Source organism: Sciurus carolinensis, chromosome 7 (assembly GCF_902686445.1).
Source record: "Sciurus carolinensis chromosome 7, mSciCar1.2, whole genome shotgun sequence".
NCBI lineage: Eukaryota > Metazoa > Chordata > Mammalia > Rodentia > Sciuridae > Sciurus > Sciurus carolinensis.
In genome coordinates, this window is record NC_062219.1 from 124,518,296 (window position 1) to 124,590,384 (window position 72,089).

The 72,089-nt window shown below is 39.4% G+C and overlaps 3 pseudogenes; 2 read left to right on the forward strand and 1 right to left on the reverse strand.

The window, feature by feature from the left end:
• The first annotated feature begins 35,311 nt into the window (after positions 1-35,311).
• On the forward strand, positions 35,312-47,356 carry LOC124989346 (saoe class I histocompatibility antigen, A alpha chain-like; annotated as a pseudogene).
• A 336-nt stretch (positions 47,357-47,692) lies between these two features.
• LOC124989347 (dnaJ homolog subfamily C member 8-like) lies at positions 47,693-48,762 on the reverse strand (annotated as a pseudogene).
• Positions 48,763-56,671: 7,909 nt separating this feature from the next.
• On the forward strand, positions 56,672-57,034 carry LOC124987981 (transmembrane protein 230-like; annotated as a pseudogene).
• The last annotated feature ends 15,055 nt before the right edge of the window (positions 57,035-72,089 follow it).

Here is a 72,089-nt window from a genome sequence, read left to right on the forward strand (position 1 = left end):
TGCACCATTCTCCTATGTGAGACGTTAGCGTTAAACAGACTTTCACTCAAATGTTCATAGTGGTTTTATATTTATAACTATGCCAGACCCGAACTGGTAATAACCCATCTCTTTACCAACTTCTCAGTAGAGAAAACAGTGGATAAACTTGATTTCAGTAATAGATACACAATTAGAAAATCATGTACAAAACATGATTGAAGCTTAAAAATCTTTTGGTATACAAAAGACCACATACTACATGATTAGTTGTATTTGAAATTCTAAATTCAAATTACAGTCAGAAAGGAGACCAGGGGTCAGTTTGGGCTGGGGGTGAAGAAGAGGTTCAAACACAAAGGGGCATGAGGAAGCTTTAGGACCAGGGTGGGTAAGAGCGCCTCTTGGTGGTGGTGACAGTAAATGATTATAAACAATCTAGTATTTGTGTAAATTTACTTCATATTAGTGAGTTGTATTTTACTTAAATATCTTAGTAAACAAAACTGGGGCGGGGAGGCAAAATGAACTCATTTTATGATAACTAAAAATGAACAGAATCCATACTAGCCATCCTTTGCTACAAATAATTTTCTTTCACGGAAAAGAAAAGGATGCTAAATGGCAATTCACTTACACAGAAAGAAATAACAATAGAAATACAATATATATGATTTTGATTCAATGTTTTACATTGTTTTCATGCTTGCCTTTTCCAGATATTACTGTTTTGAGAATCTTTAGTCCTTCATTTTACATCCTGCCTGGTGGCGACTGTCCTCTCGATCCAGGACACTGGGATTTGCTGAACACATCAGACTCACACCTCAAACTCTGGGTGCAGGAGAGGAAGAGCACAGAGATGGAAGTTGGGGTGGGACCCCCCTCAGCTTGCTGCTTCCTCTCCCACCTGCCTCCACACCCCAGGAACTTCACACTCCCCCAAACTGCAGAAAGCCTCATGAGGCACAAATGGGAAGCAGTTGTGAGATGCATGAACTCAGATGCCCAGAATCACAGACAGGGTGCTCCCTGATGTTGGCCCACCCCTATTCCTGATGCAGCCTGAATGTGTTCCCCAGCAGAGCCCAGGATGTGCAGAGCAGTCTTAGAACACTCTTCCCCTCAGTGAGACAGTCAGAAACCATCATGGTGGGGCTAAAGGAGGGGACATGAATTAAACCTCTGGGTGCAGTAAATTATCACCCTTTGCCACATGATGTGTTGCTTCTCTACTCTTGTGGTCTGCCAACTGATCCATCATGAGACACTGATAGAAACCACAGAAGCAGAATGTTTGCACAAAAATGAAATTGTTACTGGTGAAAAGCCTATATAAACTGTGTAGCCTCACATTTTCTTAGTCAACTTAAAATTTACTACATTTGGCAGTCACACAGCTGGTCAATACAGCTGAAGTGTGAACTCTGATAATGGTTGCCTAGGTTCCTTCAGGGTCTTAAGGTTCCTTTCACTTTTCCTGAAAAACACGTTTTTCTCTTGGCCCTCAAAATGTTTGATGGGTGACTGGGATGGGATGAAAAGGTCAGGATGTTTGTCTTCTTACTGTGTCTGTCCCTATTGCTGCCTTAACTTTTGGTCAGAATCTAATCAGCTCTGCACTTAGAAATGACTGTCCATTGGAGCTGGGATGGATTTCTTCTCCCTGACACTTGTGCTTTTTCAGCAGCTATCCGAGTCCCAACACCTAAAGTCCTTCAGGTCCAGACGGAGCCAGGATGTTGGCACAGGATAATGACACCAGCCACAGGGTACAATGACCATGGCCTCCTGGTGCTTGGAGTCTCACTCAAGAAGAAACATCTTTTGGGATGGTTCCCTGGCCTGAGGAAACTACCAGATCGTAGCCCACCCCAGCAAATCAATAAAAGATTCTATCTCTCTTTGCTCAGAGAACAGCTGGTCCCTCAATCTGTGATGCCTCCCTTCAGCTGAAGCCCCAGTTGAAGCCTTGTCCCCTACCTCTCTGCTCATGTGACTTGATTTTGATTCTGTCCCCGGTGAGTCAAAAGTTCCCATCTCCAGTCTCATAATTACAGGGCTCCTGACCCTCTTCCTTTAGGACCAAGCTCAAAAGTCACCACTCAGTAAAGTCTATGTTAAGGATTATTAAGAAAATCATAGCCATCATCCTCATCTTCCCTGCCTTCTAGTTTTTCTCTAAATCATCCTATTTTCCAATACGCCTAAGTTTCACTTCACATACATTGTGATGTAACAATTGTGTCTTCCATGGGAAGGGCAGCAATTTTTGCCACTGTGTGGTTTGATGGATCTTGGGTACCTGGAATAGTGCCAGTCACATAATAGATCAAACACTTGATAAGGATGAATAAACCAAGGGTCAAAACTCCTTAAATCTGACTGAAATAGAAAAGTAGAGAAGTCCCTGGAGGTGACTGGGGTCCTCTTTGTCCATATAATTATGGGTGACTAGTTACTACCTAATCCCTGCCCAGGAGCCTCTCACACAGCAAGACCTACAGTGCCCTGCACACTCTGGATCCTGCACCAAGCACATGGCCAAAAGAATAATGCCGACCACCATTTGGGACCACAACTTCCTGGAGTCAGGAGGAGGAGTCCCAACCAGGTGTCAGGCTGCTGAGCAGTGAAGTCCTCCTCATCCCAGACCTCAGTGCTTCCCATCTCACAACTGTGTCCCAGCTGCAGCCTGTGGGGCCATCAGGAGGCTCCCCAAGACACAACGCCCCTTGTGATGGTTAATCTGAAGGGTCAACTTCATTGGATTAACAGATGTCTAAGACTAAGGGACTCGGGTGTCTCAATGAAGGTGTTTCTAGGAATCATGGGCAGGTTTGACAGTGAACTGAAGTACTGAACCACCCTGAATGTAGGAAGCTGAAGAATGGGATTATTGGGTCATATGGTAAGTGTATGTTTAATCCAGGAGTGTGATACTGTTTTACAAAAGGGAGAGTAATTTCTTTTACATTTCTTGCAACGATAACAATGCATGAAATTTTTACCCAAAGCACATCTTCCCACCTTGTGGTATTCTCACAAGTGTTTTTAACGTTAGCCATTCTAAGTTGATGGAGGTGGTATCTTGTGGTTTTCATTTGCATTTCTTTGTTGACTGCTAATGATGAGCATCTTTTCAAGTACTTGTTAGTGACTTTTGTAACTTCTCCTGTGAACTATTTTTTACCTCTATGGAATAAAGCGTTGTCTGTTTAAATGTAAGTGTCCTCCATCTATTCTGGATATTGGTCCTCTGTCCAGTGTAAACCTTGGAACATTCTCTCCCTTTCTGTGGTTTTCAATTTTATTTTTATCATGTTTGTTAAAAGGTATGTTTAATACTGATTAAGTCATTTAATCACTTATTTGACTTATATTTTATACTTTTTGTTTATACTTAATGTAGTTAAAGTTATTTCCCCTCACCCCACTGAAAAAATTTCTCCCTATGTTTGCAAAACATATTTAATAGTTTTATCAATTTCGGTTTCTTGTGATTTAACTGTCATCTATGATGTGCAAAAATGATGGCTCTTCAGTGACTTTTCTCTTACAGACATCCAGGTGTTCCAGTAACATGTGTTGAAAGAATCATCTTTTCTCAACTGAATTATCTTGGCACTTTTGTCAAGAAACAGTGGATAATAAAAGAGTGGTCCCTCAACTTTCCTGTATGCTGTTAGAGTGATCTTTATGTGTATTTTTATACTAATATTATGTTTATTGATTACTGTCATTTTACAATATTTTACAATAGTTCTTGAATAAAATATTTTAAGCCTTCCAACTTTTTTGTTTTTGTTTTTTTTCCACATTGTTTAGTTTAGATTCTGGACTCCCCAAGGCCCCTATATTGGCTTGTTCCCTAGTAGCCCATGGCACTGTTGTGATGAGGTGAAACCCTTAGGAGGTGGGACCATGTGAAGGGCAGTCAGGCCAATGAGGGTGTGAGCTCGAGGTGCATATTGGGACACTGGCTCATTTTTTTTCTCCCTTTCCCTTCTGACTGCCATGAGGAGAGCATTTCATTCACCACCCACTCCCAGAATGATGTTCTGCCTCACCACAGGACCAAAAACAATGGAGGCAAACAACCACGGACCCATGATCTCCTCCTCACAGCACAAAGTGGAGGCAGTGAAGGAAAGGCAGAACTGAGAGAATTTTATTAAGTTCTCTGAAATCATGATTCAAAATAACATTTTCTTCCTTACAAGTTGTTGTATCTCAGGCAATTTGTCACAGTGATGGGTGGTCAAATAACACTCATGTCTTATACCTTTTCCTATAAATTCTTTTTTTTTAATTGTAAACAAATGGGATACATGTTGTTCCTCTGTACATGGAGTAAAGGCATACCATTTGTGTAATCATAAATTTACATAGGGTAATGTTGTTTGATTCATTCTGTTATTTTTCCCTTCCCCCCACCCCTTCCACCCCTCTTTTCGCTCTATACAGTCCTTCCCTCCTCCATTCTTGCCCCCCTCCCTAACCCTAACTCTAACCCTAAAACTAACCCCTGCCACCACCATTATGTGTCATCATTCACTTATCAGCGAGATCATTCTTTGTTTTTTTGAGATTGGTTTATCTCACTTAGCATGATATTCTCCAATTTCTTCCATTTGCCTGCAAATGCCATAATTTTATCATTCTTTATCGTGGAGTAAAATTCCATTGTATATATATGCCACAGTTTCTTTATCCATTCATCAATTGAAGGACATCTAGGTTGGTTCCACACTCTGGCTATTGTGAAATTGAGCAGCAATGAACATAGATGTGGCTGTATCTCTGTAATATGCTAGTTTTAAGTCCTTTGGGTATAGGCCAAGGAGTGGGATAGCTGGGTCAAATGGTGGTTCCATTCCAAGTTTTCTAAGGAATCTCCACACTGCTTTCCAGAGTGGATGCACTAATTTGCAGCCCCACCAGCAATGTATGAGTGTACCTTTTTCCCCACATCCTCGCCAACACCTGTTGTTGCTTGTATTCTTGATAATCGCCATTCTAATTGGGGTGAGATGGAATCTTAGGGTGGTTTTGATTTGCATTTCTCTTATTACTAGAGATGGTGAACATTTTTTCATATGTTTGTTGATTGCTTGTAGATCTTCTGTGAAGTGTCTGTTCATTTCCTTAGCCCATTTGTCAATTGGGTTATTTGTATTCTTGGTGTAGAGTTTTTTGAGTTCTTTATAGATTCTGGAGATTAGTGCTCTATCTGAAGTATGATTGGCAAAGATTTTCTCCCACTCCGTAGGCTCGTTCTTCGCGTTGCTGATAGTTTCCTTTGCTGAGAGAAAGCTTTTTAGTTTGAATCTATCCCAGTTATATATTCTTGCTTTTATTTCTTATGCTATGGGAGTCCTGTTGAGGAAGTCGGTCCTAAGCCCACATGTTGAAGATCTGGACATACTTTTTCTAAATAAGATGCAGGGTCTCTGGTCTGATTCCGAGGTCCTTAATCCATTTTGAGTTTAGTTTCGTACACAGTGAGAGATAGGATTTAGTTTCATTCTGTTGCATATGGATTTCCAATTCTCCCACCACCATTTGTTGAAGAGGCTATCTTTTCTCCATTGCATATTTTTGGCACCTTTGTCTAGTATGAAAAAATTGTATTTATTTGGGTTTGTGTCCGTGTCCTCTATTCTGTACCATTGATCTACCTGTCTATTTTGGTACCAATACCATGCCATTTTTGTTGCTATTGCTTTGTAGAAGAGTTGAAGATCTGGTATTGCAATACCCCCTACTTCGTTCTTGCTACTTAGGATTGCTTTAGCTATTCTAGGTTTTTTATTCTTCCAGATGAATTTCATGATTGCTTGTTCTATTTCTGCAAGGTACATCATTGGGATTTTAATTGTAATTGCATTGAATCTGTATAGCACTTTTGGTATTATGGCCATTTTGACAATATTAATTCTGCCTATCCAAGAACATGGGAGATCTTTCCATCTTCTAAGGTTTTCTTTAATTTCTTTCTTTAGTGTTCTGTAGTTCTCATTGTAGAGGTCTTTCACCTCTTTTGTGAGATTGATTCCCAAGTATTTTATTTTTTTTGAACCTATTGTGAATGGGGTAGTTTTCCTAACTTCTCTTTCTGAATATTCATCACTTATGTATAAAAATGCATTAGATTTATGGGCATTGATCTTATATTCTGCTACTTTACTGAATTCACTTATGAGTTCTAAAAGTTTTCTGGTGGATTTTCCTGGTTCCTCTAAGTATATAATCATATCATCAGCAAATAGGTATAGTTTGAGTTCTTCTTTTCCTATTCGTATCCCTTTAATTTCTTTGGTCTGTCTAATTGCTCTGGCTAGAGTTTCAAGGACGATATTGAAAAGAAATGGTGAAGGAGGGCATCCCTGCCTTGTTCCAGTTTTTAGGGGGAATGCTTTCAGTTTTTCAACATTTAGAATGATATTAGCCATGGGCTTAGCGTAGATGGTCTTTACAATGTTATCCCTATTTTTTCTAGTGTTTTGAGCATGAAGGGGTGCTGTATTTTATCAAATGCTTTTTCTGCATCTATTGAAATAATCATGAGATTCTTGACTTTAAGTCTGTTGATATGGTGAATTACATTTATTCATTTCCTGATGTTGAACCAACCTTGCATCCCTGGGATGAAACCAACTTGATCATGGTGCACTATCTTTTTCATATGTTTTTGTATGCGATTTGCTAAAATTTTGTTGAGAATTTTTGTGTCAATGTTCATTAAGGATATTGGTCTGAAATTTTCTTTCCTCGATGTGTCTCTGTCTGGTTTAGGTATCAGGGTGATATTGGCTACATAGAATGAGTTTGGGAGGGTTCCCTCCTCTTCTATTTCATGGAATACTTTGAAAAGTATTGGAATGAGCTCTTCTTTAAAGGTTTTGTAGAACTCGACTGAGAACCCATCTGGTCCTGGACTTTTCTTTGTTGGTAGGCTTTTGATGACTTCTTCTATTTCATTGCTTAAAATTGGTGTATTTAAATTGTGTATGTCCTCCTTGTTCAGATTAGGCAACTCATATGTCTCTAGAAACTTGTTGATGTCTTTGAAATTGTCTATTTTGTTGGCGTAAAGATTTTCAAAATAGCTTCTAATTATGTTTTGCATTTCAGTCGTGTCTGTTGTGATATTTCCTTGTTCATTCTGAATTTTAGTGATTTGGGTTTTCCCTTGTCTTCTCTTTGTTAGTGTAGCTAAGGGTTTATCAATTTTGTTTATTTTTTCGAAGAACCAACTATCTATTTTGTTAATTTTTTGTATTGTTTCTTTTGTTTCAATTTCATTGATTTCATCTCTGAGTTTAACTATTTCCTGTCTTCTACTACTTTTGGTGTTGGTCTGTTCTTCTTTTTCTAGGGCTTTGAGCTGTAGTGTTAGGTCGTTTATTTTTTGAGTTTTACTTCTTTTGTTGAATGCGCTCCATGAAATAAATTTTACTCTAAGTACTGCTTTCATAGTGTCCCAGAGATTTTGATATGGTGTTTCTTTTTTCACATTTACCTCTAAGAATTTTTTAATTTCCTTCCTAATATCTTCTGTTATCCATTCATCATATAATAGCATATTGTTTAATTTCCAGGTGTTGGAGTAGTTTCTGTTTTTTACTCTTTCATTTATTTCTAATTTCAATCCATTATGATCTGATAGAATGCAAGGTAGTGTCTCTATCTTCTTGTATTTGCTAACCTTAGCTTTGTGGCATAATATATGGTCTATTTTAGAGAAGGATCCATGTGCTGCTGAGAAGAAAGTGTATTCACTCTTCGTTGGATGGTATATTCTATAAATGTCTGTTAAGTCTAAATTATTGATTGTGTTATTGAGATCTATGGTTTCTTTGTTCAATTTTTGTTTGGAAGATCTATCCAGTGGTGAGAGAGGCATGTAAAAATCACCTAGTATTATTGTATTATGGTCTATTTGGTTTCTGAGATTGAGAAGGAATTGTTTAACATACATGGATGCGGCCAATGTTTGGGGCATAGATGTTTATGATTGTTATGTCTTGCTGATTTATGCTTCCCTTAAGCAGTATGAAATGTCCTTCTTTATTCCTTCTGACTAACTTTGGCTTGAAGTCCACATTATGTGAAATGTGGATGGATACCCCAACTTTTTTGCTGAGTCCATGTACATTTTATTTTTTTCCCCATCCTTTCACCTTTAGTTATGGGTATCTCTTTCTATGAGGTGAGTCTCTTGTAGGCAACATATCGTTGGATCTTTCTTTTTAATTCAATCTGCCAGTCTATGTCTTTTGATTGATGAATTCAGGTCATTAATATTCAGGGTTATTATTGAGATATGATTTGTATTCCCGGTCACTTGACTCATTTTATTTATTTATTTATTTATTTATTTATTTATTTTTGACACATCTTGGTTCCTCCTTTATTTGACAGTTCCTTTAGGATAGCTCCTCCCTTTGCTGATTTGCTTCTTTGTTTTTCATCTCTTCTTCATGGAATATTTTGCTGAGAATGTTCTGTAATGCTGGCTTTCTTTTTGTAAATTCTTTTAGCTTTTGTTTATCCTGGAAGAATTTTATTTCATAGTCAAATTTGAATGTAAGTTTTGCTGGGTATAAGATTCTTGGTTGGCATCCATTTTCTTTCAGAGCTTGAAAAATGTTGTTCCAGGCCCTTCTAGCTTTTAAGGTCTGGATTGAAAAATCTACTGATATCTGTATTGGGTTCCCCCTGAATGTAATTTGGTTCTTTTCTCTCACAGCCTTTAAAATTCTGTCTTTATTTTGTATGTTACATATTTTCATTATAATGTGCCTTGATGTGGGTCTATTGTAATTTTGTGTATTTGGAGTCCTATAAGCCTCTTGAACTTGATTTTCCATTTCATTCTTCAGATTTGGGAAATTTCCTGAAATTATTTCATTGAACAGATTGTTCATTCCTTTGGTTTGTTTCTCTAAGCCTTCCACAATCCCAATAATTCTTAAATTTGGCCTTTTCATGATATCCCATAGTTCTTGGAGATTCTGTTCATGATTTCTTACCATCTTCTCTGTTTGTTCAACTTTGTTTCCAAGGTTAAATATTTTGTCTTCAATATCTGAGGTTCTGTCTTCCAGGTGTTCTATCCTATTGGTTGTGCTTTCTATGGAGTTCTTAATTTGGTTTATTGTTTCCTTCATTTCTGTTTGTTTTTTTTTCAATATCTCTAACTCTTTATTAAAATGATCTTTTGCTTCCTGTATTTGCTCCTTTAACTGTCGATTGGTGTGATCATTCAATGCCTGCATTTGCTCTTTCATATCTTCATTTGCTTCCCTTATCATGTTAATTATGTACATTCTGAACTTCCCTTTCTGTCATTTCTTCTGCCATGTTGTCATTGGATTTTATTGATGTAACATCTAGTTTTGTTTGAGGCATTTTCTTCCCTTGTTTTCTCATATTGTTCAGGTATCAGTGGACTGCTGAGATGTTGCAGATTTCCTCTATTGACTTATAATGTCCCTGAAGATTTCTAGTATATCCCCTCTTAGCCTTCAGTAGCCTGAAGTCTTGGAGGAAGTTGATAATGCGGTGCTCCACAAGGAAGCTGCCTCTCTAGGGGTGGTGGCCTTCAGGTGGGGTATATTCCCTGCTAGTGGGCTGAGGTGCCTCCACTTGTTGACCAATGGTTAACCAAAGGGAAACTAGGCTGCGGGCTGAGGCAAGGCCTGTTTGGGCCTGTGTCTCTGGTTTTACCGTCCTTGTGGGAAAACCTCACCGGGCGGGGAAGACTCATCTGGTGGGGAAGTTATGCTGGGAACCCCTCCTGGAGGTTCCCCTCAATCCACAACTACCACCTGGGCTGGGCAGTCTTCCTCTGCAACGTTCCCAGGGGCCCGGACCTACCTCCTGGGCCTGGGAGCCTTGCCCTTCGCAGACAAGTCTCTTTAGGCTGGCCCTCCTCAGAGAAGCTGCTCGCAGTCCTGGAGCCCTGGTGGGTTGCTCCAAAACCAAGCGTTGTGCTGAGCGGCCTCCTCTACAAAGCTCTCAGCTGTCCGTGTTCACTGCTCCAGCGCGTGGAGGGGTGTCTCGCCAGGTAACTCTACTTCACAAAGTTCCCTGCGTTCCGGGACTACCCCCCCATCTGTGACGCCTCCCCAATGGGAGAGACTCACCCGGTGGCTTTGATTTGGTCCCATGCCTCTCAATATCTCCTCTTTTGAATCCTGAGTCCTGGACCAACATGAAGTGCAGCCACCCTCTAATCCGCCATCTTGAAAATCCTCCTATAAATTCTTAGAGTAAGATGTCAATTTAAAAATCAGCCTGTAAGTACGGTCTTTATATTCTGTTAAGTCAATTGTTCATCTTAATAATACTGAGTTACTGAGTTTTTCAATTCCTTCCTTTCTTTATGTCTTCTGTTATTTGCCCTTGCAACATTTTGTAATTTTGAGAGTGAATGACTTACATCATTTAAATCATGTTTATCTTAATTTAGAACTCATCATGATTTCATTTATCTGATTTAAGTACAGAATATATTCATAGTTTATCAAAATTTTTAAAACAGTGTTTTTTTCTGTTCCAGGATACATTTAGCTATGTAGGTTTGATGCTGTTGTAAATGGAGAATAGAAAATTATGATGTTCCAAGATTCAGATAATCAGTTGCCTAGCATCAGAAGCCAGCTAGGCAGTAGACCCAGTTCTCCTCCTTACAGCCCAAAGGGGAGGTAGTGAAGAAAAGGTAGAATTGAGGGAACTTTATTAAACATATACATGAACTTGAGGAATGGCAGGGGTCAACTGCAACATATTTTGGTTCTTATCAATTTTTTGTCCTTATAAGGTTGAATAAAATGCGTCCTGACCTAGAAGAGACAAAAATAAATGAGACTGAGAGGCATCACTCAAAATTGGGGCTGATATTGGGATCAGCAGAGATCAAATAATGAATTCAATTTTGTTATCTGGATGCTCATCCAACACAGGGAATTTAAGAAAAAGAAGTTCACAAAGTAGTCTTTCACTTTAAAAAAGAAGTCAGAACCTATACTGATCATTGGTTAGACATATGAACAATATGAAAAAGCAAAGGAATGAACCAACTGCAAAACCAAAAATGCCTCAACAACAGACTTCATTGACACCCAGTGGAGGAAAATACCAGACAAGGAATTTAAAAATTCATATTTAAATCAATTGTTCCATGTACAAGAGGATGTAAGGAGTGGAATTAAAGAGAAAATACAAAAAAAGGAAAGAACATTTTAAAAAGGAGACAGAGATCCTGAAAAAGAATCAATCTTAAAATACTCAAAATTAAGGAATTAATAAACCAAATTAAAAATGCAATGGAGAGCATCACCAACAGACTATACCACTTTGAAGATAAATTGTCAGGACTTACAGACAAAATATGTAATCTTGAAAATAAAGTGGAATGTTAAGAGAAAAGATGTTAAGATATTAAGAGACCAAGAATAGAATATTCATAGTAACAAAACAGCTTGATATTGGCACCAAAACAGGCAAGAAGATGAATGGAACAGAATAGAAGACACAGAGACAAAACCACATTAATACAGTTATCTCAACTTGAAAAAAAGGTGCCAAAATTTAAATTGGAGAAAAGATACCCTTTTCAATAAATGGTGATAGGAAAACTGAAAATTATTCTGTAGTAGAATACATTTTAATCTCCATCCCTCACCCTGCAGAAAACACAACTCAAAGTGAATTAAAGACCCAGGAATTAGACCAGAAACCCTGCACCTGCTAGAAAATTATGTAGGCCCAATATTCCAACCCACTGGCTCAGGAACTGACTTCCTTAACAAGACTCCTAAAGCACAAAAAGTAAAATGAGAAAATCAAAAGGGGGATGGCAACAAATTAAAAATGTTTTCATGGCAAAGGAAACAATCAATAGCTTAAGTAGAGAGCCTATGGAATGGGAGAAAAACTTCTGCCACCTGCTCCTCAGATACAGGATACACAGGGAACTGAAAAACAACCAAGAACCCAATCAATACATGAACAAGAACTAAACAAACACTTCTCAAAGAAGAAATATGAATGGTCAATGAATATATGAACATGTTCAACAACTCTACCAATTACAGAAATGCAAATTAAAACTACAATGAGATTTCATCTCATTCCAGTCAGAACGGCAACTCTGAAGAATATAAGTAACAATAGCATTGGTGAGAATGTGGGGAAAAGGATACACTCATACACTATTGGTGGAACTGCAAGTGTTTGCAACCACTCTGGAAAGCATTATGGAGATTCCTCAAAAAGCTAGGAATGGAAGCACCATTTGACCCAGTTACACCACTCCTTGGCATATACCCAAAGGAGTTAAAATCAGCATACTACAGTAACTCAGCCACATCAATGTTTATAGCAGCTCAACTCATAATACCTAAGTTGTGGAACCAACCTAGGTGGCCTTCAACAGATGAATGGATAAAGAAAATGTGGCATATATAACACAATGGAGTATTACAGTATTACCCATAAATAAGAATGAAATTATGGCATTTGCTGGTACATGGATGGAACTGGAGAGTATCATGCTAAGTGAAATATCCAATCCGCAATAGTCAGAGGTCAAATTTTTTTTCTGATATGTGCAAGCTAACCAACAAGAAGCAGAGAGGGTAAAAGGAGAATGGGAACTTAGTGGATTAGGCAAAGGGAAATGAAGGAAAGAGAAGGAGGATGGGAAAAGACAAGACAGTAGAATGCATCCGACATAACTCTCCTATGTTCATATGTTAGTATACTACTGTGAATCTCACCTTCATGTAAACACACAGGAAATTCATTTAAAAAATAACTATGGGTAAATGGCAGAAGGATCTATAGAGAGAAGGGAGCAGGAGTTAGGGGAAGGAATGGGAAGGAGAAGTACTGGAGACTGATTTATAAAAAGATATATTCCATGCTTTCATAATTATATCAAATGGATTCTATTGTCATGTGTAATTAAAAAGAACCAATCCAAAAAAGAAATAAAAGAAAAAAATTTTCATGTTCTAATTGCTTACTACTAGAATATCAGAATGAGATTGGTTTGGGCATCTTAAACTTTTGTACCCTGGCCATGCTAAATGTAGTTATTAATGCTAGAAATTTGGGGAATTTCTTGGCATTTTCTATGTAAATGCTCATGCTTCCTGTAAATAAGGAGTTCATTTCTTCCTTTTTTATTTGTAACATTTTATTTTATTTTATTTCACTATGGAATTGACTAGGAAGTCAAGAATTAAGTTAAATAAAATAAAAATGTTGAGATCAGGTATGTGGTTGCTGATCCCAGGACAGATGCATGCATTAGGCTTTTAATTACTGTCCTTAACCATGTTGAAAGTCCAATTGCTAATATGCTAGAGATTTTATCATGGAATGAAGTTGAACACAGATGAATGCTTTTTTATGAATCCCTTATAATGAACATATGTCTTTTGATCTTCATGCTATTAATTTTGAAGACATTAGACCAATCTTGATTTCTCATGATGTGATAAAACCAGTCTGAAGAAATATTCATTGCTTTATGTATGTTTTTGCATTTGATTTCCTAGCATTCTATTTAGATTTTTGAATCTAGGTTCATGAAATATTTTGGCTATTGTTCCCTTCATTGCAACGTCTTTGCCTAGTTTTAGAAGAAGCAGTGTGGGGAGAGCAAACAGAAAGTTGGACAAAACTTTTGAAGCTCTCAACAAACAAAAAAGTCAATCCATAAGATTATGTCAATGAAAAGTGTCCATCAAGAATGAAAAAAAAAGACAAAAGTAAAAAAATAAGTTACTCAATTACTAAATGAAATTAGTAAATGAATTATTTGATTGAAAGTCAAGTGATGCCAAATCAAACTCAAATATTCAGAAAAGGCAAAGAGCAGCAGATCTGGCATATATCTGGCTAAATGCAAATGACTATCTCCTTTTTTTTGTACCCTTTCACTTACTTAAGAAACATGTATGACTGTAGTAAACTAAAATTATAGCATTTTTGTGGACATTGAAGCCTGCCTACATGTATTAAATATAAATCTATGACATTAAAGGGGGTACAGAGGGAAGGTTGAAGAGTTGCAAGACTTCTACATTTATGTGAACAAATACATTGTAAACTGGAAGTAGACTGAAACATTAAATGTGTACTGTAATCCTAATTAAAACTCTTATGAATATAATGCAAGACCAAAATGCTGACAAGATAGTTAAAACGGATTTCTAAAAACAATTGAAATAATTTAAGAAGTTATTTTTATTTTGAAGGACAGTGTTGTGGATAGATGGTTCTTATTTGTCAACATTTTTCTGTTCACTAGTGAGGTATATCACTGCAATTTCTTATGGACCACATTGTTCCTAATAAGAATTATGCTCTTGATAACACAATTGATCGTGTACATTTGTTACAGATTTTGGTTTGTAATAAATTACTCCAAAACATAGCAACTTAAACTTCTAAGGATTTATTATCTTGCTGCCTTTATGTGAGATGTTCAAGAATTGGCTTAGTTGGGTGTGTCTACCTCTGAGTGTCTCATGAAATTGCAATTAACATATTGGACAGAACTGGAAAGATTGATGGGCATGGAAAGACCCCCTTCACAGCCCATAACTGCTGACCATGTGGGAATCTCCTGAAATGATTAACCACTAATATGGCAAGTGCTTAACCAGGAACAACTGATCCAAGAGAGAACAGAGCAAGCAGGAAATCCCAGTTCCTTCTGTGTGTCAATGCCTATTGTCACTTCTGGTTTATTTTCTTCACTAGAGGTAAGTTTAGCTAAGTCCAGCCTCATTCAGGAGAAGGGGAATTATCTCCTGCCCTTGAGTATCAAGGAATTTGTGTTCAGTTTTTGTAAATCACCAGTCATCCTCTGACAACAAACTTTGTGTGTTCCTTCCACATGTGCAGTAAACTGTCTTCTACCCAAAGCTTCCAAAAATCTCATTGCAACACATAGTTAGCATAAGTCCAGACTCTCATCATCTGAATCAGTCCAGGTACAGATGCAGCTCTTGAGTGAACTGATGTGAGTGCAGCTCTTCACATATGGCTCATGAAAGTTCACCCTCTAACCCTGACATGCACACTATGGACATTCTAACTGAGGGCAAGTGAGAGGCACAGGGAGCCCCAGGCCTGCAGCATTGTTCAAATGCAGCCAGGTAAATGTTGGAGGTTCCTTGACTAGGTCTTAGTGTTTTTTCTTCCTGAGACTAGGTCCTGGCTCTTGGTTCTACACTCAGATCTATTTTGCACTCTTAGCGATGCACTGTTTTTGTTTTCGTTTTTAATTGGAATGCAGCCTGTGATTTCAGTTAGATAATTTCTTCACTGTTTTTTGCTGATAGAACTTGATGACTCTTTGAGTTTCTTCATGTTTCATACTGTCTCTTTCCCTTGCATTGAAAAGTCACAGTGTTTCTTCTACTTTAGTTCTCCTAAAGAGTCCCCTCAAAGTTCTTCCAAGTCTACCAATGTTATTGATTCACTTAAAGTTTTGTTTTTGGCAACACCCATTTCAAGTTCTAATATCTGTTTAGGTATTTACTGCTGTGGAACAAATTGTAACAAGAAATTTATTCAGTCTTTTTTAAAAAAAATCTTCTCTTTGGTAATAACGTGTGTGAATTGGGATATGGGTTATATGAAATAAGCCAGGTCCAGAAAGACAGCACGATCTCGCCATATGAGCAAACTGGTGTAGGGCAAGATATTGGTCAGAGAGAACTATCTCTAAGACATGCATATGAAGTACTGGAGGTGTAATCTATGAACATACAGCCTGGTGAATACAGTTAATAATACTCCATTATTTACATGAAATGTGCTAGGAGGGCAGATCTTAAAAATTATAACCATGCACAAACACAAGAATAGAAAGAAGGAAAAACCATGAATACTTATTCAACTGAATTAGTCATTTTATTCTTATATTCTATGTGTCTCATCTTTTTGTTCCTCACTTCTTCCTGTATTTATTCTGTATGTGTCAAGTTGATATTTGATAGTATGTTAATTACCTTAACAGACTTTCCCTAGAGTTTTCTTAATGCTTGCTTGGAGGACTTGCCAGATACACCTGGTCTTACTGGATACCACTTTGGAAACTACTATATAGAAGTACAGGAATACTAACCCATACCTCAATTTTCTCTTCTTCTTCTTTCTGTAATTATTATTATACATATCCTATTTTAATATGTCAGATATCTCATATGTGTTGTAAACATTATACCTTTATATAATTTAAAAAATTTTTTTGTTTAATGTGCCTTCAAAGACACTGATCTTTTCTATAATACAGGGTCTACCATTCATCCCATCTCATGTTCAGTGTATTTTATATCTCAGACATTTTACTCTTTGGAATTTAGATTTTGATTTTTTATATATCTTTCATGTTTCTTAAGTAACTTATTGAACGTATGTTATGCACTTGTAATAAGCATTTTAAAATCATCAGCTTCTAATTTTTACCTTAGTGTCAGTTCTAGGTTAGTTCTGATTAATGCTTTTCTGTGTCTTCTGAATTGCATTTTCTTATTTTTATTGTATTCCTGGTGACTTTTTATTTGACGTCACACATTCTGACTTAACCAAGTTAGGTGTCAAGTGTTTTTGTATTTCACAAATATTTTTCAGGAAATAAAGTCATTCAAGACCTATTTGTCTTTTATGTTCTATCTTTTAGCATTTCTTAGGTAAATCAGAAATTGTTTAGTCTAGGCTAATATTTTCGAGTCCTTGAGTCTGCTAGAAACAGTTTGAACATCAGCTGTGGATACACCAGTTTGGGGTAGCAAGGCAGCTACACCAGCAGGGTTTTTATACTTTTGTGGCAGTCAAAGAAAAATAGCTGATGAATGTTATGAATGCATTTGCTATGAGCATGTCCTGCAAAACACAAAATTAACATTTCAGACCATTCATGGACACTTAGATGTCTTTCAGTCCTGGGATTTGAATCCTAGCAAGAGACAAAGACAGGAAGAAAACTCATGGAATAATCATTTTACCATCCCACTCTGTCACTCCACTTATCCAAAAAAAAAAAAATTGGTGTAGAAGAAAGCTGGACCCCAAATTGAACTATCAGAGGAATAATTTGGTTGATGTCATTTAGAACTTAGTCAGTGGAACTCAGGTGCCTGTAATGTGTTGAATCATGTTCCCTCAGTTCACTGTTCTAGGAACTGAAGTTAGTGATTCCATCCTTCAACCTTCTGCTCCAGCACTTGAACTCTTTCCCCATTTTAGGGAAATTCCACACTTGCAGTACATCAGTGGGAGGCAGAAACATTTTCCTTGCATAAAAGAGGAAAATACACTTTTCTTGACATTATTGGATTAGAGCACTGTACCAGGGCTATTCTTTACTGGTCAGATAACCACAGGTACCAGGCCCATGACCAGAATGTGTAGATACAGAGCACGTGGCACTGTGCATATTTATTTAATAAGGCAGCATTAGCGGCAAGAATGATGCCCAGATTCCATGAGCAGTAATGACAGCAGTCCCTGCTGCAGAGTCCAGTGTCCAGCATCAGTTGTCAGTGTACAGCAATGGGTCTCAGTGGTATCTGAGTCCAACACCAGGGTCAGTGGTTCTCAACTGAGTGAGGGATTGTGGATCATTTCAGGGTACGTAGCTTCAAGTCTGGTTCTCTGACCTTCTTCAAAATTGAATTAGCTCCCAAAATACTTCTATAAATTCCTTTGTGTTTAAACTAGAAAAACTGGCACTCTTTTTTTTTTTTTTTTTTAATCTGGAAAGTGGTTTTAGTCAGCAGCACTGAGAGATTTACATTATGCTGAGCTGAAAGTCACCTCTTAAATCATCCATCTACCTATATCCACTAGGACACAAAATGACACTCATCTACATTGGGTATGATAATTGAGTAGATACACCTTCCATTTCCATTGCAAAGATAACCACCACATTTAAATGTAAATGTAAGACTCCTCCCCACCACGAACACCTGATCACTGACCTCAGCAGTTCTCACCTGTCCAAGTTGCCCAATTGCTGATGGTTTAGTACAGAACGGTCAGACCTCTCTCCAGAACTTTAATTTCAAGGATGGTGCAAGACTCCAAGAACTGCTTGTTGAACAAGCATGAAACAAGCTTCTGATGCACAGAATGGAATCCTGCTCTACTATCTTATCACAGCAGTAGGAAGCGTGATCACCAGACCGGCAGCATCAGCACCACCTCGTCATAAATATGGAATCTCCTGCTCAACACTAGACCATCTGCTTGTTAAGGTGACATCCAGGGGATTCCACTACAGGGAAGTCTGGGAATCCCTGGTTTGCCTGTTTCCAGAAGTGGTGCCAAAACTGTGCAGTCTGCTCTGGGCACAGGCCCGGATAGGTCACATACATAGGAGTTCCAGGGTTCAGTCCTTGTTCCTTTTCTCCTCTGCAGTCAGTCTCCCCCTTGATGACCTCCTCAGTTCTTCAGGCTTCAACTATCAATCATATGGAGGCATTTCACAAATGTAATTATCCAGTTTAGAAATTTCTCCTAAATGTTTCCACCTTTGTCTGTCCCACTGCCAACCAGCCACCTCATGTGCATTTATGGTGTGAATCTCAACACGGCATCTCCTACACTGAGCTCTTGAAAGGCATTCAGTTTTCCTCACCTGTAACCGTGCCAGAGTCCTTCCCTTATTTGCTAAGAACAACTCCATCTTTCTTCTTGCACAGTCCAAAATTACTCGTGTCCTCCTCGACTCCTCTTTCTCATACCTAAGATTTAGTCTATCAGGAACGGCTGTCAAGTTCATTTTCAGTATGTGCAGAATCCAGTCACTTCAACTCTTTTCACTGCTCACAACTCAGGTGAAGTGACGATGTGTCCATTCTGGAGGACTCACTAGTTACCTACTTTTCCCCACCGTCTCATCTGCCCCTGTCCTCTCCATACTGTTCTCAGCAGAGCAGCCAGAGTGATCCCTTGAAAGAAGTTGTCCACTGTGTCTTTGCTCCATTCTACCTCACTCACCATATGAATAATCCTTCCAACACATGTTCTGTCTGTATTTCTGCATTAATAACCTCATCTTGATGACTCTGCTCCAGTCACACAAGCCTCCTCTCAGAATGCATAGACATGAACTTGCCCTAGTACATTAGCACTGACAGTTGCCCCTGCCTAGAAAACTATTCCCCAGAATCCTCAAGACACATTTCTTCATGTTTTCCAAATCTGTCACCGTCCCAACAGGCACACACTGACCCTAGTTAAGCCATCATCTTCCCTGTCCCCACACACCACACTCTGGATCACATTCCCTGTGTCACTGTCACCTTCTACCATGAACACTTTCCTTACTCTGCTTAGGGTATATCATCTGCCTCTTCCCAGTAAAACCCAACCTCCACAAAATTAGAAAATGTGCTGTTTTTAGTCCCAAAATAGGTCCTAAGTGCAAAAGTTTTGTCTTTACATAGTCAAAAAAATGTCATTTGAGTGAATGCTCATTTTAGAGTATGTCCCTCACCTAGTGACAGTGTCTTCATTAATGGAACCTCAGACCAAAGGCTTCTCTCTGGCAGCTGCAGTACAAGGTCTCTCACACTGAGGTCAGAGCCACCTGGGCTTTTCTCTCCAGTGAAGCTTGCCCACACCCTCTTCATCCCCTCCTACACCCAGGATCATGAGTCCTCTTTCCAGCCAAGTAAAAATCTAAATGAGACTCTGTTTCAAAAATCTGTGTTTTTGTATAGGAGCCATGAGGAGGATTACTAGGACTAGGGGCAGGAAGGACATAGGTGAGCACAGGAAATGGAAACCTAGCAGGTATTTATCTAAGGGAGAAATCGTGACATGCTTCCCTTCTGCTATTCCCACAATTACTTTAAAAGATTGGGGAAAATATGAGAAATACTATCTAGGAAGCATCCCTGGATAGAAGGAACATACAGTCAAGTGAAAATTCATTTCTTAATAGCACAGAGACCGGCGTATACAGGGGCTGCCCTGGGGTTTATGGGGACAATTCAGGGACAATGATTCCTGTTGCAGTCAGAGGCAGCAGACATCCAGAGGAGACACCAGAACTCACACAAAGAACAAGAACAGGAGCTTTCCTCCCACAGAAAGAAAGAAACACTCAACTCAGGAAAGTTGACAGTGAAGAGCCAGAGCCAGGCCTGATCCAAGGCTGACCTGACCACACACTTTGACAAGGTCAAAGTCCCTGTGTTCACAGGAGTGGTGGGACCAGGTTCTACTGAGGGACAAGGACAAAGCAGAATGGAAGATGACTCAAAGTCCATAATGGACTAAAGACCAACTGGGCACAAATGATCCACACTTGGCTCCTCACAGACTTTACCTGTCTCCACTGTGATGGGGTCTGGTTATCAATACATAGTGAGACCACCAGAGACCAGAGTAGGAAAAGAAACTTAATCTGGGGAAAGAGAAGAAGCAGGCTGATGCATCAGGACTTCCACTCCAAGGAAGGGGTGCAGTAGTGGTCAGTGTCCTCAGCAAGCTGGGTTTTAAAGTGAAAAATCAGACCCAAAACAAAATCTTGGCCAGCACACAATAGGGGTCTTTCTTTTTTCCTTTTTTTCCCTCCCAAGGAATACAAACAGCATGCTTTAGTTTCTCTACTTCAGGCTGCACCTGCCAGGCTAGCAGGGTGAGCTAGGCTGGGGGAACTAGACCATCTATATCTGAAACCGCTGGCTTCTCGGGTCTGTGGAGGAATGGGTTGCTTCACAGAAATGGTCACAATATCCTTAACTCATGGCCACATTATTTTATCTCGGGTATTTCTGTCTTTGTATTTATCACAGCCAGCACGACTCAAAGATTTTATTTGCACCCATTTTAGTTTGGTCAATCTTAACTAGATATATGTGTTTTATATCAGAGGGTCTCTACCTTTTTCTTCTTATATGGGGTCTCTACTCTTTTACACCCACCTACAAAGAACTCAGCACAGAACACACATGGATTCTGGAAAGTTCTCATGCTTTAATTCATCTCTCAAGTGTTAGGAGTTTTCCTCTGCTTTAATTAACCCTTCAACCACATCTCATGACAAGACTCTTATTTTCAGTAGTGAAGTAACAAGTTACAGCTCAGTGCACCATGAAGTTGAGACAGAGATGGAGAAAACCCAGCCACACTCCACTGGATCAGAAAGTTGACAGGGAAAAAGTTCAGGGGTCAGTGTGGGACATGGGTCTTCTTGCTCTGGGACAGACCACTTCCCCATTTCATGACAACAGAAACACACAGATGGCAGTTGCAGAAGAATCCAGGAGCTCTTCATATCACCATAAGGATGGGAGAGACTTTAAGAAATCTCATGTTGCCTGGTTCCACAGAGGGCAGTTGTCTCACACTATAAAGGAAAATCATCATGAATGAATTCAGATCAGTCTCTGTTAGAGGGACACTATGAACAGCCCACCACACAATCAAATGTCCATTCCAGAGTTCCCATGGCCCAGTTGTTTCTTTCACCCCACCTGCTGCTCTCCCCTTCAGGAGCTCCAAGGACTCACATTTACAAGCCATGAGAGACACTGGCTCCATGGTCACTGTCACTATCTGGGATAGAACAAAAGAGGAACTTGTCAGAGCCCACCAATTGTTACTAAAGGAGAAACTATATGGTGGGGGAGCTCCCTCAAGAGCTCCTGTCTAATTAACCTGTAGGTATCAGGGATCAAGTCTGCTCATGCTTACATGTAACCTGATCATAGCCACACAGATTATTCAGACCCATGAAGCAAGTCTGTGGAGCTTCCTGCATGCCCAATGTCTCCTCCTCCAAATACTCCGGGCACCTCCTGCTCCATCCACTGCTTCCCAGCTCCATCTTCGGACTTTAAGTGTAGCTGTGGAAGCACACAGACTGCTGAAGTCCAGGTGGTTGGCTGTGATGAAGCAGTCCTCCTGGCATCCTGGCCCAGACACGGGTGTAGAAATACACCAGGGAATGAAACCTGGAGACCCGCAAGGCTGAGACCTGGCGAGACACACCCCCGACCTGTGTTAGACCCTGAGTAACAAGTTGCTAGGGCCACAGGGAAACAAAGTAGAACACCTGGGCTTGTGAGAGAGAAAAGAAGCAAAGGGATAAGGGCACAACTGAGGTTGGTTGAGGTGTGGCCAGGGTGTTGGGAATTAGCAAGAAGAAAAGACATGGTGTGGCTAAGGTGGAGCAGGAGGTTTACATATGTTCCACGCTCCCTGGGGTTTGAGGCCAGGTACAAGGGCTCCCTTGCTAGTACACTTTGTATAAGAAGAAAAATTCAAGGGATATGATTAGGAAAATAAGAACTCCAGTTATCCCAATTTGCCCCCATGACATGACGCTATTTAAAAGACCCACAAATCTCCACCAGAAAACTTCTAGAGCTCATACATGAATTCAGCAGGAATATAAAATTAATATCCATAAATCAATTATGTTTCTATATATCAGTGATGTATCAACTGAAAGTGAAATTAGGAAAACTACCCCAATCACAATAGCCTCAAGAAAAATAAAATATTTGGGAATCAATCTAACAAGAGAGGTGAAAGGCCTCTACAATGAAAACTACAGAACACTTAAGAAAGAAATTGAAGAAGACCTTAGAAGATGGAAAGATCTCCCATGTTCTTAGATAGACAGAATGAATATGGTCAAAATGACCATACTACCAAAAGCACCATACAGATTTAATGCAATTTCCATTAAGGTTCCAATGATGTTCTTCATAGAAATAGAAAATGGATCATGCTTCTATGAATTTTATCTTGGTATGCTTACAATAGTTGAAATTGAATCCATTTGAAAGCTTTTAATTCACTTAGAATAACACTTTGTTGTCAACGGAATGATTTTATTTGAGTAATAATGATTTTCCAGAATGAAACAGAATCCTGAGGACAGTGTATCTTTTTACTAGTTTTGCAATTCTTTGATACACTAAAATGACACAAACGTTAAATTAAAAGTTCTTTGAAATATGGAACTTGAAACACTATCACTGAATAGTTCATATTCTGCCACTGATGAAATCTAAATGTCTATCTTGCACACTGATTGGATCTACTGGTAATATATGGGTTTTTAAAAAGCAATGCAAGGCCTGGGGATATAGCTCAGTTGGTAGAGTGGTTGTCTAGCATGTATAAGGCCCTGGGTTCAATCCTCAGCACCACAAAAAAAAAAAAAAAAAAAAAAAAAAAGGCAATGCATTGTTTTCTCAAACTGAGTACTTCAAGTGTTTACACACATAAAGACAAATGATCAAAAAGCCATGTTTTCTGATATTACCACAGATACCTCAGAAAAGAATGGAAGTATTGGGAAGACATCAGAATTAGGGGGGTGAATATGAGTTCTTCAAAACTTTTTCTCTTCAAAGCTCATATTCTGTCACTGTCCAAAAAAAAAAAAAAAAAAAAAAAATGTCAGTGCTTTATCTTGGAGGAACAGGTTCACACTTACTTTTCACAGTATCAGGCAACAATCTGGGTAACCAGGGTTTCTTTGTCATTCATTCTTTGAAGTAAAACTGGTATTCCCTAAAAAAGAAGTCAAGACAACTTACAAAATGGTTTTTGTTGACACATTGTGTTTGGAATACAGTAGAAGACATATACATGGGTTTTCCATTTAAATCCTGTGAGATATTTTGAAAATGTGGAACCTAGAATGGACATTTGACTGAGTTAATAATTTTTAACAATTAAACGAGGACACATTTAACTGCAACTGACTTTCTTTTTCTCTTTTTCTTCTTCTTCTACAACTAAGAGGTGATGGAAAAAACCCTAACCATGTTAGCTATCGTTCTGGCTTTTACTTTTGTGCAAATAATGACTTGGTAGTATTGAAATGTCAGCTTTGACTTTGTGGATCTTGGTGAGAGTATCTGAGAACCTCCAGATGTTACACAGACCACACTTTGAGAACTGCTTGCTCTGAATAAACCCTGGAGAGTTCTCCACTATCCCCATACTTCATTGCCACTTCTTTATGTCCAGATTGTCCTCTGAACTGTACTCTCCCCTCGTCAAAACTAAGCTAGTGCTGGGTGCAAGAGCTCATGCCTATATTCCCAGCGGTTTGGGATGCTGAGGCAGAAGGATCACAAGTTCAAGCCAGCATCAACAACTTAGTGAGGCACTAAGCAACTCATCAAGACCCAGTCTCTAAATAAAATGTTAAAAGGGCTGGGGATGCAGTTCAGTGTTTTAGTGCCCCTGGGTTCAGTTCCCAGTATCAAAAAACAAACAAACAAACAACAACAACAACAAAAAAAAAAAAAAAAAAAAAAAAAACTGAGCTAGTGCTTGGCCCTAGAAGAGAACCCATCCCCTAAAAATTTGATGACACAGTTGTTCTTCTTCTGGGAACAGAGATAGAAAGACATGTGTTTCTCTTGGAATTGAAAATTTTAGGGTTTGGATGAAAAGTATCCCCAGAAAACTCATAAGTGAGACAATGCAAAAAGGTTTGGAGGAGAAATGATTGAGTTATAAAAGGCTGAATTCAATCAGAGAATTAATACTCTCATGGAATTAACTGAGTGGTAACAAAAGGTGGGTAGGTTGTGACTGGAGGAGGTGGGTTATTGGGGGCATGAATTTGGGGTACATAGTTTGTATCTAGAGGGAGTAGAGTCTCCCTCTGATTCCTGATCATCATGTGAGCTGCTTCCCTCTGCCACACTCTTTCACCATAATGTTCTGCTATACTTTGAACCCTGAGGAATGGAGCCAGCCTTCTATGGAGTGAAAGCTCTGAAACTGTGAGTCCCTAAATAACTTTTTCTCCTTTACCTTTGTTCTGCTCGAGTGTTTCAGTGACATCCTTGAAAAGCTGACTAAAACAAGAACAATTTGGGTGTGAAGTCAGCAGACAGAGAATCACTCAAAAGCTCTGTGGTTGCCTGTGTCCATATCTAGGACACAAGTCAAGTGCAGTCTCCATGAGAAATAATATTGGCACTTTTCATTTTAAGTGGAGCTAGTGGGCTTTACAAAGCCCATATAGCATTCGGAGCAGTTATTTTAGTCCATGAAGTTGCTGTATCAAAAATACTACTGACCAGGTGGCTTATTAACAATAGAAATTTGTTTCTCACAGGTTTGGAGGCTGAAAAGTCCAAGATCAATGTGCTGACCACCTCCATTTCTAGTGAGGGCAACTTCCTCGCACACAGCCATCTGCTCACTCTGCTACTGGGCACAGGAATTCTCCCGTTTCTCTTTTTTGAGGTACTAATCCCATTTGTGAGGGCTCAGCCTCCATATGGATTTCAAGGGAAACTAAACTGAGAATGACAGCTGTGGTATTTGATAGAACACTGTGTGGTGATGAAATTGTTCCATGTGGCTAAGAAGCACTTAAACGTGACTGGCCCACTAAACAATTGAATTTAAAATTCTTTTTGTTAATTGAAATGTAAATAACTGTGTGAGGCTGACACTTATTATTTCTTGTCAGCATGTCTAGTGTGCTCTTTATATTCAGTCTCCCACCCAGAAAGATACACTGTGATTTCTGGGTGGAAGTCTGTTAAAATTATCTTCATATGAAAACCACAATGACATTTGAAAGATTGACATATCGGATTGGGGAATTGGTTGGACGATATGGGGGATGTGTAAGGAAGTAGGGGTTTACTCTAGTTTGGGTGTTGTCAAGAAGCAGAAGCAATTGTGAGATGGAGTGTCTCTGTAAATGTTAGTCATATAAGTAAAGACCGGAGCAAGGATGAAACTAACTTGTAAAGAAGCATCTGTCACTCATATGCACCAATATAAGTAGATGGCTAGTGTTTTGTGACTTGTGCAGTTTCTTACTTTTGCATGTGCTTAGAAAAAATTATGTTCTACTCTTATTTTGTCTCACTTTGTGTGTTTCAGAGACAGCTTTTCTGACATTGCTTCTGCATCTGCCTTTTGTCCAACAGGGAATAGCATGGTCTCACTGTGAGCACCAGGCCGGCTCCTAAAAACTCTGAGGCCCAGTTCTACATGTCACAGCAGTTCCCAGATGTTAGGATCTGGTTTTTCTTCTTTCTTAACTTCAATATTTTCTACTGCCTACATCCCTACTCGAAAAGAATAAATATTAGTGAGCAATACGGAAAAGAAGAAAGGCACATGTTGAACAAGTATATTAGCAATAATCCATCTCACCTGCACTGTCACCAGGGACATGCATATTCAGCAGACATTACAAAGAGAAATTTAACATCACTACTGAACTTTTCAGTGTGAGAGAAGACTATGGGTTCATGGAAGCAGATAAGCAGGAGACCTCACAAGTCCACTGCCACTATTCTCAATAACATCTAAAAGATGTAAAAGAGAGTTATGGAAATATAGAAGAAAATAATTAAAGAAATAACAGAATTTTTTAAATGCCTATACTGTAAAAATAAAAGAGCTTGCTGGTTAAAAATTGATCATACCAATGAATAATTCAATGAATGAACTGGAAGATTAAATTTGGACCACCACAAAGTATTACAAATGGAGAAGCAAAGGTAGGTAAGAGAGAAGAACAACTACAAGGACATTTGACTAGCAATCAAGGATTTCTAACACCTAAATACTGCAAGTTCCAAAAGAGTGGAGAGAAAGAAATTATTTTCAAATATCAAGAAACATTTCAGAGTTTACAGACAAATGTTTTCACTTTGAATGATTCCACCCAAGTGCTTATTACAGTGATGAAAACAGACCCAGGCCAGGACACATCACAATGAAATTGCTGAAAGCCAGCAGAAAGAAGAGACCTTCAAAACTTCAAGTGTCAAGTTAAACAATTTTGCAAGCTAGAGAATGTTGAAGCAATGCCATCCAATTTTTTTTCTTTTTTTTTCTTTTTTTTCTTTTTTTTATGTAATCATAAATTTACATAGGGTAATGTTGTTTGATTCATTCTGTTATTTTTTTCCCTTCCCCCCCACCCCTCCCACCCCTCTTTTCCCTCTATACAGTCCTTCCTTCCTCCAATCTTGCTCCCCTCCCTAAACCTAACTCTAACCGTAACACTAACCCCTCCCACCCCCCATTATGTGTCATCATCCACTTATTAGCGATATCATTCTTCCTTTGGTTTTTTGAGATTGGCTTATCTCACTTAGCATGATATTCTCCAGTTTCATCCATTTGCCTGCAAATGGATAATTTTATCATTCTTTATGGCTGAGTAATATTCCATTGTATATATATACCACATTTTCTTTATCCATTCATCAATTGAAGGACATCTAGGTTGGTTCCACAATATGGCTATTGTGAACTGAGCAGCTATGAACATTGATGTGGCTGTATCTCTGTAATATGCTGACTTCAAGTCCTTTGGGTATAGGCCAAGGAGTGGAATAGCTGGGTCAAATGGTGGTTCCATTCCAAGCCCTCTAAGGAGTCTCCACACTGCTTTCCAGAGTGGCTGCACTAATTTGCTGCCCCACCAGCAATGTATGAGTGTACCTTTCTCCCCACATCCTCGCCAACACCTATTGTTGCTTGTATTCTTGATAATCGCCATTCTAATTGGGGTGAGATGGAATCTTAGGGTGGTTTTGATTTGCATTTCTCTTATTACTAGAGATGTTGAGCATTTTTCATATGTTTGTTGATTGCTTGTACATCTTCTTCTGTGAAGTGTCTATTCATTTCCTTAGCCCATTTGTCAATTGGATTATTTGCATTCTTGGTGTAGAATTTTTTGAGTTCTTTATAGATTCTGGAGATTAGTGCTCTATCTGAAGTATGATTGGCAAAGATTTTCTTCCACTCTGTAGGCTCTTTCTTCGCATTGCTGATAGTTTCCTTTGCTGAGAGAAGGCTTTTTAGTTTGAATCTATCCCAGTTATTGATTCTTGCTTTTATTTCCTGTGCTATGGGAGTCCTGTTGAGGAAGTCTGGTCCTAAGCCGACATGTTGAAGCTCTGGACCTACTTTTTCTTCTATAAGATGCAAGGTCTCTGGTCTGATTCTGAGATCCTTAATCCATTTTGAGTTTAGTTTCGTGCGTGGTGAGAGATATGGGTTTAGTTTCATTATGTTGCATATGGATTTCCAATTCTCCCAGCACCATTTGTTGAACAGGCTATCTTTTCTCTATTGCATATTTTTGGCACCTTTGTCTAGTATGAGAAAATTGTATTTATTTGGGTTTGTGTCCGTGTCCTCTATTCTGTACCATTGATCCACCTTTCTATTTTGGTACCAATACCATGCCGTTTTTGTTACTATTACTTTGTAGTAGAGTTGAACATCTGGTATTGCGATACCCCCTGCTTCACTCTTTCTGCCAAGGATTGCTTTAGCTATTCTGGGTTTTTTATTCTTCCAGATGAATTTCATAATTTCTTGCTCTATTTCTGTAAGGTACATCATTGGGATTTTAATTGGAATTGCATTGAATCTGTATAGCACTTTTGGTAGTATGGCCATTTTGACAATATTAATTCTTCCTATCCAAGAACATGGGAGATCTTTCCATATTCTAAGGTTTTCTTTAATTTCTTTCTTTAGAGTTCTGTAGTTCTCATTGTAGAGGTCTTTCACCTCTTTTGTGAGATTGATTCCCAAGTATTTTATTTTTTTCGAAGCTATTGTGAATGGGGTAGTTTTCCTAATTTCTCTTTCTGAAGATTCATCGCTTATGTATAAAATGCCTTAGATTTATGTGCATTGATCTTCTATCTCACTACTTTACTGAATTCACTTATGAGATCTAAAAGTTTTCTGGTGGAATTTCCTGGTTCCTCTAAGTATACAATCATATCATCAGCAAATAGGGATAGTTTGAGTTCTTTTCCTATTCATATCCCTTTAATTTCTTTGGTCTGTCTAATTGCTCTGGCTAGAGTTTCAAGGATGATATTGAATAGAAGTGGTGAAAGAGGGCAACCCTGCCTTGTTACAGTTTTTAGGGGGAATGCTTTCAGTTTTTCACCATTTAGAATGATATTAGCCATGGGCTTAGCGTAGATGGCCTTTACAATGTTAAGGAATGTTCCCACTATCCCTATTTTTTCTAGTGTTTTGAGCATGAAGGGGTGCTGTATTTTATCAAATGCTTTTTCTGCATCTATCGAAATAATCATGTGATTCTTGACTTTAAGTCTATCAATATGGTGAATTACATTTATTGATTTCCTGATGTTGAGCCAACCTTGCATCCCTGGGATGAAACCCACTTGATCATGGTGCACTATCTTTTTAATATGTTTTTGTATGCGATTTGCTAAAATTTTGTTAAGAATTTTTGTGTCGATGTTCATTAAGGATATTTGTCTGAAATTTTCTTTCCTCGATGTGTCTCTGTCTGGTTAAGGTATCAGGGTAATATTGGCTTCATAGAATGAGTTTGGGAGGGTTCCCTCCTCTTCTATTTTATGGAATACTTTGAGAAGTATTGGAATGAGCTCTTCTTTAAAGGTTTTGTAGAACTCGGCTGAGAACCCATCTGGTCCTGGACTTTTCTTTGTTGGTAGGCTTTTGATGACTTCTTCTATTTCATTTCTTGAAATTGGTCTATTTAAATTGTGTATGTCCTCCTCGTTCAGTTTAGGCAATTCATATGTCTCTAGAAACTTGTTGATGTCTTTGAAATTTTCTATTTTTTTGGAGTATAGATTTTCAAAATAGCTTCTAATTATGTTTTGTATTTCAGTCGTGTCTGTTGTGATATTTCCTTGTTCATTCCAAATTTTAGTGATTTGGGTTTTCTCTCGTCTTCTCTTTGTTAGTGTGGCTAAAGGTTTATCAATTTTGTTTATTTTTTCGAAGAACCAACTATTTATTTTGTCAATTTTTTGTATTGTTTCTTTTGTTTCAATTTCGTTGATTTCAGCTCTGAGTTTAACTATTTCCTGTCTTCTACTACTTTTGGTGTTGGTCTGTTCTTCTTTTTCTAGGGCTTTGAGCTGTAGTGTTAGGTCGTTTATTTGTTGAGTTTTACTTCTTTTATTAAATGTGCTCCATGAAATAAATCTCCCTCTAAGTACTGCTTTCATAGTGTCCCAGAGATTTTGATATGATGTTTCTTTGTTCTCATTTACCTCTAAGAATTTTTTAATTTCCTTCCTAATATCTTCTGTTATCCATTCATCATATAATAGCATATTGTTTAATCTCCAGGTGTTGGAGTAGTTTCTGTTTTTTACTCTTTCATTAATTTGTAACTTCAATCCATTATGATCTGATAGAATACAAGGTAGTGTCTCTATCTTCTTGTATTTGCTGACATTAGCTTTGTGGCATAATATATGGTCTATTTTAGAGAAGGATCCATGTGCTGCTGAGAAGAAAGTGTATTCGCTCTTGGTTGGATGGTATATTCTATAAATGTCTGTTAAGTCTAAATTATTGATTGTGTTATTGAGATCTATGGTTTCTTTGTTCAATTTTTGTTTGGAAGATCTGTCTAGTGGTGAGAGAGGCGTGTTAAAATCACCTAGTATTTTTGTGTTATGGTCTATTTGGTTTCTAAAATTGAGAAGGATTTGTTTAACATACATGGATGAGCCACTGTTTGGGGCATAGATGTTTATGATCGTTATATCTTGCTGATTTTGCTTCCCTTAAGCTGTATGAAATGTCCTTCTTTAACCCTTCTGACTAACTTTGGCTTGAAGTCCACATTATCTGAAATGAGGATGGATACTCCACCTTTTTTGCTGAGTCCATGTGGATAGTATGTTTTTCCCCATCCTTTCACCTTTAGTCTATGGGTATCTCTTTCTATGAGGTGAGTCTCTTGCAGGCAACAGATTGTTGGATCTTTCTTTTTAATCCAATCTGCCAGTCTATGTCTTTTGATTGATGAATTCAGGCCATTAACATTCAGGGTTATTATTGAGATATGATTTGTATTCCTGGTCATTTCGTTCATATTTGAAATTTTATTTATTTATTTATTTATTTATTTATTTTTTGACACATCTTGGTTCCTCCTTTATTTGACAGTTCCTTTAGGATAATTCCTCCCTTTGCTGATTTGCTTCTTTGTTTTTTATCTCTTCCTCATGAAATATTTTGCTGAGAATGTTCTGTAATGTTGGCTTTCTTTTTGTAAATTCTTTTAGCTTTTGTTTATCATGGAAGGATTTTATTTTGTCATCAAATTTGAAGGTAAGTTTTGCTGGGTATAAGATTCTTGGTTGGCATCCATTTTCTTTCAGAGCTTGAAAAATGTTGTTCCAGGCCCTTCTAGCTTTTAGGGTCTGGATTGAAAAATCTGCTGATATCCGTATTGGTTTCCCCCTGAATGTAATTTGGTTCTTTTCTCTCACAGCCTTTAAAATTCTGTCTTTATTTTGTATGTTAGGTATTTTCATTATAATGTGCCTTGGTGTGGGTCTGTTGTAATTTTGTGTATTTGGAGTCCTATAAGCCTCTTGGACTTGATTTTCCATTTCATTCTTCAGATTTGGGAAATTTTCTGATATTATTTCATTGAATAGATTGTTCATTCCTTTGGTTTGCTTCTCTAAGCCTTCCTCAATCCCAATAATTCTCAAATTTGGCCTTTTTATGATATCCCATAGTTCTTGTAGATTCTGTTCATGATTTTTTACCATCTTCTCTGTTCAACTTTGTTTTCAAGGTTAAATATTTTGTTTTCAATATCTGAGGTTCTGTCTTCCAGGTGTTCTATCCTATTGGTTATGCTTTCTATGGAATTCTCAAATTGGTTTATTGTTTCCTTCATTTCAAGGATTTCTGTTTGGTTTTTTTCAATATCTCTAACTCTTTATTGAAATGATCTTTTACTTCCTGTATTTGTTCTTTTAACTGTTCATTGTTGCTATCATTCAATGCCTGCATTTACTCTTTCATCTCATCATTCAATGTCTGCATTTGCTCTTTCATCTCATCGTTTGCTTCTCTGATATTTTAATTATGTACATTCTGAACTCCCTTTCTCTCATTTCTTCTGCCATGCTGTCTTTGGATTTTATTGATGTAACTTCTAGATTTGTTTCAGGCATTTTCTTCCCTTGTTTTCTCATATTGTTCAGGAATCAGTGGGTCATTAAGCTATTGCAGATTTCCTCTATTGACTTATAATGTCCCTGAAGATTGCTAGTATATCCCCTCTTAGCCTTCAGTAGCCTGCAGTCTTTGAGGAAGTTGATAATGCAGTGCTCCAAAAGGAAGCTGCCTCTCTATGGTTGGTGACCCTCAGATGAGGTATATTCCCTGATAGTGGGCAGAGAAGCCTCCACTTGTTGACTAATGGTCATCCAAAGGGGAACTAAGCTGCAGGCTGAGGAAAGGCCTGTTTGAGCCTCTGTCTCTGGTTTTACCGTCCTTGTGGGGAAAGCTCACCCGGCAGGGAAGACTCACCTGGTGGGGAGGTCTCGCTGGTCAGTTCCCCTCCTAGAGGTTCCCCTCAATCTACAACTACCGCCTGGGCTGGGCTGTCTTCCTCTGCAATGTTCCCAGGGGCCCGGACCTACGTCCTGGGCCTGGGAGCCTCACCCTTCACAGACGAGTCTCCTTAGGCTGCCTCTCCTCAGAGAATCTGCCCACAGTCTTGGAACCTTTGCTCCGCCCCTAAGCGTGTCTCTGTGCGACTCTTCCACCAAGAAGCCGCCTAGGTCCTGAGACCCTGCTCTGCACCTAATTGCCTGGCTGTGCGGCCCCTCCTCTGAGCTGCCTCTTGGAGCCCTGTACAATAGCTCCGAGTCCCAGAGACCCGCCACACACGTCTTCCTCCAGACAGCCGCCCGGTGTTACGACACAGTCACTAGGAGTCCAAGCAACTCACTTCGCGTCTCCTCCTCCCGCCAACCACCTGTAGCCCTAGGCAGTCACTCCGAGTCCAAGTGACCCACCCTGTTCTTCCTCCTCCTCGGGGTAGCCCCCCGGTTGTTCAGGTGCGGACCCTCGGAGACCAAATGACCCACTGTGCTCCTCCTCCAGGCAGGCCACCGGTGTTCAGGAGCGGTCGCTTTGAGCCCAAACAACTCACCACTTGCCTCCTCCTCTGGCAACCGCCTGTGGCTCTGATGCAGTCACGTCTAGACCAAGCCACCCGCCACACTTCTCCTCTTCCTCTGGGCAACCCCCCAGTGTTCAGAAGCGGTCGTTCTGAGTCCAAACAGCTCCCCACGCAGCTCCTCCTCTGGCAGCCACCTGTAGCTCTGATGCAGTTACTCCTAGACCAAGCGACCCGCCATGTTCCTCCTCTTCCTCCAGGCAACTCCCCGGTGGTCAGAAGTGGTCGCTCTGAGTCCAAACAGCTTGCCACGCAGCTCCTCCTCTGGCAACTGCCTGTAGCTCAGATGCAGTCACTCCTAGACCAAGCAACCCGCTGTGCTTCTCCTCTTCCTGTAGCTCTGATGCAGTTACTCCTAGACCAAGCGACCCACCATGTTCCTCCTCTACCTCCAGGCAACCCCCCGGTGGTCAGAAGGGGTCGCTCTGAGTCCAAACAGCTCGCCACGCAGTTCCTCCTCAGGCAGCCACCCGGAGCCCCAGTGGTTGCTCTGAGTCCAAGCGCTGTGCTGAGCCACCTCCTCTACGATGATCCCAGTTGTCCGTGTTTACAGCTCCAGTGGGGGGAGGGTCGTCTCGCCAGGCAACTCTACTTCACAAAGTTCCCTGCGTTCCGGGGCTACTGCCCCATCCGGGACACCTCCCCAACGGGAGAGACTCACCAGGCGGCTTTGAGTTGGTCCCAAGTCTCTCACTATCTCCTCTTTTGAATCCTGCGTCCTGGAGCAACATGAAATGCAGCCGCCCTCTAGTCCGCCATCTTGAAAACCCTCATGTTCTCTTTTTAATCATTGAATTTTTGTTTCTCCAGTGCAATCATGGCAATATTTGAAAGGGCAATACTTCTACAAGATTTGATACTAAGACAAATGACCCCAATCTTCCATGCAGCCCCATTTCCTGATTCCCAGGGGCAGACTGCTTTACTTCTTTTGCCCAATGTGTTTATTGTTATGTGTTGATTGTGTTGATTGTGTCCCTAAAGAGAAAGCTAATAGGGCTCCTTCTTAATTTTTCAGTTTCAAATTGCACTTTTAGTGGACAGCTTCCAATCACATGCCCCTCTCCTCTCAACAGTCATTTGATAATTTTGGTTAAATTAATGTTGTTTACATTATACTAAATATGCAAATGTTCTTCACAACTAGACTTGAAGCTTTCATTACTTTGTTTCCTTGAACTGATTTTCAACTTCCCTGCAATTAATAAAAATGTCGTTCCTTCATTTTCTTGGTTTCTGTTTTACTCATTACTGGAACTTTCCTGAACTCTCCCCCAGGGTCTCTGCTATGGTTTGCACGTGTGCCTCAAAGTTCATGTATTACAAACTTGATCTTCAGTGTGGTGGTGTGGGAAATGGGGCCTAACGGGAGGTGGGTGAGTCTTGAGGGTCCTGCTCTCATAAACAGATCAGTACTGTTATCTTGGGGTGGGTTGGACCTTCCTGGCTCTCTTGCCCTTACACCTTCTACCACTTGAGGAAACAGCAGGAGGGCCTAGGTGAGAAAACAAATACCTGTTCTTCATAATTTACTCAACATGAGGTGTTAGAGCAGCCAAACAGACTAAGACAGTCTCCATGAGTACATTCAAGCAGATCCAGGTCCCACCAACTTGGTCTTTGTGAAGACCCCTGTCCTAGAGCTCCCAGTCCTGCCAGACCTGGACTGGGTGCCTTCACACCTGGAGCAAGGCTGACTCCCTCCTCTCCTTCACCTCATGAGGGAACACTTGGCCTCCTGCTTTTGTGCTGGCTCCATCTTACCTACATTTTACATATCCCCTTTTCTTGGTTTTCTCCATATTTTTGTTTCTCACTTCATTTAGCCATTTCCTCTAGGAACATGGAACAGAAAATACTGAAACATTAAGCATCTAAAATATCTTTTGGACACCCTAGCTCTTGTTCCAACTGTAACTTAGTACAGAATCGGTGTTGAAAATATTGTCACTTGGAATGCACGTGATATTGCTTCAACACTTTCTAGCCTCCAAAGTTGTTTTTCCTGCCTATTAAATGTTCAGTCTCTTTTCTCTCTTTTCTGAATTTTCATTGCAATGTATCGTGGCAGGGGTCTGTTTTCATCTTTGGGGGAGGGCAATTCAAATGTAATTTTGGGGAGAACTAAATGCTGAGAATATTTCCTGAGAATTTAAAATCTTTCCTTACTCTCAATTATTCTGGAACTCATATTGTTAAGTTGTTGGAAACCCTTTATTGATCGCCTTGTGCTCTTACAGTTCTTCTGTCTTCCTTATTATTCCTTTTTCAACTATTTTAGTTCTTTTCTGTACTATTTTAATGGCCCAAATCATTGGTGGGGACCCTCGACAAACCCGCGGGGTGGGCGGGGCGAGGACAGGCTCTCACACCATCCAGATGATGTATGGCTTCGACGTGGGACCAGATGGACGCCTCCTCTGTGGGTTCCTGCAGCACGCCTACAACAACGCGGATTACCTCGCCCTGAACAACGACCTGCGCCCTGGACCGCGGTGGACATGGAGGCTCAGATCACCCAGTGCAAGTGGGAGGCGGCCAGTGCATTGGAGGGCGACAGGGCCTACCTGGAGGACACCTGTGTGGAGTGGCTCGCCAGACACCTGGAGAACGGGAAGGAGACGCTGCAGCGCGCGGGTATGAGCCGCTGCGACACCCTCTGGTCTCCTGTAGATCTTTCTGTCAGCTTCCCACAGTGAGGGGAGGAGAGTGGCACCCACGCTGGACTCCGCCGTGCTCCTCTCCAGAGGGGGGTGGGTGGGCCTGGATTCCCAGGTGCTGTCCTAGAGGAACTGAAGGCCGCTTTCTCTCAGGACAAGTGAGGGATGCAGTCTCTCTCTCCCTGGCTGGTGGGAAAGAAGAAATAACTGACCACAGTTCCCTGGCGGCAGTCTTGGCATCAAGGACAGACTGTCAGGTCCACTCCAGCCTAGTGTCTCTGGAGGTCTGACTCCAGCTTTTCCACATGTCTCATTCTCTACCCAAAGGGAATCTGAAGTCCCTCTCAGGGACCGGAAGGTTCTTCACTAGGTTGTCTCAATCTGATTCTAGAACTTTCCAGTGAATAGATTATGCCAGAAGCCTCAGTTCAAGCTTCTGTCAAGGTTTTGTGCTTCCTCCCCCACCCCAATCATGTTGTCCATTCTCAGAATTGTTATGTGACGGCTGCTTCAGTGACCCATGAGAGTTAATGCCAAAATGACTGAATTTCTGTGTTCTTCCTCTCAGACCCCCCCAAGACACAGGTGACTCACCACACTAGCCCTGAAGGACACATCACTCTGAGGTGCTGGGCCCTGGGCCTCTACCCTAAGCAGATCACCCTGATATGGCAACAAGATGGGGAGGACCTGACCCAGGACATGGAACTTGTGGAGACCAGGCCTGCAGGGGATGGAAACGTCCAGAAATGGGCAGCTGTGGTGGTGCCTGCTGTAGAGGAGCAGAGATACACGTGCCATGTGCATCATGAGGGGCTGCCTGAGCCCCTGACCCTGAGATGGGGTAAGGAGGGCGTGAGGGCACAGAGCCTGTTGTCAGGAGAGCTGGAGGCTTTCTGGAGACCCTCAGCGGGGTATGGACTGAGAGCTGGGGATCAGGGCTCCTCACCTCACTTTCCTTCCTCTCCCAGAGCCACCCACTTGGTCCACCATCCCGTTGTGGGAATGTTGCTGGCCTGGTTCTCCTTGGAGCTGTTGTCACTGGAGCTGTGATCGCTTTTGTCTTGTGGAAGAAGAACAACAGAGATAGGAAAAGTGCAGGGTCTGAATTTTTGTCCCAGTGGTGGTTTCAGGTACCTGGTAGAAGTGTGCCCTGCCTAGTTAATGGGAAGTAATATCTACACTGTTTACTCTTTGTAAATCACATAAACATTAAAGGACATAAAACCTCTTGATTTTTAGGTTATGGGGATCTGATTCCCAGCATTTACAGGCCAGAGGGGAATTTCCCTGCTGAGGACAGATCACCAGGAGAACAACTGGTTTCATCCCTACATATCTACTTCCTTCTTGTCTCCTGATCCTTCCCTATATCTGCAACACAGTTTCCAGTGTCCAGCACTAGGAGGAAGCTCCAAGACCTGTTTCCAACCTGTTCTCTCATAGGATGCTTTCTTCCCACAGGTGCGAATAATGGGACTTAAACACCAGCTGCCTCTAAGTATGAAGAACAGTCATCCCTGGGACCCAGGGGATGGGAAGCCATGGGGAGCTGACCCATCCCATGATTCTTCCATTACCCACATTTCCTGTGGGCTCCGACCAGGTTCTGTTTTTGTTCTGCCTAGGTGGAGACAATGCCCAGGGCTCTGATGTGTCTCTGACTGCTTAAAAAGGTGAGACCCTGGAGGGTCTGAAGAGGGAGAGGGGTTGGGGTTCGGGGAGACTCCTGGGTTACAGGGACTGTCACGGGGATTTTTGACATTTTGAGTGTTCAATGGGTTGTTCATGGTGTCTCCATTACAATGAGTGATCTAAATTTGTTCATAACACTTTCTTTTACAGTTGAGACAGCAACCTTCTGTGGGACTGACTAATACAGGATTTTTTTAGTCCTCCTCCTGCTCCCTACTGAGAATTCAGAGGTCCCTACTTTTCTTTGTGCAGCTGGCATCTATCTGTGTCTATGTGTCTGTGTTCCTGTCATCATCATGTGAGGAAATGGAGAGAGGAGCACATCCCTGATCACCAAGACCCCTCCCCACAGTCTGTTCTCTTCCTCAATCAGCTTTCCTCTGTAGCAGATGTGAGACTGGGATGTCTTCATTCCCAATTTAGATTTATGTTGCTCTGGGATGTAGCTTCTTCCTTACCTATTGAAAAACAGAATCTGGATATTGATTTGTATTTCACATTTGTGCCATGAAGTGTGGTTGATGGGTTAATTAAATGAGAAGAGGACTCCTAAAATTTCTGAGACAAAATAAAACCTGAAACCTTCCAGTCCACATGTTTGCTGTGTTGCCTCTGCTGCAGGTGGGGACTGTAGAGGGATGAAAAGAACCGAGGGTGGACATGCTGGCACCCAGTCTGTGCTCAGTCCATCCTGGGCTTTTATGTGGTCACTCCTAGCTGTATTCTCTTCCCTGCTTCTTATACCTAGTCCCTTCAGTTGAACATCATCCCACCAAGATGTGTGATGAAGGGACTCAAGCATCAGCAGGAGTGGTCCTGTCCTGGGACCATGGGCAGGGAGGGCATCATGCCACTGGGTTAGCACAGATTGAGACCTGAGACTGACCTTCTGCTCCCATCATTTTTGGTTTCTCAGTTTCTACGAGTCAATTATCTCTTTTCTGGTTATTAAGTAAGAGTTCTGGTCTCATTCTCCTCTGGGTGTCTCATCTTTGACAGCAACAGAAGTCATTTTTCCTGTCATTCCACAAAATCAAGGGCAGTTCGTGGATTGTATTTTCTATCATTCCTGCAATATTTTTAAGGGAGTCAGATTATGGAAATAATAGAGAGGGGTGTCTCTTGATTTTTCATCTTAGATAAATGCCTCCTAGGGTTCCATCTTCTCTATGCCACAGTTTCACTGTCCTTAACAATACTAATCCCAGGACTTACTATGTTGAAAATTCTTGGATAGACAAAACAGTATAATAGAAGTTTCTGTTTAGTTGGAAAGTATGACCTATTTGTTAAGAACCATCTTTTCTCAAGATCAAAATGTGCTTGGGTGCTGTGGAGGGCAGGAGGGCTGGTGTGCAGGGAGGAGGGCATCATTTCTAAGAAAAGTCCAGATGGCTCTGACCCCTGTGTGAGAAGCCCTTGTTCTGCAGATGCCACAGCAGCAGTTGGTCTGAGGCTCCTTTAATTAAAGGGAGTGTCTGTGGAAGAGGGAGCAGCTTATGCTAATCATTCTTTCAGCTCTTCTTTATTCAGTACTGAATAGGTGACACCCAGTTTGCATCTAGGATACATCAGGGAACTGAAAACAAACCAAAAATGCCCCTTTTGTGGGACCCATGTTCTATAGGAAAGAAAAAGAAGATACACTCTAAATAAAGTATATAAGGACAGCATTCATGTTAGGTGGTTAAGTGTTGCAGGGCAGGTGTCAGAACGGGTGATTGGGGAGAGGGAAGATGACTGTAAAACCATCAGCATAGAACTTATTAACAAGGTGACATTTAAGGGTGGATTTGAAGATCATGAAGGAATTTTTCAGGATGTTTAGAGGAAGATCTTTCTAGGCAGGAGGAAGCTGCCCTGCAAATGCAAAAGAGCAGGATCCTGCATGGTGTTCTAGGGAGAGGGAGGATCTGGAATATCCTGAGCAGAGTCAGAGGAGCTTAGGGGCAGGCCAACCACAAGATCTGGAGGCTGATGGGAGTAATCTTGCATTGAGTGAGGCAGTTTTGAGTAAAGCAGACATGGTGCATCTTTTGAAAGCATCACACTAACTGCTGAGCTAAGAATAGAATTGAGATGGGAGCACTAGCGAGGCAGCATGGAAACCATAAGGAACTGGTCTCTCCTATGGTGGACATGTTGTTCACTTCACCTGGAGTATGAGCAGGGGAAATAGTGGAAGTGTTTGGATGCTGCACACATTTTGAAGGTGGACTTTACAGCACTTCTTACTGAACTTCACTGCAGTATGAGGAAGAGGAAGTAAGAGAGGACCAAAAATTTGTGACACTATAATCAGAAAGATAATGGAAGAAGAGAAGATTGTCAGGGGCAAGTGTGAGGACAGGACTTTGCAGACACTCAGTGGAGATGCTGAGCTGAGTGGTTCAAACTTGCTATACAAGAGCTGATGATCAAACTGCTCCCAGCAGCCCCAAGGACTTGATGTAAATATGCCTCTTTTGCTTGACTGATGTTAGTCTGGGACACGGGGCGGGGCGGTGGTAAAGGTGAACTGGCTCACTCTCACTTTCTGTATGTGCCTTGTTGTTTGGTAACAAACATTTCACAGTCCAGTGTTCGGGCACTTAGTACACATTTGAGTAGCACTGCTCTAGACAGGACAGTGTTCCAGCCTCTGCCTGGTGTCCAATTAACAGCAGGAAGGAATCAGTTCATAGTTCATGGTGATTCCATTTTTAGTAAAATGAGTGTAAGTTTGCCTCTTTCCCTAAAATCATCTAGAAGGAATACAAAAAACCGAAGAATCATCCAAAAGTAGAAAAGTAAAATAACAATTCTTTAGCTTAAAGTATAAAAGTGTGCAAAAATTCATGGAGAAAAATTACTCTTATTCCAAGGTATTTGCCCAAACTGGAAAAATAGTATCTTTGATTTTTTTAGACTCAAGGTATATTACTGTGTTATGTTCTTGTCAGAATAACCAAATACCTGAGATAATTCACTTATAAAGAGGAAAGATTTATTATGGTTCACAGTTTTGGATTGTGAAGTCCATGAAGTCCTGCCATTTCATACCTGTAGTAAGGCAGCACATCCTGTTGGGAGCGCTGGGCAGAACAAAACCACTTGCCTTCTTACCAGGAACAACGGAGAAGAAGAAGGGATTGGTGTACAACAATGTCCTTCAAGGGCACAGTCCCCAATATTCGAAGGACTTCCCACTAGGCCACAACTCTCAAGGATTTCACCATTTCCCTGTAGCACCATCCAGGGACAACGTGGGAACACTCAACACTCAATCATAACTAGCATACAGGTGATCATCCTCAGAGATGCTTTGAATAAGAAGTAAAATAGGATACATTCTGGCTATCTGTTAAATCTGGAAAAAAAGTATATCCTCTGAGGAAGAAGGGAAATCATTTTCTTTTCCCATGCCAAATTATTCTTAGTAAATTTCCCTTTGTGAGCAGGAGTAGAAGAAGAGGAAGAAGAGGAAGAAGAAGAAGAAGAAGAAGAAGAATAAAGAAGAAGAAGAAGAGGAGGAGGAGGAGGAGGAGGAGGAGGAGGAGGCGGCGGCGGCGGAGGAGGAGGAGGAGGAGGAGGAGGAAGAACAACAAGAACAAGAACAACTATTTTTGAGAATTTTCTATTCATCACCCCGGACTCTTACAGGTTTTTCCCAAATTGCCTTTACCATTTTGGGCCAAAACTATGAACCTTTATTTTGTTTTATAAATATCCTGGGTTGGTTTTGACACAAAATTTGAAGGTGGTATAAAAATTTCTATAGGAATTCATATTTATACAATGCATCAAATAATTTATATAATTCATTTCAAAAGGAAACAAGAAGTGAGGAGCACAAATGTGTAAGTGCAAGTGAAAAACCACGACAGGATCAAAAACCAGTATAAACAAGAGGTAGTAGAAAGAGGTTCATAAGTGAATTACAAAACAAAACATTACATATAATAACCAGTGTTATGTACAAAGAAATAGATGACAATCTTCAAAATGCCTGTGGAAGTACAAAACTAACCACAACCTAGCTGTTTTCAAAGACACCAGATTCAGTTATTAGAAAGTAAAATTGTAATAGCTATTCTAAAAATTCCATTCACTGACTTCTGCTCTGAGCCATAATGGACTAAGAAACACTAGAAATTCATAAAAACATACAAAAAGACAGACAGACATTCAGACATTGGGCAAGTATGACAGACACTACAATCTCTAAGAGAAAAGGAATGAAAGAGGGGAGACCTGCAGTTGTCCATCTTCCTTCCTGGATGCAGTTCCCAGCATCCAGTGCAGGGAGGAGGAGCCCTACACAGCCCAGAAGCCTCAGGGAGTTGATGACACCCAGATATGTATTTGGAGAGGCCACAACAGCAGAGTATGCAAGATGAAGGCAGATAGAGAAGGCTGCTGAAAATAACAGCACTGGAGGTCTGGAGGGCACCTCTCACACCCTCAGTTCATCAGCACACACATATGACCACCATGCAAGGACAGGAAAAGATAGTCCAAAAGCACCAGAGGGAACAATGTACCTAGGGATACACAGAGTAAGAGAAAGTGTGTTCCCTCTGGAAACAGAAAGCTGGGAAGGTAATAGTTTGCTGGATATTGGAGACAGTATGCAGAAGGCTCTGTGACATTATCAGTGAATAACGTGTGGCATCAAACAAAAAATTATCAAGTATTCAATGAAAACAAGAAAATTCAGTACACAGAGAGCAGAGAAAATCCAGGGAATTTAACATTAAGACAGTTATTGTAAATAAATTCCTCAAGCGCAGAAGGTTACATAAGAGGCAAAAATAGTCATGGTAGCTCAAGTTTGGAATTCCAGCTACTCAGAAGACTGAGGCAGGAGGATTGCAAGATCAAATGCAGCCTGGGAAACTTAGCAAGACCCTGTCTCAAATAAGATAAGAGGGTTTAGGTATACAGTGTTTACCTAGTACACACATGGCCCTGAGTTTGATCCCTAGTATCATAAAAATAGATAAATAAATCAGTGAGGATTCATAAAAGATCAGAATAAATTTTGCAAAGATGAAAGTAGCTGACATGTGAAGTGAAATTATGGTAGACCTTGCACTGCAGAATAAAAATCAGTGAGCTTGAAAACAAAGAAAGAAAATCTTTTCAAAATTACACAAAGCAATACTTGTAATATACTGCAGGGCTTATAACATATTCAGATATGTACTTACAGATAACAACACAAAAAGAAAGGAAATAAAACTATCAAGAATTTCCATATCTTGCTGAAATTAAATTAATATAAATCTGAAGAAGTTTCATAGAAAATTCCAGAGCAAACACTAATAAAAATATAGTGAAAAATTTTAAGGGATTTAACTAAGGGAATTGTCATTACAATACAAAATCAGGGCTGCCACTCCCACCACAGTCCACCACTCCATCAGAGTGCACAGGCCTGAGGAGAAGCCTCCAACCAGTGGGAGACCCTAGTGTAGGTCAATAGGCCAGGCTGTTGCCGCCTGGAGCCCGGGAGTCAGAGCTGCAGAGCTGAGCACTGGCGGTGTCTGGTTTCACAGGATCACAACTGGAGAGATGTTTGCTTCAAGATGAATTGTACAAGGTGTCTGTATGACCCATATCTCATTTAAGTAACATTTAGTTGAGACTGTGGATGTGAAACATTGGAAATTGTGCTGGATTGAGTTAAGATTGGGAGGGTGATGGATAGATGAATGTCCCGCATGCAAGAAGGGTCTGAGTGAGAACCAAGCACTTGTACAACACCACTCCCACCCAGGAAAGTTCATTTTTTGAAGTTCTGATCCCAATGTAACTGTGTTTGGAGACAGTTTAAGAGATAATTGAGGTTAAATATAGTTATAAGAGTGGAGAAAAGGGATGGAAAGTAGGAGGGAAAGAAGGATGGAAGGGAGGAAGGGAGGAAGGAAGGAAGGAAGGAAGGAAGGAAGGAAGGAAGGAAGGAAGGAAGGAAGGAAGGAAGGAAACAGTGCAGCCCCAAACCAATAAAACTGTTGCCCCATAAGATAAGAAAAAGAGATCTTACTCCTCCTTTCCCTTCTTTCTTCCTTCTCTTTCTCACTCTCTCCATTAACCTACACAAATAGGGCCAGATGTTACCAAGCAGCACAGTATTCCACTCTGGGAAGAGGTTAGGACTCAGTTGTTATTGGGAGGCTGTAACATTGCCTGGGAGGAAGTAAGCCAGGCCATAAGGTTTTGTGCTCCAGGAAGTTTTGAAATCAAATTGGTAGTAAAATATTTTTATTTAAAGCCCACTTCGGGGGGTTTTCAAGATGGGGGACTAGAGGGTGGCTGCATTTCACGTTGCTCCAGGACGCAAGATTCAAAAGAGGAGATAGTGAGAGACTTGGGACCAACTCAAAGCCGCCGGGTGAGTCTCTCCCGTTGGGGAGGGGTCCCGGATGGGGCAGTAGCCCCGGAAAGCAGGGAACTTTGTGAAGTAGAGTTGCTCGGCCAGACGCCCCTTCCCCCACTGGAGCGGTAAACATGGACAACTGGGATCATCGTAGAGGAGGTGGCTCAGCACAGCGCTTGGACTCGGAGCAACCACGGGGGCTCCGGGCGGCTGCCTGAGGAGAAGCTGCATTGCGAGCTGTTTGGACTCAGAATGACCGCTTCTAAACACTGGGGGGTTGCCCGGAGGAAGAGGAGGAGCACGGCGGGTCGCTTGACCTAGGAGTGACTGCATCAGAGCCACAGGCAGTTGCCAGAGGAGGACCTGCGTGGTGAGCTGTTTGAACTCAGAGTGACCACTTCTGAACACCGGGGGGCTGCCCGAAGGAAGAGGAGAAGTGCGGCGGGTCGCTTAGTCTAGGAGTGACTGCATCAGAGCCACAGGTGGTTGCCAGAGGAGGAGGCAAGTGGTGAGTTGATTGCACTCAAAGCGACCACTCCTGAACACCGGTGGCCTGCCTGGAGGAGGAGTGTGGTGGGTCACTTGGTCTCGGAGCCACCGCTCCTGAACACCCCGGGGGCTACCCCGAGGAGGAGGAGGAGGAACAGGGCGGGTCACTTGGACTTGGAGTGACTGCCTAGGGCTACGGGCAGTTGGCGGGAGGAGGAGACGCGAAGTGAGTTGCTTGGACTCCTCGTGACTGCGTAGGAAACCGGGCCGCTGTCCAGAGGAGGTGTGTGGCGGGTCTCTGGGTATCGGAGCTATTGTACCGGGCTCCAGGTGGCGGCTCAGAGGAGGGGCTGCATAGCCAGGCAATTAGGTGCAGAGCAGGGTCCCAGGAGGTAGGTGGCTTCTTGCTGGAAGAGCCGCACAGAGACACGCCTAGGGGCGGAGAGAAGTTTCCAGGACTGCGGGCGGATTCTCTGGGAGAGGCAGCCTAAGGAGACTCGCCTGCAAAGGGTGAGGCTCCCAGGCCCAGGAGGTAGGTCCGGGCCCCTGGGAACGATGCAGGGGAAGACAGCCCAGACCAGGAGGTAGTTGTAGATTAAAGGGAACCTCTAGGAGGGGAACTGACCAGCGAGACCTCCCCACCGGGTGAGTCTTCCCTGCCAGCAGCCATCCAATTTTGAAGGAAAGTATTTTGAACCCAGAACTGTACCAAGTCAGAGTTGGAATGAGTGGTGGTTTGTCATAGACATTTTTGATGCTTTTAGTTTCACTATTTTACATCCCATTGTATCCTGCTAGACAAAGTGGGAAATAAATGATGGAGAAAACCAAAAGAGAACACAAGGGATGCAAGCAACAGAGGATCCAGCACAGGTTGAGTGGGAGAGAGAGAGAGAGAGAGAGAGAGAGAGAGAGAGAGAGAGGAGAAAAGGAGTGCCCAGGATGAGGTGAAGGAGATGGGAGATGTCAGCGCTGCCCCAGGTGTGCAGGCATCCTGTGCAGATGTGGCAGAACTGATGGCCCAGGACAGGTGTCTTCTCAAAGGTGAAGCTGATGGAATCCTGGATATGCTTGAGTGCATTTTTGGTGACTGTCTTGGTCCACACATCATATGATGATAATACAGACTGAGTGAGTGATAATGAACAGAAATTGATTTTTTCACAATTGTTAAGGCTGGAGTGACCAGATGACAGCCACAAGAATCTTGCAAAATCTTTCTTGCTGTGCCCTCACATGGGAAAATGTGGAACATGGAAGACAGAAGGACAAGAGAGGGCTGAAGAGGCAAGAGGGAGCAGCATACTCCCAAGAGCATATTCTTATGAATCATCATCTTGTACACCCTCTGTCACTGATATACATCCTTATGTGATCTGTGTTTGTATGACTTAGGTATTTTATGGGGGGCATACTTGCTGTCTGAGTTCATTTTTCATTGCTAAAAACACAAACCACAGACTGGATAAATATAAAGGAAGGAGGTGTAATTTGGTTCACACTTCAGGTCGAGGAGATGCATCTGTCCACAACTTTTCTGCTGGCAGAATCCTGAGGCAGAGCAGCACAACACACTGTGATAGATGGGGATGTGGGTGTTTGTGCTCTGGTTTCCCTCTTCTTTGAAAGTCTCCAGTATTCAATCACGGGGCTGATCTAGCCCTCATCACCCCTCCCGGCCCCACCTCTAAACACCACTGATGGACTCACTTTCCAACATCTTTATACCTCACGATGGGGACTAAACTCTCACGTGAGCTTCTGAGATGTAAACCACATTCAAACCACTGTGCTTGCCTGTTTTCATTATTGAAAGTCCTTTTCTGTGGCCAGCAATCCTCGTTGTCTTTAGCCTACTTCATCCGATAATAATACAACCATTCTGCTTTTCTTAAGCTTTCTCTCTACAAGGGCTTTTATTCCTCCTTTAACTCTCAATCAATTTTAATTTTGAATTTAAACATTCCATCACAGACAGTATATTGTCTGTGTTAATTCTTATCCAATGGATGAGATAACCTTTGATTTGAATTTTAGTTCACATGTATTGGACATGATTATTAACACAACTCTATTTGTCAACCATTTGGACCAAGAAGTGTCCAGTTTCTTGGTCCTATTGCTACCCCTTATCTACCTTTCTGTGTTTTGACTAGATATGTTTTAGTTTGTGATTTTAATGCTTATACCAGCTATTAGTCGTATGTATTTGCATTCATTTCTCACTGTGGTTTAGAAATTGAAAACTGTGTCTTTAACTTTCCACATTCTACTTAAGGTAATGTTGAACTACATCCAGTAAAACACAAGAAACTTTCAAGTTCATGTTTTCAGTTAACCACCTCTGTGGTGTTATCACCATGTATACTGCATTAGTGTTCACTGTAAACCTAAGCAGACAGTGTAAAACATTGTGCTACAAAAGTCATCTGTCTTTTAAAAAATTTCATAAAATCATATGTAAAATATATGCAATATTCTGTTGTCAGTTATTCCTTTCTGTGTAAATTAGTCACCATCTAACATTATTACACACTAGGCTGTACTTAATTTCAAGTTACTTGTGGTGAAGGACTGCTAGTAATGAATCCTGTTGTTTTTTATTTATCAGATAAATACTTGGTTTTGACTTGTTTCCCCTTTTTTTAAAGATAATTATATGAAATAAAATTCACAAATTCAGGGTTTAAAGCCATATGAATATTGGTAATTGTTTAGGATCATTAACCACCACTGCGACCAAGATATGCTCTCCCTACCCTTGTCCTAAACAGTGTCCCCATGTGCCTTCCTGTTTGCTCCTCTTCTCCACCCCAGCTCTAGGTGACCACCAATCTCCTTTCTGACTGTAGTTTTGAATATTCTAAAATTTCTGGTATGTGCAATCATATAGTATATAGTCTTTTTGAAACAATCATTTCTAAGCTTTGTTGTACTGTTGTATGTGTGTCAATATTTCATTTATTTTTGGTAGTGAGTGTTACTGAAATAACAGTTTATCTATTGTATTTTCTACTTAAAATTTGTTAAACAGGTGGGTAATTCCCAGGGTGGGTCTGTTATAAATAAAGGCAACTATGAGCGTTTCAGTATAGTCTGTCTGTGTAGGTATGTTTTCTTGTCTTTTAGATAAATGCCTAAGACAGGGGTTGTTGGATAATAAAGTCAGTGTGTTTAATGATATCAGGATTTGTGATATTATTTTACAAATGGGCTGTAATATTTTTCAAATTTCTAGCAGTGATGCATGAGATTTTCAGTTGCTCCACATCCTGTTGATATGTGGGTTTGTCAAAAGTGGTTTTTTGTTGTTGTTGTTGTTGTTGTTCTAATTAGTTTGCACATATACATTTTGAAATCTCGTTGTGGTTTTAATTTGTATGTCTTAGGTGACCAGTGATGGTGAGCATCTTTTTTTTTTTTTTTTGTAAGTAATACGTTTAAGTGGATGATTTCCACAAACCATACATGGAGTTTCTAACCATCACAATGCAGTGACGTACAACACACTGAGTTACAGACTGTGGGAAAGAAGACAGCCCTAATGGTGGCGCCTTCCCGTCCTGGTTGTTCTAAGGGTAATGGGTCAGGGGCGTCTTTTCTTAAACAGAGCCCCACACTGCAATGTACAAAAGAATCACTCTGATCAATATTAAATGGCATTGAATCAAAACGGACTGAAAAGCACAGCTGCTCTATGTGGAGGAGGAGGTGGGAGGAAAAGAATGAGACCTTCACAGCAGGAAGGAAGAGCTGGGGCGAGGTTCTGAGGCTGTGACCCGGGGGTGGGGACCACTCCCCGTGCTCCATGTTTACTTTCAGTGGTCCCAGGAAGGTCTGATTTTTCTTCTCTTTCTTCCCCTTTGCGTTTGCTTGGAAGTTTCGCCAGGTGTCTACCCGACCATCCAGACTTTCCTCAAGGGTTTTCTGCCACTCCCTTTCTCATTTGGCTTTTCCTTGAGCTTCAGTCTCCTCTTCCCTTTGCTGTTTCCTTTCAAACATCTCTTTGGGTTCTCTCTCTCTTTTCTTTTAATTTCCAGCTCAGTAAAGAGCTTCATGGTCTGTTTACATACTCAGTTGAACAGCTCTGGGTCATCTTCCTCTACATTTGTAGGTTCCTTCCTTCTTAACTGTTTTCTCTACTCTTTCGCAGTGTGTTCCTAGTATTCTTTTCCTGTCTGAATTACATCCTGGGCCCTCCTTGTTTGTTCCTGATCCAGTAGCAACTTGTAAGCTTTGTCCACAGCTTCAAAAGACTTTTGCGCTCTAACAGCATCATCTTGATTTTTGTCAGGATGCACCAATATGGACAACTGCTGAAACCTCTTTTTAATTTCTTCATCTGTCACTTCAGGGTCTATTTCAAGAAACTCAAATGGGTTCAAATTGAAATCAGAGGAACCAGGAGGGGTCAATCTTTCAATCTGAGTTTTGGACATCAGAACTGAATCTCTCTTCTCTATTTGGTTCACCTCACTGTGGGGCACGAGTGCTTCCTCTGTGCTGCCTCCACAGGCAGAAGCCCCACTTTCTCCTGAAGCCACCATTTCCCCTGCCCAGCCACCATGTTGGATGAGCATCCTTTCTATACTTATTAGGGACTTGCAGGCTTAGCCTGTGAACTATTCTTGCATTTCTTTTCCATGGAACTAACGGTTGTTTATCTCATGATTGAATTATAAATATTCTTCATATATTCTGACTGGATGACAAATACATTTCCTACAAAATTTTTCTTATTTTCTGTGGCATGAGTTTTTATCACCTTTACCATGGTTATTAAAATATCTGTTTTAATCATGGTTTAATTCATTTCATTACTTTTTAAATATTATATGCCTTTTGCTCTATGCTTCATGTAGTCAAAAATGTTTGTTAACCTAATTTTAATAAATTTTCTCTGTTGTGAAAAGATGTTTAATATCTTTATTGCATGAGATATTGTAATTTAACTCTTGATTGTGATGTGAGTAAGGATTAAACTCCTTTCCCTTTTACTATATGGATTTTTAGGTGTTATAGTAATATATTGAAACTTCATCTTTCTCCATTGAATTATTTTGGCATCTTTGTCAAAAAGCAATTGGTAATAAAAATGTGGTCCTATCAGTGGACTTTACTATGTTCAAAGTGTTCTATGTGTCTTTTCTTACACCAACACCATGATTTATTGACAACTGTAATTTCCCAAGTCTTGAAATAAAATATTTTAAGCCTTCCAATTTTGTTCATGTTTACCAAAATGATTTAGCTAATGTAGTTTTTTCTAGTTTTGATCTTACGTGTCCCTCACATGTTGGCTTGATCCTTATTACTCTTCTATAGAGTCTATCATTAGTGTCATTGAAGGCATATAAACAATTATTTCCTTAATATATAAAGGTATAATTTTGACAACATGTTGTGTGGATAACATTCAAATAGGATACGTTTTATACTAAGCACACAAAGAGGAAGAGGAAATAGAAATATAGAGGTAGCATTTCTACTGTTCACTGAAATTGTGTTAGTAGTTTCCAAAGTAGTTTACAGTAAGACCAGATGTATATGGTAAGTCCTTCAAGCAACCATTCAGTAAACTTAAGAAAAACTCTTAAGTAGATTAACATACTACTAAATATCCACATGAAACATGCAGAATAAGTAAAGGGAGAATTGAGGAACAAAAATATATGAGATACATAGAACACAAATAGTAAAATGACAAAGTCAACTGTATAAATATTAACATTAAGTGGAAGTGGAATAACCAAGTCAAACACAAGGTACAAATTGTTGCCTTGGGTAAAACAACAGACTATGCTAGCGGAGACACAATTCAAAGTCATAAATACATTAAAATCTCAAATGTGAACCACTGTTACATTAACAGTAACTATGATAAATCTGGAGTACTAATACAAATCTCAAACAAAATAGCCTTTTTAATGATAGTAGTGATAAAACATGGGCATTTTGTAACAACTAGTTAGTTAGCTTTCCATCACTGGTACGAAAAGCATAAGGTAATAAATTTATAATGTGGAAAGGCTTATTTGGGTTCCCAGTTTCAGAGATTTCAGTGGATGGGCAGTTGGTCCTGCTGCCTTGGGGACTGTGGCCCCATGAACATCACACTGGGGAACACGTTATGTACCCAACTGCTCACCTCATATTAGCCAGGGGACAAAGAAAGAGAAAATAGACTGGGTCAGGTACCAACATTCTCTCTAGGGCATGCCCCAATTGAGAGAACCTTTTCACACTAGGCCCCTCCTCTTGGAGGCTCTAACTCCACCTGAAAGTGCCCTGAGCTAGTGACCAAGGCTTTAACACAGGTCTGAGGGGGGACCCTTATTCAAATCATAGCAAATGATAAAAGTGTAAATCCACCAGAAAGATAGAACAAAACATACATGCACCTAATAACTATGAACCAAAAATAGAGATATATACCAAATATGTTTTTAGTCAACATTGTTCCTATAAAATTATATCACCTAGCAACATCTTGGCTCTCTTATTTTGAGTAAGTGCACTCTGTCACACAATACTGAATTGACCAAATGAGCTATTTCTCTGTATTCATGTTGGTAAGCAACACACAGCTATACAAGAATACAAACCTGGTGGAAATGAAGAGAGTAATGCAAATTTAGGAAATGTTAGTTGAAGACCTCCTCAATATTCCACAGTAAGGGATGGATTAAACTAATAAGTGAATGATAAAAAAGATTTGAAAAGCACTATAAGCCATATAAACCTAGTGGACACCTATAAACACTCCTCTCATAAACAGATAAAGATATGTTTTTCAAGTGCACGTGGAAGATTCTTCAGGTTGTGCCATATGCTTGTCTGTAGAGAAAATATTTATTCATTTGAAAGCATAGACATAATGCAAACATGTTCCATGATCATAGTGAAGTAAAATTAGTAATCAATCAAATAATAAAAGAAATCAGGAAAAGTCGCAAATGTGACATAATAAAATTAAAAGGAAGTCAGAACTCATTCTCAAGTTAATGAAAATGATGGAACAACACACCAAATCTATGAGATAGTAATCAAGGAGCAATTGGAGGGAAATTTATGGCAGTAAATTGGTAACTATAAATGCCTGCATTAAAAAGTAAGAAGGATTTCAAATAAATAACCAAGCCTTGCACCTTAAAGCACAGGAAAAAGAAGAGCAAAATAAATTCCAAACAAGACATAAAAACAGTAATGAGATAGTAGATAATAGCAGGAAAGAGTTGAAAATAATGAAGTAGAGAACAGAGAAGCAGTCAATGGAACCAAGTATGATGGTTTGGAAAAATGAACAGAAATGACAAAATTTCAGCTGGACACATTAAACAAAATGAGTCTAAAATAATTAGAATCAGAAAACCGTGTGAAATATTACAAATGTTGTGATATTAAAAACAATTTGAAGTATGCTGTGAACAATAGTGGACCAAAAAATTAGATAGCATATAAAAAGTGGACAAATGGCAGACAGACCACAAACTAGTAATGTTGGCTCAAGAAGAAATAGATATTAAGAACATACCTAGAGCAAGTGAAGACACTGAATTAGTAACAATATATTTTACAAAACTACCCACAAAGAAAACCCCTTCTCCAAATGACTTTACTGATGAATTATAACAAACAGGTAAAGAAAGGTACTGATGGCAGCTCAGGCTACTGGCTCACTATGGGAATTCTAGAGTTTGACAGCTTGGGTTTGAATCTTGGTTCTATCATTTATGAGTTGTAAGATGGTGGGAAAGGTTCTCAGTCCTCTGTGTCTGTGCTTCACCTTCTGTAAAATGGGGATGATGGTGACTGTTGTACTGACTACTCACTGTGGTTAAATAAGTGACTGTCATTAAAATAGTATAAACATAAAAATATTTAAGATACTCTGGAGGAGTCAATAATTATTCAGACATATGACATTTTAAACATTTGATTTCTTCTTTCCTCATGGGACATGTTCATCACTGGGAGAGAAACCTACCGCACCTGGGTTTTCTGTGAGCTGAAGGTGGAGGTATCCATCTCAGGCTGCAATGGCTTCTGCAGTTGCAGGCACAGAAACTGAATGATGGAAATTAAAGGACAGAAATACAGAAACAGTCCCCTTTCCTCAAATGGAAATGAAGGGTACTCTCCAGTGGCCACAATGGGGCTGTTCTTCTATCTGAGGAAGTCATAACCTGACACGAACCCCCTCATCTTCCTTGGCTCAGCTTTCTCTCCTGTCAGAAGTAGCACTTTGCCTCTGTGCCTCTCACAGTGGTCTTCAGCTATTATATGTGTTCTTTGTATACTGCAGAACGGTAGGAGAATTTACGTTGTCTTTGTAATATTTATTAATAAGTATAAAAAATTTCACTATGATGTGGAGGACGAAAGTGGGTAACAGATTACTGAAGTGATTAGTTTCAGGTGTGGCCAGAACTGTGGAGCTCTTACCCTTGGTCTCTCTCCAGAAGGAGAGTGGTCCTGGACCTGGTCACTTCTCACCCAAAGCTCTTGTTCTCTGAGAATGGTGCACATGTGACCCTGGCAGGTTATGCTAGGATGATGCTCATTTCAAGAGCCTCGACAACAACCCCTCTGTGCTGAGTTGTGGGGGGCTGCTCCTCTGGGACTTGCTGATGGATGGTGGGACTCTTGCACTGGGGGTTCTACACGTTGGACATCACTCAGGAGTACTGAGAAGGAAGGGAGGTTCTGACTGTGAATGTTACCAGGGAGAAGTTCTGGGATCTCACAAAACTGACCTTGCATGAAAATTTCCTGAGGGGTCAATGATCTTGGTTTTTACATCACAGCAAGTAACATTTGCTAAGGAAGAAAAAGAGACCTCCCTTTTTGCTTTTCAGGATTTTTTAGAGGGAATGCAGTTTTATTCTATAACCTGTATGAAATTGGACCATAGATACAGCTTTCTCATGGCTTCTTGTGAGAATTTGCCCAGCAATGGTTTTCTAGTTATGAAAGTCTGGGGTGACTGTCAGTCACTGGTCATCAATGAGGGAACAGAGGTGGCAGCCTCCTGTCATGGCATTCTTGTGATTCCTGCCTTGGTCAGAGATCTGTCATTGCCACGACTGACTGGATCTGCCCCACTGACTCCCAGCAAGAGCCAGGCATGGTGTTCCAGTTCTTTAGCATCAACATTGCATTTCCATCCCACAGCCCTTGTCTGCTCAGATTTCCCACCATCTGCAGCAGGTTCTCAAATGTGACTGTGCACAAGAACTGAGGGCACTTGCTGAAATTGCAGATTCCTGATTCCACCCCGGGGACCCTCTGTGGTAGAGATGGAGAATTTTCTTTCCAAGAAGAACTTCAGGTGTTTGGAGATCACACTTAGAGAAAGAGAATACTAAGAGCAGTGCTTCTGAAACTTAAGTATGTAAGCAAATTGTCTGGACACTTCCATTAAGTGCAAACCCAGATTCTGGAAAGGGACCCTGGTCCATTCATTATTGACTCATTCATGCATGGAATTCACTCATTCCCACCATGTCCCAGGGGGAGTTGGCACTGGTGGTCAAGCTTTGAGTTGCTTTGACCCAAAGATTTCTAAACTTTTCCTGGTCTTCAGAGAGCAACAATGCCAGGAACAATCTTGATCTTAAACTTATCCAATTCAGATGAAGTAGAACCCCTTCACTCACCTTCACTCAGTCAGGTCCCCATGGAGGAGAGGGCACTGCTCTGGTTTGCCAGGTGCTGAGTCTTTAGTTCATCAGATTCTCACTGTGGAGCGACTTGCATGTTGGGCCATGGAGGTCTCTGGCTAACTGCCAAGTGCATGAGCTTGATCACAGATCCTCAACCCTAGCTAAGCCTGCAGATTATTGCCATTCTAACAAAAGTCTTGGTTGCAACTCAATGAAAAAATTTTGTCAAAACTATCCAGCCTACTGATTCCTGTTTTTTTTTTCTGCACAAATTGATTGTTGTTTTCAACTGCCAAAATATTTACAGCATTATTATCATTATTAGATTGAATTTGTGTATGTGTACCGTGCCCAACATGATGTTTTGCTGTGAGCATGCCTTGTGAAATGATCACCAAAATCAAACTAGTTGACATATCACTTCAAGTACTTCCCATTTTCTTTCCTTCTTTCTTTTTGTATGTGTGTGGGTAGAATACTTAAGATCTGCCCTCTTAGCATATTTCAAGCATACAATGCAGTATTAGTAGTACAGTGAATATGCTGCATATTGTTAATGCATTACATCCCCAGTCCTTAGTCATGTGGCATATTTTAAGCATAGTGCTTTTTGACTAATATATTGCCCCAACACTAGATTTCATGGATAGCGAGATCATGCAGTATTTCTGTACCTGTCTTATTTTATTTAGCATAATGTCCTCCTGATTTCACCCATATTATTACAAAGGAGATTTCTATTGTTTTAAAAAATACTTGTTACAATTTGTTCCACAGTAGTAAATAACTACAATGTGCATTAGCAACCAAAGCGGGGTCCCATCAAAAAAAGAACAACTGTAAAACGATGGAGCAGCATTGGAGTTGGGCAGTGGGTGGACTTTAAAGAACTTCAAAGAGACTTTTTAGGAGAACCTGATTAGGAGAAACACTACTCCTAACTTGATTAGGAAAACCAGAACTTCAGTGTAAGGGACACAAACAGTACAAAGTATGAAGAAGAATAAAATTATGGCATTTGCTGGGAACTGAAAGGTGTTGGAGAATTTCATCCTAAGTAAAATCAGCCAATCCCCAAAAACCAAGGGCCAAATGATTTCTCTGATAAGTGGATGTTGATATATAACAGGGAGTGAGGGGAGGCAAGAATGGGGCAAGGATGGATTGTGTAGAGGAAAATGAGGGTTGGGCAGGGGGTAGGGGAAAGGAAAAATAATAGAATTAGCAAATATCATTACCCTATGTACATGTATGATTACGCAAATGGTGTGATTTCACATCTTGTACAATGAGAGAAATGATAGTTGTACCCTGTTTGGGTACAATGAATGAAAATTTAAGAAAGAGACATATAGAGCCCTCCAGTTCTATGGACAAGAAGCAGACAAGAAATTATGTAACTGCAAACACAGCTGCTTTTCACTGAAGGAAAAAAGACTGCAAAATATGTCAGTGTAGAGGCAAGAAAAAAGACTGGGTCCTAATCAAGAAATCTCCAGCATTTGTCTGGTGTGTTTGAACATTGCTGCAGACCAGGGGCTCCTTATCTACAACTGGCATATGACCTAATTTATGATTCTAAAGAAATTGTAAATTTCATCTATACTGTCAAATGTGTTATCATGAATTCATTACTAATAATCCCAGATCATCATTCTAACGTCTAGACTATTCATACTAGTATCCTTTGTGTCTTTGAGCAGTTGTGCTGGCTGTGTTGTCCAGAATAAAGTTACATAAGAACGGGGAGATCCAACATCTTTACTTTGTTGCTTATCCCCAGAAGAAAGTGTTGAGCCTTTCGTGACTGAGGCAGAGACTAGTCGTAGAATTTTATTACTCTCCTAACCTTGTTGAGAACCTTCCTTTCAATTCCTAGAGCCCTAGAGATTTTACCATGAGATAATGATGAATTTAAAAAAAAAACACTTTTCCTGTATTCCTTGTAATGAACTTCTGGCTTTTCACATTATTTAGCATAATGTCCTCCTGATATCACCCATATTATTGCAAAGGAGATTTCCATGTGTTGATATGGATTTTTTTTATTCTAAAACAAAAGACCAACTCTGATTTCCCATGATAGTATAAAATCATCAGTGGACAGATGTATGCTGCTGTTTGCATATTTTTGTACTTCACTTCCTAACATCTTTTTTTTTTTTTTTAGATTTTTCAGTCTAGGGTGATAAGGGATTTGGGCTATTGTTCTCTATCTTGTGATCTTTGACTAGTTTGGGAAGCAGGATAATATTGGTCTTTAGAAGGAATTGGGAGTTTTTCCATGTTATTATATCTGAAGGCATATTTATAATTCATAATACTTTAAATTATATGTTCAACATGCTTCACCCATGAGATCTTGAAGACCTGAAGTGTTCTCTGTGGGGAGTTTTTCAGTCACAAAATAAAAATATCTACAACTGGCATATGACCCATCATTTTTTCCTAATTTATGATTCTCAAGAAATTGTAAATTTCATCTATACTGTCAAATGTGTTATCATGAATTCATTACTAATAATCCCAGATCATCATTCTAACGTCTAGACTATTCATACTAGTATCCTTTCTTTCATTCTCAACATTGGCAATTTGCATTGTTTTTCCTCTAAATATAGGTAGAAGCTTATAAGATAATAAAAGTATTCTCTTATAAGCTGGTGCTTACTGGGTCGGTGGTTAGGTTGACTGTGCTATGAGGCCTGGGACGTGGTCGGTAGTCGTGGGCGAGTTCCCTGTCAGTCCCAGGCTTGGCGCGGTGCTCAGACTCTAGCTGTGTCAGCGTGTTATGATGCCATCTCATACTAACCTGACTACTGGAATCCCCAGTAGTAAAGTAAAGTATTCAAGGCTCTCCAGCACACATGATGGCTACATTGACCTTCAGTTTAAGAAAAACCCTCCTAAGATCCCTTATAAGGCCATTGAACTTGCCACTGAGCTGTTTTTGATTGGTGCCTTTCTCATTATCATAGGCTCCCTCCTGCTGTCAGGTACATCAGTGAAGTAGGGGAAAGACAGGGCCATTCCTGTTCTGATCATTGGCATTCTGGTATTCCTGCCACGATTTTACCATCTGTGCATTGCCTACTATGCATCTAAAGGCTACCGGGGTTACTCCTATGATGACATTCCAGACTTTGATGACTAACACTCACTTCAGCCCTGAGACAAGTTACAGTGGGACTGAACCCAGCCTTAAGATATTGAACAGAAACTATGGCGAAGGGCTGAGGAATTACACAGTTTGCAGATGTTTGACAAAACAATGGCCAGAGTTTATGGGTCCAAAAATGTTCACTGAGCTTAATTAGCAAATTAGGAAATGCTCTGTTTTTCATCTGGCCCTGGCAAAACTCAACAAGTTTTTCCCCATGAATGTGTATCATGGAAGAACTGCATTGCTAATTGTCTGGGAAAGCAGAAGGTTATTCTGTAGTGGAAAGTGTTACCATTCCCTCCCTCTTTAGAGTGAACGTTTCTTTTAAATAGTCTTCACTGTCAATTTGTTATTGTAGCAAATGGAAGACTGTAGTATGTCTAATTTCTTCATAACTAAATAATTTATTTTTAAAATATCAAAAGATCGTATCCCCTACCTTCACATTCTGTTGGAAGACCTCCGTACAATCACATTTAATGTGGATCCATCTATATATTTTTTTACTTTTTTTTGTTAGTGACAGTACACAGGAATTTTTTAAGCCATAGAGTAAGTTTTCAAAGTATAAGCACAGTCTCTGAGAACCAATCCTTGGCCAGCTCTGATCTTATTTCCCAATAGGTTGGCCTGCATATAATTTGGGTCATTCTATCCTTTGTAGATCAAGATGTTCTACATATCATGCCTTCCGTAGATCAAGATGTTCTATATACCATGCCTTCGACTGGACTTTTGACTGTTCCCTGATGACAAATGAACATAAGTGGTTGCTATGTAGAGTGTATAACACTATTGCTAGTGCTTGGTACTATAGAGTCATTCTACTGAAGCTCTCAAGACTTGGCCTGGCTCCCTGGAGGACCACATCCTTAGGTTGAGTCTGTTTCTTTGCTTGAAAAAAGTGACTTATATTCAAAAGAAATTAAAGTGTCAGAATCAAAATCCTGGACTTAGCATGAGTTAACATTAGACACATTTTAGAAAACATTTTAATGATTTTTTAATATATATAAGTACCCAGGAATAACTTTGTTTTTGGGTAACTGGCATCTTGAGTCAACCTCTACTTTCCAGTCATTCACTTACTCTGAGTTTATAGACTTGAACAACTAGAATCCTGGATGTACCATCAACTGAAATTTGGGAGGCTGTGAAGAGGGCAAATTTAGGGGGAAAGATGAGTTCTTCTTGGACATGTAAATGTAGATGTCTCTTTGACATCCAGGTTGAGCTGTGGAGGCAGCAGTTGCAGTACAGTGTTGAGTTCACAGGAGAAGGTATAAGCTAAAGATAGAAATGGGGGATTCAGTGTTTGAACATTATCTTCAGAACTTGGAGGTGAATGAAGTCACTGGTGGAGTGAGTGTACTCAGGACATGAAGGTAGCCTCCAAGTTTGAGTGCATTTAGTAATGGGAAGGGAACATAGGGACTCTGGTAATCTAAAGTAGTTGGTCCTTGTCAGTGAACGTGTGAGGTGATATATACAGAACTTTACGTTGGACAGTGCTTACAAAGCTCACACCAAATAGTTTTAGCCAAATCAAATTATTTGGCCTTTTTTCTTATAAAGATAATGCTACTGGTAAGGGGGAACATCAAGACAGAACAGAAGAGTATAAAGTCAAAAGTAAACATTTGCTCTCCCAGCTCACCTCCAAAGGTTGTCCAATTAAGTTCCTTATATGATTCACAGAAATGTTCTAAGTATGTGAACATGTATTTTTTTTTAAATATGGGCTCCATTTTTTTCCCCATTCTACTATGAGTAGCTTTCCATGATCTCTTTGGAAAGATCAGTTCCTCCCACTCCAAGTGTTGGGGACCAAATGCAAAGCTCCACTTGTGCTAGGCAAGCACTCCATCACTGAGCTACACTCCCACCCTGACCACATTTTAATTTCACATTATATGCATGTAGTCATTGGGTCCTAAGACTTTCAACTTGGGATAAGAATCTCTCTCTCTAATGGCTCCCTGAAGGAATGACCTTTGCTGCTCTGTTTGAACATTCCTGTTACCCAAGTATCTTATCATGCCAAAATCAAACTACCTGTAACTTCTTTGCATTGACAGTAATTCTGGTGCTTCAAAGAGAAGAGCTAAGCCTCCATAATAATGGTGAACATTTTTGAACCCTTTTCCAGACATTGTGCTAAGTACTTTTCATTATATATTCTATGTCATTTAAAAAATATTTTTATAGAAAATAAAATCCATATCCCTGATGAATATAGGTGGAAAAACTCTTCATAAAACACTACAAAATACTTACAAAAATGTATTTAAAAGAGTACACCATGATCAAGTGGTGTTTATCCCAGGGATGCATGGTTGGTTTAATATACAGAAATGCATAGAAGTAATTCACCACATAAATAGACTTAAGGACAAGAGTAACATGATTATTTCAATAGATACAGAAACAGCATATTTGACAAAATATAGCACCCATTCATGTTTAAAACACTAGAAAAACTAGGGAGAGTTGGAACCCACCTCAACATTTAAAAGCTATATACATTGAACCCAAGTCCAACATCATTCTCAGTGGAGAAAAACTGAACGCATGCTCTCTAAAAACTGGCATGAGACAGGATGCCCACTTGTATTCAACATATTCCTTTAATTTCCGGCCAGAACAATTAGGAAAAAGAAAGAATTTAGAGAGAGATGAAGAGAAGACAAAGACCTCAATCTATCTCTATTTTCTCATGACAAGATCCTATATTTGGAAGACTCCATCAAAGCCACTAGACAATTTCTAGAACTAATAAATGAATCTGGCAATGTAGCAAGATTTAAAATTAACACCCATAAATCAATTTTATTCTTACATGTCAATGATGGAGAAATTAGGTAAATTATCCAATTTAAAATAGCCCCCAAAAGCAAAAAGAAACCTAGGAAGGAATTTGTGTAGAAAGAGGTAAGTGACCTCCACAATGAAAACTGCATAACACTAAATAAGGAAATTGAAGAAGACCTTAGAAGATGGAAAATTCTCCCATGTCCTTGGATAGGCACAATCAACATTGTCAAAATGGTCATACTACCAAAAGTGCTATACAGATTGAATGCAATTCCCATCAAAATTCCGATCGATGTTCTTCATAGAAATAGAAAAAGCAGTTTTGAAATTGATTTGGAAAAATAGGAGGCCTGCCATAGCCAAAAAAATCCTTAATGAGAAAAGGGAAGTAGGAGGCATCAAAATACCAGAGCTTAAATTATACTACAGAGCTATAGTAACACAAACAGGATGGTATTGACACAAAAACAGCATGAAGACTGATGAAGCAAAATAGAAGACAAAGAGAAAAACTCATGTAAATACAGTTGTCTTGTACTAGACAAAGGCAACATAAACATCCATGGGAGAAAAGATAGCTTCTTCAACAAATGGTGCTGGTATCTATAGATTTCTGATATATATATATATATATATATATATATATATATATATATATACATATATATATATATATATATATATATATGTAGCAGAATGAAATTTAACCCCTGTATCTTACCCAGCACAAAACCCAACTCAAAATGGATCAAAGACCTAGGCATTAGACCAGAGACCCTGTGCCTACTAGATAAAAATGTAGGCCCACCTCTCCATCATGTCAGCTTAGACACCAACTTCCTCAGCAAGACTCTTAAAACACAAGAAGCAAAATTTAAAAAATCAATAAATGGGGTGGTATCACACTAAAAATGTCTTCACAGCAAAGAAAACAATCAAGAGTATAAAGAGAGAGTCTACAGAATGGGAGAAAATCTTTGTCACCTACACCTCAGAGCATTAATCTCCAGGATATATAAAAAAATCCAAAAACCATCACACCAAAAACAAATAACCAAATAAGTAAATGGACAAAGGAACTGAACAGACAATCCACAGAAGAAGAAATGACAGTGGTCGATAAATATATGAAATAGAGGATATCGCTTTCCTGGCTGCTCTGTTGAGTGAAACCAAGAAAGCAGACAGGCAGTTTCTCAGCAAGGGGGGTGAACGAAAAAAGGGGGGGGGTCTTTACTGAAATTTAAAACTGAACATTCAAAGTGGATTGGGAACTCAGGACATTGGATATAATAAAATAAGGAAGAAATTCCTAGCCACACACTCAGTGCTGCAGATGAGTCTGAAGCAACAGCCAAAGCAGTTCCTGTGCAAGCAAAGTGGAGGGACAAGGGAATTAAAGGAACCCACATTTCTAGGAGACTTGAGGTGTATTTGGGTACAGAGTATTTATAGATCAAGGATACTGACCTACTAAACTGAAAGTTACACTACACAATATCCTTGTGCAGGAAAGAAGTCACCTACTCTTCAGGTAGCATGTGGAGGAGAAAAGGAACCATTTTGCAGTTGCAGAATGGGGGCCAGCAGCTGAGTGAGTCACTTTCTGGCAAACCCAAGTTTGGCCTGAAATACAAGCCCAGTAACCACACACTGCACACCATAAAGTGTGTTTAAGTGACCAGGAGAAAGTCAAACATGCAAAGAGGTTTACACAGGGGCAACTGGTCATGGAAACCCAGCTGGCTCAACCCCGCCACCTCCATTCTGGTGGCTTAAGGACCAGCTGGGAGAGACACATCTGGCTGGAAAATTGTAAGGGGAGGGGTGGGAGAAACTGAGTTTAGAGACTGAATCCAAGACCAGGAAATATGGCAGTCACAAGTAATGTAGGGGACTAAGAATTGGTTCCTCCACCACATGAGTAGAACAAGGGGAGATCCGTGGGGTACAGTCTTCCAGTGTGGACCAGCAACAGCTTGGCCCTAGAGGTGCACTGATTTAAAATCTTCAGACCAATTGGTGTTCAGTGAAGAATGTGGAGCCCACCTAAGCCTAAGCCCTGTCTCCAGGAATTTCTCCTATGGGATTACCACTCTCACTCCACCAATCTGAAAGGTGGAGCTTCACGCTGCAGACAACCCCAACTAAAACTGCCTAGAAGAGCAGTTAAGAATCTTTTGAACTCAAATAGAAAGAGTTCTTTAACCTTTCATCAAGATTTGTTTTCTCTCCCTTTTTTTTCCCCTTTTCTCTGTTTAATTGTGACCTCAATGTTACGTGGACATTTATACATACTCATATTTGGTTTTTCTCATTTCTAGCATTTTTGAAGCCAGTTATTTTTCATAGATCATTTTTTTGAGGACTAGGATATTTGATTATGTATTTTAGTTTCATCTTCTATTCTTTTATTTTTTAAAGTTTTTACTATATATATATATATATATATATATATATATATACTATACACACACACACACACACACACACATATATATATATACAATTTTACTTGTTCCCTTCATTCTCTTTCTCTCTTTTCTTCCATTAGCAATCTCAATCTCTATTGTTCTCCTTTAATCTTCCTTTAATTTTAGTTTTTTACTTCTATTTTCTCTCCTCCTCCCTCATAATCATCACATCCTATATCACTCCTCTTCTCTCCCTCTCCATCACATGAAACCTTTTTGCAAACTTGCTATTTTTATTATAGGCAATAACTAATCATGCCGTTTGTTTATTGTGATAATTAACTTTGTAGATATCATACTAGGAACTATTTGTTTTAATGCTATGTGTTGTTTGTATTTGTTGTTATTATTTTTCTCTCCCTAAATGGTAAGGTACTGGAAACCTTCAGTACCAACTGAAAGTCCACAGGGTAGAAATTCTGCTACCTCGGATTCATACTGGTAGATGAGTAGACACATGAACAACATGAAAAAGAAAGGGAACACATCACCCCAACCAAACCAAGGTACTACATAACAGAATCTAATGACACCATGGTAGAAGAAATGTCAGAGAAGAAATTTAGAATGCACACAAACTGTTCTGAAAAGTAAAGGATGGTGGAAGGAGTGAATTCAGAAAGAAAATACAGGAAGTTGAAGATCAGTGAAGAGATAGAGATTCTGAAAAAAAATCAAGAAGAAATCCTCAAAATGTAGGAATCAATAAACCAAATTAAGAATTCAATGGAAAGCATTACCAACAGACTAGATCACATGGAAGACAGAGTTTCAGGCAATGAAGGTAAAATACATAATTTTGGAAACAAAGCTCACTGTGGAGAAAAGATGTCAAGAGACCTTGAACAGAACTTCTAAGAAATAGGGTATAAACTGAAAAGACCAAATTTAATATTTATCAGAAGACATGAAGGCTTGGAAAGACAAACCAAAGGAATGCACAATCTTTTCAATGAAATAATATCAGAAAATTTCCCAAGTGTAAAGAACAAAATGGAAAATCAAGTATAGGAGGCTTACAGGACCCCAAATATACAAAATTACAGTAGATCCACACCTAGGCACATTATTATGAAAATGGTGAATATACAGAAAAAGGAGGAATTTAAAAGGTTGCCAGAGAAAAGCAACAGGTAACCCTTAGATGGAAGCCAATCTGGATCTCAGCTGATTTCTCAACACAGACCCTGAGAGCTAGAAAGTCTTGGAATAATATATACCGAGTTCTAAAAGAGAATGGATGCCAGCTGAGAATACTATATTCAGCAAACTTAAGATTCGTAATTGTTGATGAAATAAAAACAGTCCATGATAAACAAAAGATAAAAGGATTCACACCTAGGAAGCCTGCACTACAAAATATTCTGAACAAAACATTTCATGAAGAAGAAATGGATAATGAAAGTAAAATTCAGCAAAGGGAGGAACTACTGTAGAAGAATAATAAGTCCAAAGAGACACTAATACAAATGAAAAACCAGAAATAAACCAAAATGGGAATAAAAATTATCTCTCAATAATAGCATTGAATGTAAATGGCCTAAACCCTTCAATCAAAAGACTGGCAGCTTGGATTAAAAAGAAGATCCAGCAATATGCTATCTTCCAGAGACTCATCTCATAGGCAAAAGCATTCACAGACTGAAGGTGAAAGGTTGGGAAAAAAACATGCCCTTCACAGGGATCTTGTAAACAAGCTGCTGTCTATATCCTCCTATCAGATAAAGTGGACTACAAACCAAAGTTAATCAGAAGGGACAGAAAGACATTTCACATTACTTTTAAAGGGAAATATATATATTTTAAAAAGTAATAATCATGAGTATTTATGTCCCAAACAATGGAGCATCTACACACATCAGACAAACCCTTCTTAGTTTCAAGAATCAAATCAAATATCCATGGAGTCAGATATGTCAATCTGTCACAAGAACAATCAAGAATATAACACACAACACAATAATACTGGGCAACTTTAACTTTCCTCTGTCATCACTAGATAGATCTTTCAAACAAACAAAAAAATGGTTATAGAAGTAAAAAACTACAATTGATTATTTAGGCATTACAGACAATTATAGAATATTTCATCCATCACTTACTGAGTACACTTTCTTCTCAGCAGTACACAGATCCTTCTCTAATATAGACCATGTTATGTAAGCTACCACATATGTTGGCAGGCAAATTTAATATTACCTAACTATATTTTTATAACCTGCAGGGTTGTTTTGATAGCTTCCATTCCATTGATTTTAATTTTGATCCTCTTGTATTTTTCTTGATTAGACTTATTTGATCTTTATCAATTTTAGCTGTATTATTTCTTCTCTATTTCATATATTTTTGCTCTTACTCATTTTTCTTTTTACTACCTACTTTGAAAATAATTTTATTGCTAATCTAGCTTCTTTCTGATACAAGTCCTTTGAGCTATAAATGTTCATCTGAGTACTGCTTCAACCCAGAAATTCTCATATTTAAGTAACCTTTCATTATCACTTAGTTCAAAGCACTTTTCTTTTCTTTTCTTGTGCTTTCTTCCTTGACCTGTAAGATATTTATAAGTGTGCTATTTAATTTTGAAGTAGTTGACATATGGGAGTGAGGTTCTATATATCATAAGGTGACTAATTTCTAATGTAATACATCAGGCAGGAAACACAGTCTGCATGATTTCAAAATTTAAAAGGTAATGGAATGGTTTCATATTGATTGTATTTGTTACATACATGTCAAAACATGTAAAAACTGATCAAATTGCATATTTCAAACATGCATTTTATTGTACTTCATCTTTATCTCCATAAAGTTATGAAAAAACCAAATATATGAAAAAATGTTCAACACCTCTGAACATCAGTGAAATGTAAATTAAAACTACACTGAGATTCCATCTCACTCCAGTCAGAATGAGGATGTTTTGGGGTGCAATTTTAAGAACAGACTGATCACCACAGAGAAGTCCAAATCTGAGAGTATTTATTAGCCAGGCACTGTCTCACATGATGCACAAAACAGTTTTTGGGAGAACAGGGGTTTTTATAGCATAAGTCAGTACATCAATCATAAGTGTTTATTGCTATGATTCAAAACTGCAAACTGACATTATGAGATCTAAAATCATAAGCAGAAGAGGAAGTGAGTCAAAATGACCTTAGTTAGGTATGAGTTAAAGAATAGTTACTAACATCTAGATAATCACTGTTGACATGGTACATTGTCTAAGAAAAATAGGAACCAAGGAAAGGAGAACAATTTTACATTATATAAGAATTGCCATTTTGTGCTGCCAAACATGCTACCTACATTACATGGAGTCTCAGGGTAAAATGGAGTCTGTTTAGTCATTGTCTATATAGCCTGGCCTGTGATATTTCCATGGAGTCAAATATGTCAACCTGTCACAGAAACAATCAAGAATATAAGCAACAATGAATGTGGGGTAAAAGGTACACTCGTATTGGTGGTGGGACTGCAAATTGGTGCAACCACTCTGGAAAGCACTATGAAGATTCCTCAGAAAATGTGGAATGGAACCACCACTTGACCCAGACAGCCCACTCTTAGTTATATATCCAAAGGACTAAGATTTGACATACTACAATGAAACTGTGACATCAGTGTTTATAATAACTCAATTCCCAATAGCTAAGTAATGCATCTGCCTAGGTGCCCATCAACAATCGAATGGATAAAAAACTGTGGTGTACATACACAATGAAATATATCTCAGCTATAAAAAAGAATGACTTGATAAAATATGCCAGTAAGTGGATGAATCTGGAGACTATCATCTGAGTGTAATAAGCCAATCTCAGAAAACCAAAGTTTGAATGTTTTCTCTGATATGTGCATGCTAACACAAAACAAGATGAAGAGGGGGAAGAATAGAAGTTCAGCAGATTAGAAAAAGGGGAATGAAGGGAAAGGAGGGGAAATGGGAAAATGAAAAAGTGGAATGAATGAGTCATATCTTTCCTATGTTCAAATACAAAAACAGCGCAGTGAATCTTCTCATCATGTACAACCACAACACTGGGATCCTAATTAAAATAAGATATACTCCATGTGGAGAGCAGTTACAGAGGAAGGTAGAGCAGTTACCGAGATTGGGGGTCTCTGATGACCTCATGGCTGTGGCATGCCCAGTGCCTTGGAGTGTTTCTGTGCAAGGGGACAGGATGCTTAGCTGCTGTGGCAATGCCCTGCAGGAGGAGGCTCTGTGCAAGAGTCCTATCAACTCTGACCTTGTTCTTAGGCATACAGCTCCTGGGAAGGAAGGAACTCTTAAGCTAGACAACCACACTATTTCATCAACTCACTTCTCCATTTTCTGCATGCCTTATAGTAACTTTTAGTAATGGACTTTCCTGAGAGCTACACAGAGCTCCTAACATTGAACTTTGCAACTGTGGATTGCAACTGTGGAAAAGTTACATACGTGTCCTAGTTTCTGTATCTTTCCTGAATATAAAGAATAATGGTTTCATAGTCCTGGTAATGATATATACATAAATGAGAGAGAAGAGGGGGGTATAAAAAGAGGTAGAATGAGACAGATGTCATTAACCTATGTACATGTACAATTACACAAATGGTATGACTCTATGTCCTGCACAACCATAGAAACAAAAATATGTACCCCATTTGTGTACAAAGAATCAAAATGCAGTCTGTAAAACATAAAAAAATAATAAAACCTTAGAAAATGCAAGACAAAATAAAAGATTGCTGGCATAACTCTTTGTATCTCCATCAGTGAGCAGAGTTCCATTTGATCATAGCTTAATCTTCAAGATCTGTGTCTGTGAATATTTATTTTCCAATCTCATTTTGCCCCTCACTGGACATAAAAGTTTGGTTAGGCTAGTCACAGCAATTCCATGTATGTATAAATATGTCAAAATATATTCTACTGTCATGTATAACTAAAAAGAACAAATTTTTTAAAAAGTAAAAGAGAAAATCAAGATGGAGTTCATCAATTTTCAAAATTGTCTTTCTGTTTCATATTTGTCTTTAATTGCTTCCTTCTACTTGCATTGGGTATGGGTGTTTTAAGGTTGACATTAACTTGAGATATTCCTCATGTTTTAATATACTGTATTTCCTTATCATTCAGTTTGAAAAGTTTTCCATTTTTTTCTTCTATCCAATGATTATTTAGAATTTATTGTTCAACTTCCAAATATTTATGACTTACTGGTTGTCTTACTGAAATTTGCTTCTAATTAAATGCTATTATTGTCACAAAATATACTCTGTATCAATACAGAATCTTTTTTAAAATTTATTTTTATTGTAAACCAATGGGATATATCTTGTTTCTCTGTACATGAAGTAGAGGCATACCATTTGTGTAAACATACATGTACATAGGGTAATAGTTTTTGATTCATTATGTTATCTTTTCCTTCCCCCAACCCTCCCACCCCTCTTTTTCCTCTATACAGTCCCTCCTTCCTCCATTCTTGTCCCCTCCCACCCCCCAATATGTATCATCATCTGCTTATCAGCAAGATCATTTCATCCTTTGTTTTTTTGAGATTGGCTTATCTCAATTAGCATGATATTATCCAATTTCATCCATTTGCCTGCAAATGCCATAATTTTATTATTCTTTATGGCAGAGTAATATTCCATTGTATATATATACTACAGTTTCTTTATCCATTCATCAATTGAAGGGCATCTAGGTTGGTTCCACAATCTGGCTATTGTGAATTGAGCAGCTATGAACATTGATGTGGTTGCATCTCTGTAGTATGCTGATTTTAAGTCTTTGGGTATAGACCAAGGAGTGGGATAGCTGGATCAAATGGTGGTTCCACTCCAACTTTTCTAAGGAATCTCCATACTGCTTTTGAGAGTGGCTGCACTTCTTTGCAACCCCACCAGCAATGTATGAGTGTACCTTTTTCCCCACATCCTCGCCAACACATTTTGTTGCATGTATTCCTGATAATCGCCATTCTAATTGGGGTGAGATGGAATCTTAGGGTAGTTTTTTTTTTTTTTTTTGAGGTGCTGGGGGTTGAACCCAGGGCCTTGTGCTTGCAAGGCAAGCACTCTACCGACTGAGCTATCTCCCCAACCCCTTAGGGTAGTTTTAATTTGCATTTCTCTTATTACTAGAGATGTTGAACATTTTTTCATATACCTGTTGATTGCTTGTAGATCTTCTTCTGTGAAGTGTCTGTTCATTTCCTTAGCCCATTTGTTGATTGGGTTATTGGTATTCTTGTTGTAAAGTTTTTTGAGTTCTTTATATAGTCTGGAAATTTGTGCTCTATCTGAAATATGAGTGGAAAAGATTTTCTCTCACTCTGTAGGTTCTCTCTTCACATTGCTGATAGTTTTCCTTGCGAGAGAAAGCTTTTTAGTTTGAATCTATCCCAGTTATTGATTCTTGCTTTTATTTCTTGTGCTATGGGAGTACTGATCCTAAGCCAACATGTTGAAGATTTGGACCTACTTATTCTTCTATAAGATGCAGGACCTCTGATCTGATGCCAAGATCCTTGATCCATTTTGAGTTGAGTTTTGTGCAGGTGAGAGATAGGGGTTTAGTTTCATTCTGATGCATATGGATTTCCAGTTTTCCCAGCATGATTTGTTGAACAAGCTGTCTTTTCTCCATTGCATGTTTTTGGCACATTTGTCTAGTATGAGAAAACTATATTGATTTGTGTTTGTCTCTCTGTCCTTTATTCAGTACCATTGATCTACCTGTCTATTTTGGTGCCAATACCATGCCGTTTTGTTGCTATTTCTTTGTAGTATAGTTGAAGTTCTGGTATTGCGATATCCCCTGCTTCACTCTTCCTGATAAGGATTACTTTAGCTATTCTGTGTTTCTTGTTCTTCCAGATGAACTTCATGATTGTTTGCTCTATTTCTGTGAAGTATGTCATTGGGATTTTAATTGGAATTGCACTGAATCTGTTTAACACTTTCAGTAGTATGACCATTTTGACAATATTAATTCTGCCTACCCTAGAACATGGGGGATCTTTCCACCTTCTAAGGATTTCTTTATTTTCTTTCTTTAGTGTTCTCTAGTTCTCATTGTAGAGGTCTTTCACCTCTTTTGTGACATTGATTCCCAAGTATTTTATTTTATTTTTGAGGCTATTGGAATGTGGTAGTTTTCCTAACTTCTCTTTCTGAGGATCCATCCCTTATGCATAAAAATGCATTAGATTTATGAGCATTGATCATATATCCTGCTACTTTACTGAATTCACTTATGAGTTCTAAAAGTTTTCTGGTGGAATTTCCTCGTTCCTCTAAATATGTAATCATGTCATCAGCAAATAGGGATAGTTTGAGTTTTTCTTTTCCTATTTGTATCCCTTTAGTTTCCTTGGTCTTCTAATTGCTCTGCCTAGAGTTTCGAGTACAATGTTGAATAGAAGTGGTGAAAAAGGGCATCCCTCCCTTGTTCCAGTTTTTAGGTGGAATGTTTTCAGTTTTTCACCATTTAGAATGATATTGGCCATGGGTTTAGCATAGATGACCTTTACAATCTTAAGCAATGTTCCCACTATCCCTTTTTCTAATTTTTTTCTAGTGTTTTGAGCATGAAGGGGTGCTGTATTTTATCAAATGCTTTTTCTTCACCTATCAAAATAATCATGAGATTCTTGACTTTAAGTCTTTTGATATGATGAATTACATTTATTGATTTCCGGATGTTGAACCAGCATTGCATCCCTGGGATAAAAAACACTTGATCGTGGTGCACTATCTTTTAAATATATTTTTGTATGCAATTTGCTAAAATTTTGTTGAGAATTTTTGCATCGAAGTTCATTAAGGATATTGGTCTGAAATTTTCTTTCCTCGATATGTCTCTGTCTGGTTTAGGTATCAGGGTGATATTGGCTTCACAGAATGAGTTTGGTACGGTTTCCTCCTCTTCTATTTCATGGAATACTTTGAAAAGTATTGGAATGAGCTCTTCTTTAAAAGTTTTGTAGAACTCGGCTGAGAACCCATCAGGTCCTGGACTTTTCTTTGTTGGTAGGCTTTTGATGATTTCTTCTATTTCATTACTTGAAATTGATCTATTTAAATTGTGTATGTCCTCCTGGTTCAGTTTAGGTAATTCATATATCTGTAGAAACCTCTTGATGTCTTCAAGATTTTCTATTTTGTTGGAATATAGATTTTCAAAATAGCTTCTAATTATGTTTTGTATTTCACTTATGTCTGTCATGATATTTTCTTGTTCATTCCGAATTTTAGTAATTTTAGTTTTCTCTCTTCTTCACTTTGTTAGTGTGGCTAAGGGTTTATCAATTTTGTTTATTTTTTCAAAGAACCAACTATTTATTTTGTCAATTTTTTCTATTGTTTCTTTTCTTTCAATTTCATTGATTTCAGCTCTGATTATAACTATTTCCTGTCTTCTACTACTTTTGTTGTTGCTCTGTTTTTCTTTTTCTAGAAATTTGAGCTATAGTGTTAGGTCGTTTATTTGTTGATTTTTTTCTTCTTTTATTGAATGCACTCCATTGAAATAAATTTTCTTTATTTGGCTGTTCCTTTAGGCTAGTTCCCCCCTTTGCCAATTTACATCGTTGGTTTTCATTCTTCCTCATGAAATATTTTGCTGAGAATATTCTATAGCCCAGCATTTTTTTGTAAATTCTTTTAGCTTTTGTTTATCATGGAAGGATTTTATTTTGTCATCAAATCTGAAGGTAAGTTTTGCTGGGTATAAGATTCTTGGTTGGCAATCCATTTTCTTTCAGAGCTTGAAAAATGTTGTTCCAGGCTCTTCTAGCTTTTAGGGTCTGGATTGAAAAATCTGCTGATATCCGTATTGGTTTCCCCCTGAATGTAATTTGATTTTTTTTTCTTGCAGCCTTTAAAATTCTGTCTTTATTTTGCATGTTAGGTATTTTCATTATAATGTGCCTTGGTGTGGGTCTATTGTAATTTTGTTTATTTGGAGTCCTGTAAGCTTCTTGTATTTGATTTTCCATTTCATTCTTCAGATTTGGGAAATTTTCTGATATTATTTCATTGAATAGGTTGTTTATTCCTTTAGTTTGTTTCTCTGTGCCTTCCTCAATCCCAATAGTTCTTAAATTTGGTCTTTTCATGATATCCCATAATTCTTGTAGATTCTGTTCATGATTTCTTACCGTCTTCTCTGTTTGGTCAACTTTGTTTTCAAGGTTAAATCTTTTGTCTTCAATGTCTGAGGTTCTGTTTTCCAGATGTTCTATCCTATTGGTTATGTTTTCTATGGAGTTCTTAATTTGGTTTATTGTTTCCTTCATTTCAAGGATTTTGATTAGGTTTTTTTTCAGTATCTCTAACTCTTTATTGAAATGATCTTTTGCTTCCTGCATTTTCTCTTTTAATTGTTGAGTGGTGCAATCATTCAAAACCTGCATTTGCTCTTTCATCTCATTGTTTGCTTCTCTGATCATTTTAATTATGTACATTCTGAACTCCCTTTCAGACATTTCTTCTGCCATGCTGTCATTGGATTTTATTGATGTAGCATCTAGTTTTGTTTGGGACATTTTCTTCCCTTGTTTTCTCATATTGGTCAGGTATCTACCCCTCTAGTATTAAAACTCTGAGATATTGCAGATTTCCTCTATTGGCTATTAGTATCCCTGTAGATTTCCAATATTTCACCTCCTAGCCTTCTGTAGCCTGAAGTCTTGGGGGAACTTGAGAATACAGTGCTCCACAAGGAAGTTGTCCCTCTAGGGATAGTGACATTCAGGTGG